General features: G+C 42.0%; 4 protein-coding genes across 6 annotated transcripts in view; all 4 read right to left on the bottom strand.

Moving 5' to 3' along the window:
- Positions 1-24418: 24418 nt before the first annotated feature.
- Positions 24419-26159, bottom strand: HOXB1 (homeobox B1). The gene is made up of 2 exons (XM_038385433.2): positions 25494-26159; positions 24419-24744 (listed from the first exon to the last, which is right to left on the bottom strand). The coding sequence occupies exons 1-2, from the start codon at positions 26110-26112 to the stop codon at positions 24419-24421; spliced, it is 945 nt and encodes a 314-aa protein (XP_038241361.1). The 5' UTR covers positions 26113-26159.
- A 10206-nt stretch (positions 26160-36365) lies between these two features.
- Positions 36366-40075, bottom strand: HOXB2 (homeobox B2). Its single transcript, XM_038385432.2, has 2 exons — positions 38589-40075; positions 36366-37424 (listed from the first exon to the last, which is right to left on the bottom strand). The coding sequence occupies exons 1-2, from the start codon at positions 38965-38967 to the stop codon at positions 36793-36795; spliced, it is 1011 nt and encodes a 336-aa protein (XP_038241360.1). The 5' UTR covers positions 38968-40075; the 3' UTR covers positions 36366-36792.
- On the bottom strand, positions 36366-69233 carry HOXB3 (homeobox B3). Of its 3 annotated transcripts, XM_038385430.2 has the most exons (6): positions 69157-69233; positions 51798-51860; positions 45908-46462; positions 41924-44794; positions 40069-40126; positions 36366-38791 (listed from the first exon to the last, which is right to left on the bottom strand). In XM_038385430.2, exons 3-4 carry the CDS (start codon positions 46341-46343, stop codon positions 44031-44033), a joined length of 1200 nt encoding a protein of 399 aa, XP_038241358.1. In that variant the 5' UTR covers positions 46344-46462; positions 51798-51860; positions 69157-69233; the 3' UTR covers positions 36366-38791; positions 40069-40126; positions 41924-44030. The 3 variants fall into 3 exon arrangements, with proteins under 3 accessions (XP_038241358.1, XP_043359219.1, XP_038241359.1); XM_043503284.1 differs by lacking the exon at positions 40069-40126; XM_038385431.2 differs by lacking the exon at positions 69157-69233 and having other exon boundaries at positions 51798-53617.
- Positions 69234-71001: 1768 nt separating this feature from the next.
- The window catches only part of HOXB4 (homeobox B4), a 4087-nt gene continuing 3649 nt past the window's right edge, over positions 71002-71439 (bottom strand). The window contains exon 2 of the mRNA XM_038385436.2: positions 71002-71439. This exon is cut by the window's right edge and continues 841 nt beyond it. The gene's annotated coding sequence lies outside the window, so the exon portion shown is untranslated.

Here is a 71439-nt window from a genome sequence, read left to right as displayed (position 1 = left end):
TTGGAAAGATGGTGTAGACACGCGCACACACACACACACAGAGCCAGGAGCGTGGGGAGAAGTGCTTTTGCCTAGACACCCACATGGCAGAGAGTTTGGGGAGACGTGATTTCGCCCCCTTGAAAGGCTGGAGGCATTTAAAATCAGAACCCCTTGCCTCATTTCCGTTTCTGAATTGAAAGCTGTTAGGGGACATCCACAGCAAACATTTGTAAAGGCAAGAGACACCCAGCAGACGGACTGACAGACGGGCTCGCCCCTCGTCGGCAGGAACACATACATTTTCCGGTTTAATTTAATGCCTCTTTTCACTGTCTCACTCAACACGTCTGGAGATTTACAGGTGATATGGTTTGGGGGTTTTTTTTGGCCTTAGCAGAGTATTTATAGCTTGCTGGAAGGCCTGCTGTAGCTCACGTGGGTGACTGTGCCAAAGAGCAAGACAAGATCACTGGCGATGGGGCGCCGGCAGCAATGCACCCTCTCTGGACAGGAGCTAAAGGGGTTTTCCTCAAACAGTGTGCATGCTTTGAAGGCCTCTGGACAGCTCTGCACCCGCTAGCAAGGCCTGGGTTTGCATTATCTCTGTCCCAGACAGAAGGATGGGACGGGGGGGCAAGAACGCCTGAGAGCCCTTGGTTTTTTCTGAAGGAGGTGATGACGAAACACATAGTGGCTGGGATTTTCAAAAGAGTTTAAGGGAGTATGACACCCAGGGGGAGTCACTAAGGTAATTCAGTGGGAGTTAGGTGCCTCAATGCTTTTCTGAATCCCACCTCTGCTGTTCCAGTTGTCTTTAGGGCACCTTTGGATAATCCCAGCTGTAAGGGTCATCCGAAGAAGAGCTGTGGGCTGCAAACACTCATTTGCTCTAGGTTTGGATCCACGCCCCAGAGCAAAGAAAGGGGCTTGATCAGGATAATCCGTCTTTAGGTATGCCTTGGAGTTTAAGTGAATTATTGGAATTATTGGGCCTGTTTCACAATGCTCGTGTGAGGGGACACCAGAAAACCTAGCCTATGCGTATCCACCATGCTTGCGTCACCATAAAACAGTCACCAGATGTTGATACCACAATGCTGCATCGTCACCGTGTCGCTTACAAATACATTCAGAGATTCTTTGAACTGTTGTCTAGGCTTGGAGGGTGGCTAATGAAAACAGGGCTGCAGGGCTGCCCAGCCATATATAGAGTGTAGGACCACCCAAGGACCTGTGCTTGGCATTCCTGGAGTTAGTGCCTAGGGCACATGCCGAGGGTCAGCCTTTACTGTCTGGCTTGAGGAGCACTGTGTTGTGAGATGAAGAGGAAAAGGAAAAGGCCAGCAAGGTTTTCAGTTTCCAGTGTTTAAAGGGCTGTCCTGCTGTAACATACCTACCTTCCTTGTAATTTTGTCTCTTGCCCAGCTGGAGGTGCTCTGGAAAGCCGCCCAGCTGATGGGATGGCGGCATTGCAGCTGGCTTCTTTGTCTGCCCATACTCCCATCCTCTCCATAGACTAAGACGCCCGCCAAATCACAGTGGCAGAGCTGAGGAACAGGAGGGAGGTAGCGAGCAGGGTAGGGAGGCAGATGTCGGGTATTAGGCAGAATCACTGTTAAAATACCCCCCAGCTCTCTACATGCTAAAAAGATGGGCAAGGAGTCCAGACAAATTGTGGCTCTGGGGCCTGAGGTGGAGATGGGGCGAAGGAGAGAAAGTCTGGGGCCCTGCAAAAAACCTATTGTTGATCCTGTTAAGATTGTCCTTCAGGAGAGAGGCAACCCCATTGAGATGGTGGGACTTTCTCCTATCCTTGTATTATCGGGTGCCCCTGCCACAAAGGCTTTCTTGCCCCTGCTAGGAGGAGACCAAAGACTAGAAGGGACGCTGGCCCCAAACACTCTAACATCAGTGCATCAGAGACAGGAGAGAAGCAAAGTGAAGGGAGAACCATACAAGGAGGAGAAGAACCACTGACTAAACCACCAACCAGGACACAGGTGCAAGAAACTTTAGGCCCTTGAGAGTTCATCAGAGACAGTAAAATGTTATGGCTCTCAAGTGCATGTTACAGCATGAGAGACCACCGTGCCTTTCAGATGGGCAGATCCGGTGCTGGTGTAAATTGGTGTAGCTCTATTGTCCTCTGGTGAACAGTGGAGAATAGCAGGGCAAGTTTCCTTTAAAGAAAAAAGTGGAATTAGTTGAGATATTTAATAAACTGACCTAAAAAAGCCCAGTGCTCTGGAGAATTTCCATCAGGTTGCAGTAAACCAAGACCTGCATTTTGTTAAAATCCACCCACGCTTTAATCTCTGCTCAGTTTCACATTTCCTTGTGATGCCGAAAGAAATGCGCTCGATGGCCAACAAGCTTAACCGTCACTGGGAAGCTTAGCAGAACCTTGATGTGGCTAAAAAATATATATATATATATATATATAATAATACACTTAACTGCTTAGCTTCCTGAGTTCCCCTTGTCAGCAGATGTTCTAAAGGGACCAAAAGCTTGGCAAATATTTGCAGACAAGACTAATGTTCATACCGATGGTCTGATTTTCATTTATACTAAGACCCTTTTATGCTGCTCTGGCTAGGCAAAGGTACCTTGAAGTGGGTGTAAAAGTAATTTATATAAAGGGGCCTTAGTGGAAATGAGAACCGGTCACTGAGTTCTCCTCAGGCAGATGAGAATTTTAAATGTGGTCAGCTCAGCTTCCTTGATTTTAGTCCAAAAATGTCAGATCTTAACATGTGTGTGTGTGTGTCTGTGTGTGTCTTTAACAGAATGCACAGTAGTTCCTGTAATGTTTGGAGACTTCACCTCCAAATTTCCTGACCATTATTGTGATTATTTATTGTTATAATCTGCGGTAGCACGTAGCAGACCCAACCAAGGACCTGGACCCCATGTGTCTGGGTTCTGGACGCAGAACACAGAGACAGTAGAGCCTACGCTCTAAGTACAACACAGAACTCTGGAAAAATAAAAACAAGTGATACTCATCTTGACCCTGAACAAAGAGCATTCTGGGAAAAAGATTTCTGGGCACTTTGGCCAGTGCTGTGTGGATGTGCATGGGCTGAGATTTTTAAAGAGATTTTTGTCTCATACATCCCTTTAAAAATTCCAGACATGAACAATGAAGTTCATACTTATATATTACATTATCAAGCCTTTGATGGAAGGATCTCCAAGTTCCTTGGGACACAATAACTCTCTTTCCATATTTGCTTATAGCTTAATGTATTAAACACTCACATGCCACAGTGATGGGTGCAGTATAAGAGCCTACTATTAATAAATAGCTTAATTAATAGGCAGATCTTCTTTCCCAAGGGTTCTGCCCTATAAACCAAAATAATCTCTGGTGTAACTCCTGAAGTCAGTGGAGTTATACCGGAGATGCGTTTGGCCCCTAGGTATATTCATAGTTATATCTGCTGACTTAACAGTAATTTTTTCTTCCTCTTAGCCTGGCAAAGATGATGCATCTAAGGGAAAACGAGCTGGATTCTCTTCCAGCTCCTACATCTTTAACACGATTGCTAATTAGGAGCATCGGAATTGCAATATTAGGTGAGACTGGTAACCAGAGACACTAAAATTCCTGTTGCAGAATGAACACTGGTGGGTATGAACAAGCCAGAAAGGCACAGCTTGAGTTTGTCCCCCTCGCTGGAGTTTGGGGACTGGCAGCGGGGGATCTTTTCACTGATTTGAATGTCAGTGAGAGGCAATAAACTTGGAAACCCTCGTAATATTTTTACAGGGTCACTTTTCAGAGCTGACTTGCACTTTAAAAACGAGTCATTTGAAAGATATCACAGTTTGGGTCAGCCATGGTCTGTGAATCCTAATGCCGCATGGATACACTTAATGGAAGTTGCCTCCTCAACTCTATTTCTTTGTGGGATGAGGCAGGGATGGCCTCTCAGGCTTTTATTTTCGGGGGGAAGGGGCGAGAAATCTGTTTTCAGCAAACTTTGAGACACTTCCTCGTCAGGGAGAGACCAGAGCCGGGCGTGACCTAAGTGGCGACAGTTTATCTGGAGCTGTTGCTGCATTTATTAAGAGGGGCTGTCACTGTTTATCTGCACCTTGTCTGCAGAGTCAGGTGTTCCGAAAACAAATTCTATATCCTGTCAGCATGCCAGGCCGTCAGGTTGGAAAGGGGTAAACTTCCAGAGGAGACAAGGCGAATCCAACCTCTGACCGTCTCTGGGAAACCACACAAAAACCTTCCTCTTTGCAAAAGCCTTTCCATCCGAAGGGAATGTCTGCTCTGGAGCTGGACAAGCATCATTTCCAGCTCGGGTGGACATGCCCACACTAGCTCTGATAGAGCTAACATACTAAAAAATAGCAGCATAGCTGAGGTTACACCATAGGGTGACCAGATAACAAGTGTGAAAAGTCAGGAAACTCTTTTTTGGGGGTTGGGGAGGTAATAGTTACATATACAAAATAAAGCCCCTAATATTGGGACATCTGGTCACTCTACTGCATTTCTAGTGCACTTGCTGGATCAGAGTTCACATGGCTGTGTCTACCCCAGCTAGAAATTATACCTCCAGCTCCAGTTTAGAAATACCCTAGGAATGACACTCACAATGGTGACACTCCAAAACTTCTACCAACAAAAAAAATGAAAACTGTTAATTAATATCTTTAATAATTATTAAAATTAATATTTTAAGAGAAAAATCAGAACCCTTCCTCCAAGCAGAGTTGTGATCCCATAAAGAGAGAAGTGCCGGAGATTCCACAGCCCATTAGGGACTTGGCTGTGGCTATTGATTCAGACACTGCAGTGATGGGCAACGGTATAAAACCCTAAAATACAGAAATTGTCTCTCTGTTGCCTCTTCATCTTGGCTGGGGCCTTTGAGGGGCTAGGTGAGTGCTGGAGTTCCTCTGAGCAGCTGTGTCAAGCTTGAGAAGGGACTCTAGTTTTTAGGGTGGTTCATCCTCCTGCCCTTTTTTAAAAATAATTAATAGATGAGGATAAAAGAAAAGGAGGACTTGTGGCACCTTAGAGACTAACAAATTTATTAGAGCATAAGCTTTCGTGAGCTGTAGCTACAGCTACAGCTCACGAAAGCTTATGCTCTAATAAATTTGTTAGTCTCTAAGGTGCCACAAGTCCTCCTTTTCTTTTTGCGAATACAGACTAACACGGCTGCTACTCTGAAACCTGTCATTATAGATGGGGATAATAACTTAGAAAAATGATAGATTCTAGCGCTAAAAGCGGGGACAGACATGATCTTTGCAAATTCCACCATTACACTTGCGAATGCGTAACCCACACACCTCCTGGGTGGGATGCTCTGTCCCTTCTAATGGCACCGAGACCACTTAGAGACTAACGAGGCTGCTACAGCCTTAGCTAAGGTCCATGTGGCTTTTGGCTCATGAATTTAGCTCCAGAGGTCCTGGGTTTGATCCTGCCCACCGGGTTACATATGCATCTCAGTCTGAACCCACGATAGCGCTAGAACCCCAGGCAGCTCGGCAACTGACACTGCCGTTCCTCTAACACATCAGTCCAGAGCTGCAACACCCCCTGGTGCTATTCCAGGCCTTCCCCACCCAGCTCTGACTGTGAGCCTCACCCTTTACCTGCAGCATCACGGCTGGCCTAGTCCAGCCCCCATTTCCCACCTCTCTGCTAATGTGCCTGAATCCTGACCACTGTTCCCTCTAAGCTGTGCACATGTGCACACAGATCCTAAACCCTGTGCACACGTGAAACACCGTACGCACAGAAATTTGCACAGAAGCACAACAATTTGCACAGAAGACATTTTTTTTGCGCACACAGCCTGTCAAAAATTAGAGAGAGCATTGATCCTGACCCTGCTATTCTAATGAGCTTCATTTGAGCAGAGCCTTCCCAATGTCCAACTGGGTCATTATGCTGTGAGGTGGACGTAGGTGACGAATGCCTGCTGAAGACTAGGTAGAGACCACCCAGACTTGTCTCACGGGTGTCCTAAGGACAAGCTGAGCCTGCATTTTCAAGTCAGAAAGATGGCTATGTTAAAGCACTCACACCACTTTTGCGTCTACTTATGTGCCTATTTTTGAAGATTTAAGCAGACAGTCTGGACTTCCTTCCCACTTCTCATCCATATTCCCCCCTCCCATAAAATGTTGCCAGGCCAACATAAAGAATATGTCAGACACTTGCCACTTTCAAAACATCAGCTGACTTCACAAAAGCCAGGGGCACTGTTGGGAAAAGGGAAAAACAACAAGACAAAGCAGGCAGGTATATTTGAGATACCGGTTGATTCATATAAATGTTCTTGAGCCTGATTCTCCGTCACATGGTGCCTCCTTGGGTGCCAAATGTTACCACACCAGTTTGAGTGAAGCTTTCTGATTTGGAAGCATGGTGCATCCGCATGTTGCTGGCTTTAAAGAGGTGTACATGATGCCAAGTGAAGGGGACGGGAAAATCAAGCCCCATAAGTTTATATGACTACTTGTTTTTCTTAGTCACAAAGGGTTGCCCACTGTTTATGCCTATGTTACACCCCAGAAAGGATATCCTACATACAGCGCAAATTGGGGAATGTTAACTCTTGTTTTCCAACGATCACCCATTCGCAGGGGTTCTTACAACAAAGCGAAGACAGGAGCAGGAGCACAGATTGGCTGGAAATGATGTAAGAGTTTCAGGATGTTGTGGGAACATAGGAATTGCCAGAATGGATCAGACCAATGGCCCATCTATTCGTGTATCCTGTCTCTGATAATGCAGTGTACCAGCTGCTTCAGAGAAAGGTGCAAGAAACCCCATGGTGGCATTTATGGAATAATCTCCCTATAGGAAAACTTTCTTCCTGACACCCATTAGCCAGAGGTCAGTTTACAACCTGAAGCATGAGAATTTATAATTCTTAGGTTTTGTGTGTGTTTCCCCTTTCTCTTATCTGTCTTCAGACTGATCAAAATGGGGATAGAACACTAGACTGGGACTCAGGAGACCTGAGTTCTAGTCCCAGCTCTGCTGCTGGCCTGGTGGGTGATCTTAAGCAAGTCATCTTGCCTCTCTGTGCCTAAGTTTCCCCCTCTGTTAAATGAGGCTAATGATAATGACCTCCTTTTTAAAACTGTTCCGGGTCTACTGATAAGAGCTAGGCATTTTTATTATTCATCTGCCCTCATGAACAACCACTCCAGATTTTCATGTTAAAAAATCCAATGATCCAAACCCCCTCGCCATCTCTCTCTGAGATGCTGATGAGTTGAAAACCAAAGGGCCAAATCCATCCCTCTACTGGAGTTACACCAGGATTAATTTGGTCCCAAGAAAGCAGCAATTTCCAATCATTTTCATTGGCCTACTTTCTATGCTAGAAAGGAGAAAAAACCCCAAACCACCCACCCTCCATATTCAGTATCTGTTGGCCCCTTGAACACAAGAACCACTTGACCCTTTTGCATAAACTCTCATTAGCCCCTGCGACATAGAGTGCATGATGTGGGGGATAGGGGGTGGTATCTCTCAGGCCAGAGCTCACCTGTTGATTGGCTGGAGGATGCTCTGCCAGTGAGTGAAGCATGCTTATCGGGAGGCTGTACATCCAGATACCAACAGCACCATGACAGCAAGGCTGGCCTGTGAAATGAAGCCAAGATAAATGAAGTATCACTCATCCCCACCAATGTGGCCCAGACAGAAACCAGGTGCGGGCCTTCTGTAAACAATCTTCTGTCTCAGCTGAAACAGCTTTAGGCTGAGATGCTGGATTAAGGGAACTATTGTTGCGCCAGCTGGAAAGTTAAAGGGCAGCGGTGATAATGCACTGATGGCAAAAGGTGCTTCAGGGAAGGGAGCTATTATTCAACAGTGGGTTCATTTGACCTGGCAGGAGAACATGTGATATCTAAACAGTCCTGCTCATTCTGACTCTCTCAGAAACCTCTGCAGCTAAATATTTGATGCCCTTGCCTGATAATGTATATTTTCTTTTCTCCCCACCTGCGCAAGGCTAGTAGGCCATGAGCAGGGAGAACCGTGGAGGTGACCCCTACTGTATATAAAGGACTGAAGCAGAACCTTTTAAAATGTATATTGTGAGACAGATAAAAGCTGGTGGGGCAAAGGTGTGGAGAAAATGCTGTAAGGACCAGTCCTGCACTGGCTCAAGGGAGATACGTGTTTGCATCCAGCCTAGGTCTTTCCTTCCTCTGAATTCTATGGGCCTTGTTCTCACCTCAGTTAAACCAGTGTTTATGCAAATGACATAAGTGAAGTTGCACCAGTCTGAAATCAGAATCCAACCCCTGTAGGGCCAAGTCTCAGTTACTCCATTCTTGCACTTGGTGCAAGGATGGGAAAAGAAGGGACAGAGGTAAATTTAAGATAGCTTTGATCACCCCATATTTTGGGGCTGTCCAACACCCCACCTCCCAGTGTAAGTTAGAGGAGGACCATGCCCATTTAGATGTTACAGGTCATCATTTCAATGGTCCAGATTCTCAGCTGGTGTCAGTCAGTGTATCTCCAATTAAATTAATGGAGCTATGTTGATTTACACCAGCAGAGAGTCTAACCCAAGGTGGTCAACATGCTGAATACACAGTTGCCCAGTTGCTGCCTGTCTGTGCTTGCTGCCTTCCTGTTCTTGAGAGGCATGAGATGGGATTTGCTTACACCTGGTGGGAACAGATCTTTGGAGCCCTGTGCTCTGCAATTCTAAATTCAGAGGCTTCCCTCTGACCCGGTGCCATTATCTGCCCTAGAATGGCATGACCAATACCTTGATAAAATCCCCCAAATTCTACTGAATGTTCATATCAAAACCACCTTGACTTTGCAAACTTGTCTTTTTTAATTGAAGTAATCAAATAAGTGTTAATATCAAGCCATTTCCCACCAATAGGATCTTAGATGGAAAGTGTCATTTAGACAGAATTCTCTCTGGAAGATCCAGCCTATGCTATTTGGTACCTGATTCTAGTGTGAAATTATTCTCAGCTTTTTTAGCCTTTGTTTACATTTAACAGACTGGGACATCTTCTCTTCGCTTTAGAAACCGGTTTATCTAGACTGATCTATTCCCCTTCGCTATGGGAACTGACATATGAACTAAAAATCTAGCTAAGAAGTGACATTGTCTAGTGGTTATTTCTGGGATCCAGAACTCCTGTGTTCTCTTTCTGATTCTGCCACTGACTCACTGTGTGGCAAAGGGCAAGTCACTTTCCCATCTGTTTGCCTCAGTTTCCCCATCTGTAGCACTTGTAATAAAGCCTCTACTTCACAGAGTTGTTGTGCTGGTTAATTAAGGTTTGTATATTTCTTTGAAATCCTAGGATGAAAGGGGTTGTAGGGAGGCAAAATTGCATCTAAAGGTAGGTATCTTCAGTCCTGTCACTATCACCTTCTAACAAAAGTTCTTGCTCTGAGATAAACCATTTTTATCAGTTTGATTATTATAAGCACACTGTTGCTTGTGAAAGTTCAGGTGAAATAGGTATGGAAGCTGGAAAGGATGAGGACTATAAATATGTTTAAAATGTTATCTGTTCTTTCTCAAACATGTCTTTCCAGCCTCAGGTATTTGCACTCTGATAACCTTTTGGTCCCAGTGGTGGTAGAGACTTCATGCCTTGTATTTCCAAACTGATAAGAAATTGAAAGATGGTGAGACTCCTAGGAGCATTATGAAACGCACACCCCCTGCCTTTCTTTGGGCTATTGCACATCTCAAAGCATTGCATTTCTGGAATGTATTGTACAGGATGCTCCTTTACCTCCATGATCGCAAGACAGATGACATATCTATGAGAAGGAAGTGATAGAGAAGGAGAGAAATGCACTGTTCTTGTTATCCAAGGGATTTGCCTCTGTTCTCCCCTGATCCTTTTATCTGCAGCCCTTGCTGATTCCTTACTATCTCTGGATCAAGGAGAATTTTTATCTTCCTGGGAGCCTCTGCGTGGGATTTATTATTAAATTATTAAATTCCTCTTTGCAGTAATATTAAGAGACACTTTCAGGAACCTCTATCCATTCTGCCCATTAGGATTTACCAGACAAAGAGCATTTTGGGATGTTTAAAAATAAACTCCTGTTGGAATGTTCCCTTCCCCCCCCCCCCATTACATATTAGCACTGCCATAAAACAGAAGAAAAGAAGCCCAAAATCAGATACTGTCGGATACGGGATGTCTCAGAGAACTGGGTAGCATGATAGGATGAAGACTTTCATTGCTAGGTCACCTGCTTGAATCCAGCTGGTGATGACTGAAAGTTAACTTTTTCTTATGATTGTTTGATGGCCTATATGAAATGAGCGTGGGGGGGGGTCTCCGTACACTTACTAGGGTCATGTGTCTGTGTCACAAAAACTGGCAGTATGTGGCAGAGAGGCCAATGATCAAATGAATCATCGATGCTCCCTCTCCTAGAAATCAGGAGCTGAAGGCACATTGCAGGGCAGGGTGCAAGAAGTGTTCACTGCCACTCCCTGTTTTTATGAATAAACAGAGAAGCTCAGTCTCTGGGCCTGGCACCTTTCAGAAACTCTCCATTCACTCAATGAGAAAGAGGAAAGCTAGTCAGAGATATACTGCTCTGAATCTACAGGCAAAGTCCCCACTGACTCCAGCTCTATGTCATTGACCTCTGGGAAAAAAGCATTAAGTTCATATATCTGAGTGGCTGACACAGATCCAGTCTCATTACTTGAATCTTAAACTCCTGTTTACAAGGCGGTGCAGAAAGCCAAACTCTAGGCTGTTGTGATGATGAAGAAGTGAAACTGACACTGCTTAGGTTTCAGAGTAGCAGCCGTGTTAGTCTGTATTCGCAAAAAGAAAAGGAGGACTTGTGGCACCTTAGAGACTAACACATTTATTTGAGCATAAGCTTTTGTGAGCTACAGCTCACTTCATTCAGTGGAAAATGCATTCAGTGACACTGCTTAGGTGCTCAGCTACTGGGGTAATGGGGAAGAGGGTATAAAAGTCCAGTGAAGTAGATACTTTCAACCTAGCAAATGAGTTTGCTTAGTGACAAATTCCTCTGTTCTCTGCTGCTTTGAATATTTCTCATGGTGGTGAGCTGACGACTGCAAAAGGCAGTTAATACAGTATATTTCATTTGGAATATGAACACACCAGGGACATAGAGACAGTTAACCAAGCCAGATGAGGTTCTAACCATACCCTTCATAGCTGGGAGTGTGCAATTAATTTATGTCAGTTGCTGATGACAGAAACACACGGACCAGTAAATACAATGCACTTGATTTATTTCATATGGGACTGGACAATACTTAGCACAGCAGGTGGATACCTCTTGCCAAAGCCCAAGTATCGGAGTACTAAATGAACAAGATCTGATGAGAGGCACCCGAGGAATATTAGTCAGTCACATACCTGGTGCTTTTCATCGCTAGATCTCAAGATGCCAAAGGACGGTAAATATTATCCTCACCATTTTACAGGTGGGAAAGCTGAGACAAATTATGGGGCTTATTCACTGGAAGAGACCATAAGAACAGCCATACTGAGTCAGACCAATGGTCCATCTAGCCCAGTATCCTGTCTTCTGACAGCGGACAGCGTCAGATGCTTCAGGGCAATGGTTGGGTGATCCATGCCCTGTCATCCAGTCCCAGCCTCTGGCCAGATCTTCTGACACTTAGGCCTAGTCTCAGAGCTAACGGCTTGATAATACTCATCAGCTGCAAAGGGAAATGTTGGGAAATAGACCAGGATTGGTGGAGGAAGGAGCCAAGGATTCATTTAAACTGTCTCTCCCAACCCTTTCAATTAGGGCCTGATCCAACTCCCCCAGAAGTCAACAAGAAGATTGTTGTTGTTATTCGAATTACAGTAGCAGCTAGAGACACTAACCAATCAAAGCCCCATTGCGCTCGATGTTATACACACACGGTAAGACAGTCCCTGCCCCCCAAAGAGTTTACAGTCTAAATATATACAACTGAGAAAGGGTAAAGGGGGGGAAAGTGACTTAACCAAGGCCACATAACCAGTCAGTAGCTCAGCTGAAAATAGAGCCAAAGTCTTCTGAGTTCCAGTCCAGTGCACTAGCCACACTGCCTCTCTCTATGGGGATTTGAATTGGGTCCTTAATCTAGTTGGAAACTCAGGCAAAATAGGTTATTAAACCAACAAGGGAAGGCAATTTGAGCCATAGTCCCTCTTCCCCCATTCCCTTCTTCTTCTTCTTGTTTTGTCTTGGTTGTTTTTTTCCCTGGGTTATCTCCTTGTTCAAAATTTATGACCAACTCTAACTCCAGGAGGTGTGGGAGTCTGGCTGTTTTGGAAGTAGATTTCTTTTTCACATTAGATTGGGGACTGCCTACACGGGGAGATTTCTCTAAAATCACTGGAAATAAACAAGAGCTGACCTTTTTATACAAAATTTTTTAAACAAACAAAACCAACAAGCCTGACTCCTCACTTGAGAGCCAAGCAGGTTACCATCCAGTTGGCCACTGGAGCATCATGTGTCTCTGCATAGTTCTGATCATGTTTCTGCTGTGCCCATGATCCTCCTGAATCTTTCTTGTCAATCTGGAAGTACAAAGAGAGCTTTGATGCTTTTAGTTGCTTCTCAGACTAGTAGGAACCTGCCGGACTGGATCAGACCTATGGTCCATCTTGTACAGTATCCTAGATATGACAGTGGCCAGACCCAGATGCTTCAGAGGAAGGTGAAAGAAGCCACACAATGGGTAGATGTGGCATAATCCGTTGTTCCATGAAGATCTCATTATAATTAGTGATTGGCTTAAACCCTGACATATAAGGTTTTATCTCCCTTCAAATACATGCTTTAAAAAAAGTATTAACTTTTATAACTGGATAGTCTTGTTTTCCATGTCAACAAATGATCACTCTTTGAATCCTGCTAAGCTCTTGGTCTCAATGACTTCCTGTGGCAATGAGTTCCACAGTCTACACATGGGGGGGGAGAAGTATTTCCTCTTATAAGTTTAATTGCCAATGTTTCCCTATTGCCTAGTGCTCCCCTCCAACCTGGAATGCTGAAACCACCTGTTGCCTCCTATCATATACTCAGACAATGAAGCCTGCGAAGACTTACCCATGTGCTTAACTTTGGCTCTTAAACCAATGGGAATACACGCAGATCTAAGGTTGTCATTTGTATAGGGGCACGGGGTGTCCTTTTGGGCTCGTCTTTACTGCAACAGTTAGGGTTAGTGCATCAAACTAGCCTAGAATAAATACCCACTCTGTAACATTAGCCCGGTTTGAGTGAGAGCAGTTACACTATACGCAACAGCCCTCCAGCTACACAGCGTGATTGGATTTGCAGCTGATGAGTTGTGCTAACTGGGGCTGTTAGGGGCCAGCTATCTGGAGTTTAAAGTACCACCTAACCTGGGCTAGAGATTTTTCTGTGTGGACAGGAATGGGGTTGGGGTAACATTGGAGTTCTACCTCAGGCTAACCCAACAGTGGAGACATGCCCCTTGTTATATGTGCCTAGCAGAGAGAGGCCGTGTTTTTTGAAGCTTCTAGTCTATACATATGCTAAAAAGTAATGCATGTGCAAAGGGGTAGATAGCCTTGCCTTATCCTTTGCTTGGCTTCTTCCCCTTATCTGCTGTATTGGGAGGGAAACTTGTATTTTTGCGCCAAACATTTGTTTTCTGGATGGCGAAACGGAGCCCAAGACTAGACTGCAAATGTGCCGATGGGAGTGTCCTCATTGGAACCGGCAAAGATGACCTTCTTTTGCTTGGTGCGTGTGTCTTGCGCTTGGCAAGCTGCAGTGAACTCTCTGGATTTGTAATGTACCCTTAAAAAAATACCCTCCCCTACCAGGCTCCTTTATCCCTCAAGACAACCGAGCTCCACGATCAAGTCTTGCACCGTAACTCACTGCTTCATAAAATAGCGATAAATCATTCGTCAGGCATATTAAAATAATTTGTATCACTGGGGACTGATTTACAGCCCAACTCTTCATTCATCAAAGCGGGGCTTTCATTTGCTGGCATATTCCTACCCACTGCAGGGCAGCCTCACCAAATCCATGAATCAGAAATATTAATTAATAATAAAAGAAATAATAAAATAAAAAGGGGTGTGGTGGTAAGGGGAAAGTCTTCACTAAAGAAAATGGACAAAGGGAACTCAGAAAATTATTCTAATAAATGTCTCCTGCTTCACACCCCTCTCCCAAACTAACGCTGAAAGACAAATGGCCCAAAGACTTTTGATCGTCTATTACGAAATAACTCATGGCAATTTTTAATTATCTTCCCATTCAAATAGCACAAAATAATAAATTAAAGGGGAAAGTGACAGGGGGAGAAAAAAAAACCCATCCATTTCAGTGGGGGAAAGATGTTTCTTCTTCTTCAAAATATAGCCACCTAATTCTCTTTGCTTTTTAAAAATAAGAATAACTGAAAACTGGGCATATAATTTAATGTCAATACATTCAAGCATTAGTTATGTACAGCTGGTTGAGCAAACCACGTACACCTGACACTTTAAAAAGGTCAGTTCAAACCTGTAAACAGAAGAGGAACGTGAGCAGTTTGAAGACACAAAACCACGTGTTGGGAACATATTGTATAGAATACAAACTCTTTGCAACTGCCCAGAGGAAGAGTAAATAGCCACTCTGTGATGCTGTAATATGGGATTCAAATATCCAACTTTCTTCACTAGGACTTAAAAGTTAGATTTTTAGACTGATCTGTTCAGAAGCAAAATTACTACATTTAAATACAACGACACATTTTCATATGAAATAAAGTGATAAAATTAGTGTGTTTCTATCACCAGAAGTTATTATTATTTATGACTATTATTCATTTGTTGGTAAATTTAGGTTGTTGGGTTTTTTTAATTGTTTCCTAGGAAAAAAAAGACTTCCACTGCATGCATCCGATGAAGTGGGCTGTAGCTCACGAAAGCTTATGCTCAAATAAATGTGATAGTCGCTAAGGTGCCACAAGTCCTCCTGTTCTTTTTGAGAACTTTTTGAGAACTTGAAAAGAGTTTCAACCCTTTTAGCATCCTGTTAAAACATCTTCGTTCACACACAAACTCGTTCAGCCTTCGGAAGTAGTCGCCAAAGATAGTTTTGCCCTGACTGCAAATGTTTTCATCAGAAGGATTCATGATTATTGTTTTTTTTTTGTTTGTTTTTTGTTTTTTTTTTTGGAAAGCCAAAACCCAAATAGCCTGCTATTTAGAGAACAATATTTTCTTTGTCTTCCATTCCATCAGAATTTAAATATGAAATACATCGGATCAGTCCATGGCAAACAAACGTGAATTTGATAAGGCAGTTGTCTTCCACCCTTGTCCATAATAAATTAATAGGGTTTTTGTTTCGGGCGATAGTAGATTGTATACTACAGAATATAATAAATCGTTGAGGATTTGACGCATTATTTGTGTAGAAGGAGCTAAGAAAGGAATTAACTGGAAACCAAACTTTAGAAATTGAAACCTTTTCACTCTAATACATGGGGGTATTTTGGGATGTTTCTTGTTCTAGCAGAGCAATCGGTAATCAAAGCAGTTATACAACACAACTTGAAATTAATAGCCCCCCCTTTCTGCCACATTAATTAAATAATAATGATTTAAACCCCCTTTCTGTTTGAGGGGGAAGATCCTGCCACGGATAAAAGTCATACAGGTTCCCAGGGAAACTCTTCTTCTCCTTCCTGATTCTTATCTCGTCGCTAACCAAAGGAACGAACTGAAACCAATTATTAGAAATAAAAAAAGGCAAAATTTTATATTTTAGCTTCTTGTTTCTTACTGAAGAGGAAGAACCTTTTCATTTGTATTTTGGGGGGTCTAAAATAGAAAACATCGGCTTTTTATCTGTAATGGTTGGTTTCAGTTCTTTCTTTTCGATTGTTAAAATGTTTCTTCTGAATGTGTTCTTGTTATTTCGAGCCAAATGAGGATCTGGAAGGGGAGAAAGATTATTTTTATAGGAAGCCGCTAATGAATCGTGGAAAGGAAATGCAGGGGATCCCGAGCCTGAAGGAGCCCGAGCAGAACAACCTGGGGATTGTGTGTTTTTGGATACAGACTAACACGGCTACCCCTCTGAAACATGGGGGGACCCTTTTTCTGCCCTCAAAATGCATCAAGCCAGTTGTTTAAAGCAACAGAAGCCTGATAACCGCAGAGATTGTATAACCCTAAACAAGTCTGCGGAGTCACTTCGGATTAGCTTTATGGGCGTTTTTTTAATAAAAAGCCTTTCGCCTTCCTAGTGTGTGCGGTTCGAAGAGACGTTAAAACTAAAAACCTTTCGCCTATAATCTCATTGAACTGGACAGCCCTAAAGAAAAGAGCCGGAGGTTTAAAGAAAAATAGCCTCGGGTCCACACACGCCCACTCCCTGGAGATGGTCTGTTCAGGTGTTAAAAAGATAGAGAAGTACCATAGGTGTGGCTCCTCGAAGCAAAGGCCTTGCCAATAAGTAGGAATAGGCGGTCTTTTGTTTGATTATCCTTCTCGGTTCTCTTTCCCCCTCACTCCAAATATTTGTTCCTGATGCTTCTAAAAAGTTGTCCCCCTTCCCTTACCTATAGGAGCCCAGGTGAGATGGGCATGGTTAAATCTCCCTTCCAGCAGCTTTTAGCAGAAGAGTTTCCTCCAGTCAAGTGACTTCTTTCTAACTGGGTATTTGACCAGGCTCACCACACAAGCTGGTTTTATCCAGGGCATCAGCTTGAAAAGGGGAGGCTGGAGGGGGCAGCAGGACAGATGTGTCTCCCTGTCCCTTAAACTCCCCCCAGTACACACCTGTGAGACCTGAAGGAATGGAATCATGGATCAAGGCAAATCGTGGAAATATTGCACAGCCCATGTCTGTCCTTCTCCCTGGAAAGTGTTATCTAAACTCCACATTTACTGCTGCACCTTCAGTTTGCCCCAAGGTGAATGCCCTCTGGTCTACTGTCCACTCAAGTCATTAGATTTTGGATCAGGCCCTTGGCAAAAAACCAAAAACCATCCCTCCTCCATTTCCTAAGTGCCTATGGCTTCCCACCTCACACAGCAATGTATGCAGCACAAAAAATAGATATGTCCTCCCCCGCAAACAACTGAGCTACCAAGAACAACTGTAAAACTTTCCAGTTGAAAAGCAGAGCCCTCCAAGAGACACACACAGTGACCATGGCAGCATCACCCAGTCCTCAGTTCCAGAGCAAATTGAAGTCTCTCTACTTCGTCCTCTTAACTTACACCAGCTTAATGAAAGGGTCCTCTAGTGGAATCCAATAGCAACTTTCCCCTCTTTTTGGGGGTGGAGGAGGGGATAATGGCCTCACAGTGGTCAGTGTCTGTGGTTGTGTTGTTGCTTGCATTATTTTATTTTATTTTATTTTTTTCCCCTCTTTTTTCCCCTTAGATGGAGGTCTCTTGTGGAATAAAATTTCTGAGTGAATGCCCAACTTCCAAGATGGGTATGATCCAAAGTTCATCTTGGCAACAGTGTCTAACCTTCATTATTTCTGCTTACACTGACCCCCATTTAAGCCTCAAAATGAGTAGCCACATTTTCAAAACAGCTCAGAATACTGGGTGCTCAGCTCTTTTGAAAAATCTAGACCCAAGTATCACTATGCAAGTGACCTATTTGAAAATTTGGCCTTGTGTAAAAATTTTCAAAAGCATCTAAGTCCCGTTTTCAAAATTAGCTCAGGCACCTAGGCGCCTCACTATCCTTCCAGATCAAGAGGACTTAGGTTCCTAGAAAAGCCTAAGTGACTTTTGAAAATAGGACCCCAAGGGTATGTCTCTTCTGCACCTGGGAGTGAGCCTCCAACCCCAGCAGAGGGACCCCAGTTAGTGAGGCTTGCGTTTAGGTACTTTTGAAAATTTTACACTTGAGCTCTTTGGAAAATTTGGCCCATGAGGTTCTGAACAGTCCAGAAATGCTCCTCCTATCTCTTTTTTATTTTTATACACACCAAGTTTGATTTGTTGTCCAGAACATTTCTTAATACCAAAAGATTTTTTTTAAAAATTGACAAGGGTTGAAATTTGTCATGACACAAAGTTGTATTGCCTTTCACTGCTTCAGTCAGAAAATATTCTGCTTGAAATCAACTCTGGTTTGAAGTTAAAAAAAAATAAAATAAAATTCCCCTTTTCCTCCCACAGAAATAGATATGTTTTATTAAGTTTGCAAGATTAGACCTCCTGTATCATACCGACTTCCAGGCATGGTTAATGTTCGTGAACTATTCTCGCCTTCCCTGAAGGCTTGACCTCTGCTCTGTGCACTGAAAGCCAACCCCGGCTATGCTTGGTGTTCTCTTCTTACCAGCCAGTGCTTTTCTTTTTTAAACCAAAATAATTTTTCAAAGCAGACCTCTTGCCTGGAGTGCCGAGCCTTGCAAGGCTCTAGTGGGGCACAGAGACCCAGGCTTGACCTCATCTCTGGTCCTCAGGACAGCCTGGGCCCATCCTTTGGTGAATTCATTTCAGGCTGAACTTTCTGTGAACCTGGCCCTGAGGGGAAGGGGAGCAGGCAGGGCAAGGCTGATGGAGGCAAGCTCTGGGCAAACCTATCAGCCTGAGTAAATATTGAACAAGTCCACTTGAAGGCTGGGGTTGAAATGAAGCTGTCAGACCATGTAAACTGAAAGGATAGGTGAGGCCTCTGAAGAGTAAGGGGATGTTTTGTATACTTCTTCAGTTTTGTCCCCTCCTCCTGAGCTGACTCCCTGGGCTTCATCTCACCTGCTTCAAAGAGTGAAGCAACCTTGAAAATGATCAGCTGTAGGGCTTTTTTGTTTTGCTTTTGGGTGGGGAAGGCTAAGGAGCTGGTAGGGGTCACTGAAGAGTGGTCATTTCACTTTAAATATGGTAAGGGAGTATAGATCCATAATAGAGCATTTGACTGCAGATCAAGAGGCCCCCAAGCTTACACCCAGGGGTTATGATATATGGGCCAAGGCCCCTGTCCTGAAAGTTTTACCACAGGTGAGACGTAAACCCCTTGATGGCAGGGACCATCTCTTTAGTTATATGTGTACAGTGCCAAGCACAATAGGACAATGATCTTTGATTGCAGTCCCTAGGCCCAATCACAATACAACTTGTTTGTTCATTGAATGGTTGATCTTACTGAAGTATATGAGACTATTTGTGGACATGGGGCTAGATTCTGCAAAAGGATCTGCTCAGGTACACCAGTGAGCCAAAGATGTTGGAATGAGACATGCTGCGAGTGCTGTCACACCCCATGGCTTGAAGTAGTTTTCATTATATACAGGGTTTACATTTTGCTTGAATGGCTCTCAGTAACCCCACAATAAAAATTGTTCCAGTGCTCCTTCAGGGAGCCCAGTTTACTCCAGGATCTAGCCAACTACCTAATGTATTACCAACTACCTAAGGTACTACCCAACATGAGTAAGGGTATCAGAATTTGGCTCACAATCAAAATCTGTGGAACTGGGGATGGTTGCACATTCCTTCAAACTCATCTCACTTAGAGCCTTCAGGTTCCTTGCATGGTCCACCATACTCTGTATTATATTCTTAGTGTGACTTGAACCTGTTTGTATTAAAAGTATTAAGGAAAAATAAGTGGGCTGCTTTAGGCCTCAATTCAGCAAAGCACTTAAGCAGATGCTTACCTTTGAGCATGTAGGCAATGTTGTGGTAGCCCTGTTGGTCCCAGGATATTAGAGAGCTAGTTAGTTTCCCAGACCTGAAGAAGATCTCTGTGTAAGCTCCAAAGCTTCTCTCTTTCTCTCTCTTACCAGCTGAAGTTGGTCCAATAAAAGCTATTACCTCACCCACCTTGACTCAATGATCATGTAACTCCATCCTTATTTAGCAAAGCACAGACTTAACTGTAAGAACCTGGGCAGTCCATTGACTTCAGTGGCATACTTCAAGTTAAATTAAGCACATGCTTAAGTGCTTTGCTGAATAAGGATGGTTACTCACATTCTTACAGATGGGCTCCTTGCTGAATCAGGGTGTTGCTAAATCATGTTACACAAAGTGAAATTCAACTAGAAACCAGCTCTGATTTGCTTCAGGAAATAATGAAAAAGCCCTCTTTTTCAAAGAAAGAATTTGTGTCCCTTCTAGCTGCAACCCCCTCCCCCACTTTTCTTCCCTGCTTGTTCTTGCTGTGTGAAATATGAGGGCTGGATAAACATGAAACTGCTCACGACTTTCATCTTCTCCTCATTTGAAGGGCATCAGAGGCTTTGCATTAGGAAAGATATGTCTCTTTCCAGCCCCACGGTCATTTCCCCAGACAGGGTAGTGAGCTTCAGAGGGTGTTCACACCTCCAGCCCCCATCAGCTCTGGGGAGAAAGTTAATAACAGAGCAAAATGGAGTTGAAAGTAAGAAAATCTTCTTTCTTTCTTTCTTTCTTTCTTTCTTTCTTTCTTTCTTTCTTTCTTTCTTTCTTTCTTTCTTTTAAAACAGAGTGTGCTCTTCTGAGATCAAAAGGCTTATATTGTGAGAACAAACGCTTTAGGGAGAGAAGAAAAATTTCACACCAAGGGGTAAGGAACACATGGCCCTGAAATATCTGCCAAGAAGGGCCAGGAGTCCTGGCCTTCTCTCCAGCTCTGTTATCTGTGAGCATGGCTAGAAGACAGGAGTCTGTTCAATATCCTTGCTGAACATCTCCTCCTCTTGCAGAAGAGACGTATCTCAAACAAGCCTATTGTCATAAATAATTTACAAGAATTTCTAAACTGGGAAATGTCCTCTTCCTTTGGGATATTAAAAGAATAAATCTCCATTACGTAGATAGACAGACAGATAGAGAGATGTGTGTGCTCATATGTTACATATATATGTTTGCATTGACACTGGAGTGATTTTCCTGATCACAAAAAATATCATACCAGATGCTCCACAGATAAATAGATAGATGTGAGATATGTGAATGTATATTTAGATAGATACAGGTCTTTGTATATCTGTCAATCATATGCATACACATATATCGAATACAACTATACACATACATGTATGTACAAATATAGATAAGATAAATCTATACATATATGTATAGATATACATGCAATGTTACATGTGTGTTTATCTATAAACATTTATATGAGATGTATATAATTAAATTATATAATAGCATGCACACATATATGCATGTCTGTGTATATATATCTGTATATATCTATGAGATACAGACACTTTCTTTCTTTCTTTCTTTCTTTCTTTCTTTCTTTCTTTCTTTCTTTCTTTCTTTCTTTCTTTCTTTCTTTCTTTCTTTCTTTCTTTCTTTCTTTCTTTCTTTCTTTCTTTCTTTCTTTCTTTCTTTCCAACCAACTAATTCACCGAGCTGGTATTTTGCGATGTTTTCTAGTTCACATTCCTGTGTTTCTGCCTGTTAACTTCCAGAAAAACAAGAGGAAGTGTAAGAAATCTGAGAAAACCCCCCGAAAGAAAGTGTGTGGTGATTTTTTTGAAGCCAGTGTCAGAATGAAAGACGAAATTGGGGGGTGGGGGGAGATGAAACGAACCCTCTCATAAATGGAAATAGGTCGGAAGGGGTTTACATATGTAAGGACACATCAACACAGGCGCTGCGGCCTCTTCCGGGGTCTGCCTTTGAGTTTTAAATGCGAGCTTTCTAGGCTTTTGTTGTGCCCGACATCCTGACATATCAGTAACCTCCTGTCCTTTCTGCTCAGCTCCATCAGCCTTCCCGTCCTGGGCAGGACCCCATCCCACCCCGGGCTTGCCAAACTCTGCTCCAGTGGAAACGGCTAACGTCCATTCTCACCTGTCAGCCTTGTAGGCAAATGGGACCCATCCCATTACATCTTCGATTAGAAACAGATGCAAGAGACATGAGAATTCTCCCTGGTGGAAATGCCCGAACTTTATGATGAATAAAACCCGGCTGTAGCTCACGAAAGCTTATGCTCAAATAAATTTGTTAGTCTCTAAGGTGCCACAAGTCCTCCTTTTCTTTCTACTTTCAAAGAGTTTCCTTCAGTCAAATGAGTTATCAAAGCATCCAGCTTGCTTTCTTTCTTTTCCTTTCTTTCTTTCTTTTCCCTGTCAAAGGAGATGATATGCAAGTTACTACTTTTAGCAAAAAGCCTTCTCTTTTAAGCTATTGTATTCCTTCTCCCAGCCCTGTCCCTAGACTAACTGTACCTCCAATCACCTTCTTTAGAGCCCATAAAAGATGTATTCCTGACGATCCCAATTAGAAAGGGGAGAAGAGGATGGTTACACGACCAGGGGAAGTTCCTTCAGATGACGTGGTCCCATTTCTTTAAAACAGCATTGAGCAGCGTTTAAGACATCGATATAGGCAAATCCCTACATTTAATTTACAACAGGTACTTTGGTAAATTGCTTCCCCTCTCTCCCCCCTTCCCCCCCCCCCCACACACACACAAAAAACAGGGTTTGCAAATTTCAACTGAGGTCAGAACAATAGATTCTCCTGGCAGCCTCTCTGTTTACTTGTTTAGAAATCCCAGAGGCGTTTCGAGGTAAAAAGGTCAGAGCTAAAGGTCCCCTTCCCCCTCCCCCACTCCCACCCCCACCCACCTCTCTTCCTCCAAAAGTATTAAGATTATGGTATATAGTGTCCGATCCCGCGCTCAGTGAAGTCAACGGGGAATGTGTCATCGCCTTGTGGAATCAGGCTCCAGCCCCCAAAGGTGATACATAGTTATGACAACTTTTCATTTGGAGAGCAATCAGTCCTCATTCGGTGTCCCCATTTGGGGGCGTGCGGGGGAAGGGGGAAATATCCCTCTTGACTTTTACTTCTGAGGCCACTGGATGCCCTTTAAAGCACGTTTTCAATAATCCAGAAACCTTTATGTAAATATGACACACACACACACACCCCCAAGTTCATTCCAGTCTATGCTTCTATTTCAAGAACATGGGTACCCTATTGTTCCTGAAATGTGTGTGTGTGTGTGTCTGTGACACATTTCTATCATTTTAAAGATCGTTCACTGATTAAATACAACGTGTTGGGTTTTTTTAAAAATCACTAGTTCTAAGTGACCGCAGGAGAAACTGATTGCTGGATGCCAAACTCCTCCACTGAAGTTAAGCGATCCGCTCTGCAGGTCCCCAATACACCAGCTTTAAGTTTTGCCCTTAGAAGCGGTAAAAGGGTGTCTACTGGGCCCGATCCTGCATCTGTCAAAGCCAAGGGGAGATTTGCCATTTGATCTAAAAAGGCAGCAGGAACGGACCTGTCGTTGGAAAGATTTAGCGGCGTTAAGAAACCTTCCACCTGGCTGGGTGTGAGATATTTCCACGTAACTAACAATCAAGAAGACTAGACTATGAAAAATTAAACTTTATTAGAATGAGGTAGTTTCATGTCAAAATACGGGGGGGGGGGGGGAGCAGGGGAAATCCCGGTAAGCTTTTTTTCGATGTAATTTTCTCCTTAAAACAAAACAAACAAAAAATGTCCACGTTCTTAATGTTGGTCTATGCAAAAGTTTGTTGGGGGCGGGTATAATTACACTGTATTTTACATTGTTAAATAGCGTTTCGATAGGACTCAGAGAAACGGGGAGATGCTACTTTCCTTTAAGAGTTAAGGCTATCACAATAGACAATAAATACCATTTGAATCCAGCAATGTAACTGAACGACCCAAAATCTTACGAGGTTCCACCCTGCAACCTGGTTGCACGAAGCATGCACACTCCCTAACTCACCCCCCAAAAGTACCCGCAGGTCAAACTTTTCCTCGATTATTTTTTGTGTGGCTGGCAGCATACAAACTACATTCAAATAAAAAATAAAACAAAGCATTTGAACAGCATGGAAAGCCGCGATAGTGCAAAGTGATGAGGGAAGGGTTGTGTTCTTTTCTCAAAGGCCTCTGTCTTATTAATAGGGTAGGTCTCACTCCAAGATATACAAAGTTTAAACGCGGGCGTGGGGGAAAAAAAACCTTTTTACAATCCTGTGGGAAGAAAGGACACGGGGAAAAAAGTTACATTAAGCAACGAATTCTTGCAGCCCAAAGTCTGTGCACATTGTTTTTTGGAATGGAAATAACTAATTTCGTTTCAAGAATTTCTCTGGTTGAAAGTGCAATCCCCAAACTTGGGGTGGAAACGTCCCTGAGACAAATGGGTCTTGCCAGGAATGTAGGTTAAAGACCCAGCCAGCCCCTCCTTTTGGAGCGAACTATTCCTAGAGGACGGTCTCATAAATTAAGAGCGAAGGACAGAGAAATGGAAGCAGGAGTGTAACCATCACAACTCCGGCAACGGGGCACCAGTCAGTGGAGTGGGGTGTGGGCCAGCCTGGGCGGGCTGGAGTGTGTGTATGAAAGTGTGGGGGTATGCGCGCCTCCATCTGTGTGCCTTGGCTTAGTTTTCAAGGAGACGGCCTTATCCTTTCTGCGCCTTGAAGGGACCGTTTCAGGAGGAAACTGAGTTGGGAGAGGCCTCAGGTGAGGTGAAATTGGACTGGTCCGAGGCTTCGCACACTTCCTTGGCCACCCTGGGGGCAGGAGCGGGGGCCAGGCCTTCCTTCTCCCGCTTTTTCTGCTTCATCCTCCGGTTCTGGAACCAGATCTTCACCTGGGTTTCGTTGAGTTCCAAGGTGGCCGCGATCTCCACTCGCCTGGCCCGGGTGAGGTACTTATTAAAGTGAAACTCCTTCTCCAGCTCCGTCAGCTGCTTGGTGGTGAAGTTGGTCCGGATGGCGTTGGGCGGCCCGACCAGTCCATATTCCGACACTTTAGCTGTTAATGAGCAAACACACACAGGAAGCAGCAGCAAGGCGTAACGCGTTAAAGCAGTGGGGAGGGTCGACACTTGATAAGCGAGGCTCTCTCCCGCGCTCTCTCCAGCCATCCATCACCCAGCCACACTCACCACTTCAGCATCTGGGCCAGTTTCTGGCCCTTAGCTCCATCCACGGCAGGGCCCGGGTGCTTTCTGTACCTACACGGGTCCCCACTGCACCGGAAGGCTCCCTTCTGAGATGAACGGCTCACCTGCTCCCTTCCAAATAGTCCGCTTTTACAAGTCACTGTTTCGCTGGAAACTTTCATGGAGTTGTCAAGGTGGGTGGGGGAGGGAAGGAGGTTGGGATTTAAGGGGGGTTCTAGGGAAGGAAGCTGAACAATAGGGGAGTGGAAGGGAAAAAAATTTGGAGGGACAGGAAGCCACTATCATTTCCTACTTAAGGCAAGATTTAAATCGCTCTGGGCCTCGCACAGAAATTCAGCCTCCCTGCATCATTACAGCAGAAGGCGCAGCTTTCAGGACCTCTGTCTACCTCTACTGCAGTCATGATGTTGCTCTGTTCCATTCTCCCTTGAGCTGTTTACCTCCTTCCTTGTGACTTGGGGAGGGGGGGGGGGATCTCTCCCATAGCCAACCCACAAAAGATTTCTTCCCCCACCTCCTTCTCTCTCTCTACACACACACACACACACACACACACACACACTTTAAAATAAAACGATCACCGAGTTGTCCAACTCACCTGTTTTGGGAGGGTTCCTTTTCACTTTCATCCAATCGAAGGTCTGTGTGAGGCTGGCGGTGGGGCATAGCTCAGATGGGCAGGCGTGATCTTTGTCCTCGGTTACAACAGACGAAAGGTGGCTGTAAGCCCCCTGCAAGTAGCCTTGCTGCTCCTGGCCATAGGGGTGGTGTTGGTACTGTCCAGACCCTGAGGGGCAGTAGCCATCTGACCCAGAACTGAGGTTAGATCCAGCGGGGGCAGAGTACCCTGGTGACTGGAAATACACGCCATCCGTTTCCTGCTGGCTGAGGTAGAACTGGTGATGCCCGTAGCTGGGGTTGCAGGCTTGGGGCGGGTAACCTGCTGATGCAGAGCCCGAGAAGGGGAGGCCAAGCCCTGAAGGGTGGGGGTGATGGTAGCTTGGGTTCGGCTGGGCAGGGTGGCTTGGCACGGTAGCGCTCCCTGCTACTACAAAGCGTCCGTCTCCGTTATAACTGTCACTGGTGGGAGTACCTGAGCAAGCAGGAAAGGAGGTTGTCCCTTGCTCTAAATGATGGTAGCCCTTGGGTGAGTAGGCGCTCGTCCCACGGTTACAAATTGCATACTCTAAGAAGGAGTTCATCCTAGTATTGTCCATCTGCCAGTGATGGAGGAGGGTCAACCTGTTTTGGGGGGACTTCGCCTGCCCTACAACCTTTAGATAGTATGTCAAAGCTGTAAAACTTCCATCCATGGATCGCTAGCCTTCGAACCCCCAGAGCCTTCCGAAAAGGGGTTGGGGGGGGTTGGGGGAGTGGGGGGTGGGACCACGTGGTTCGCCACTAATCCAATGAGCAAAGACCTCCTGAAGTTTGTCAGATATCTGCGCTCATCCATCAAGCCCCTGGCATTTGCATGACAAAGGAACTTCAATCAAACCCTGCCCATCAATCTGATAACAACACGTATATGTCAAAATCTTTCCTCAAAGACTTTAAAAGAGAGAAGGGAATGGGGGGTGGGGGGGAGGAGAGAGTTAGAATTATTCAAGACTGTTTTAAGTGTTAAAAAGGCCCCCAAATTATAAGATGTAACCAATTTCATCAGAACTTTCCCCACCAAATAAAAAGAAGGTTTTTTCCCCAACCCCAGTTCCATCTGAGACAGAGACAGACAGAGACAAAGGTAGGGAGGTTTCACTACTTTTTCAACTATAAATATGCTCTTTTCTTCATTTTAAAACTTTCTCTGCAAAGTGGCACGAACGAGTTTGGAGTATGCTTGGATGAAAAGGCTAAAAATACCAAACCAAACCCATCTGTACTTTCATCTTGCTACATTAGCTTTGTGTCTAGAACCAATGTGGGTAAAAGCTATTTAATTCAATCAATATTCTAATGAGCTGATGAAATAAAGTTTGAAAGACAGAATGTCTTTGTTGGAGAAACACCATAGTACACAGTATAGTAAAATGAAGAATGGGATTAAAAATATCTATCTATCTATTCATAGAAAAAGAGAAGTTTATTTTTAAAACGTTTAATAAATTCCAGGATTTTAAGCTGTTTTTTTTCAGTTGCAAACATAATTTGGTCTGTTTCTGATTCATTTATTATATTAAGGTCTTCTTGTGGCACCGCCCAAATTGTGGGTAGGTACAAAGAGAAAGAAACTGAAGTCAGACTTACCACTCCACTGTTACTATAATGGAAACAGAGGTAGGCAACATTTATTTACTTGTTAGCACAGGGGAGACAAGAGCATCTAACAATATGACGCCCACAGTCATTTGTTACTTGTCAGGATATTTACTGGTTACTCGGCCCTTAAGAAGTATCAGGAGTTTTTTAGGCCAAAAGTTCACTTTAAGACATATATACAAGTTCTTTATTCCAGAGATTTGGCCGATGCAACACTTTTGGAAACAGGGACAGTTTTGTTAAGAAACAGGGATAGTTGTGACTAGAGCAGGGTCCCATTTCTTTTAAAGCCTCCAAAGACAAATTGAATGTTTTAGCCAGTTATATTTCTCCTGATTCACTAAAGGGCTTATGAAAAAGTTTCCTACATCACCAGATTTTGGTTCGTGAATACTATTCATAATAAGGTATCAGGCAGATTCTTTGAGTTACTGATGTTCTGTGGTGTTTAGAACATCCTACTTTTGAATAACACATATGCAAACTAATGATCAAAACCCAAGATAATTAACACTTGATTCGTTTTGTAAATGAAATGCATTTTTAATTTAAAGCCAGGAGTGGTTTTCTATATTATATAGCACTTATTTGGGAGTGAGGGGTGAGGAGGAAGAGGAAATAAATGTATTATATTTAAATAATACTCAAAATAGATCACTCCTGGATTTTTTTTTTTTAAAGAATCAACCTATTCCGTCACTGAACCGGTTTTATAGAACTGCTCTGATCATTTTCAATTATCTCATTCCAGCGCTAAAATTATCTCATTCCAATGTTTTATTTCATTTAAAATATAGAAACACTCTAGAGTTTCCCAGGTTGCCTCAAGGATATCTCATTATTGCAGCCATGTGGCGGGGAAGACAGGCTGTAGTCGGTAACCCCGTCCTATGAAACCTCCCTTAGTGAAAACCAAGCCAAGTATCAGCTCTGAGAGTTGGACTTTTCAAGAGTTTGGTGGCGATGGGCAGGTTAAGAGAAGACATTAAAATGCCTTCTTAATGCGACCAAGCAATGGTCATTTATAGTATAACACTTCCGGCCCTGGACACAAAAGAAAGCATTTAATATTAATCAACCCAAATTCTTGCTCCTTCAGCAAAGGTGAATATAATAGGGACAGGAAATATAATTGACTGGAATCAGAGACAAAGACAATCTGGAAAAGTCTTTTCTTGTGAAGCTTATTCTCAAATCAAGGCAAAGAAGGTGAGGTATTGGGGGGGCGGGGGGTATTTTATTTAAGACAAAGGGGATGTTGCATCTTCATTTCTCCCCCACCCCCTTTGGAACTCTCTGGCCGCTCGCCATCTGCTCCACTCCGTTACCCAAGGCACTGTCACCCCCATAAGGACCCATCACTTCGCTTTCTTCTTATCTGCTCTCTGGAACCCATGTGGCAAGTAGTCACAACGTCCCGGATAGATATCTGGGGCTAATGGTGAGATCAAAAGCGCTGGGGTTAAAATAGCCATGTCATAAGCGGTTTTTTGTTGTTGTTGTTGCTATAGTGAAAAAGCACCTTCCCCAGGGGCCAGTTCTTGATACTGTAACTCCAGTTTAGTGGCACCTCTCCAACTTCAAGTGGGATCCCATTGACTCGTGAAGGAAGGTGCTAGTCCGTACAAGCGTACCAAAATCTCATCCCCATTGCGAGCAAAAAGTGGCGTTTGCTTTACACCAAATGGCAGCCATGCCTGCAGTTCAACTCCAAATCGAGGTCAATGGCTGACATGCAGAAATAGAGTGGGGGTTTCCAAATCGCCTACCTGACTTCCAATGCGACTTGAGATCCTACCTCTCTTTCCCTTTCCAGATCCTCGCACCATTTATGATTATTTTACATTTTACTTCTTTTTATTTTCCCCAGTGGAGAACGTAAAGAGGGCCCCACTTCAGGTCAGATCGTCAGACCCATCAGAGAAAGGAGACATTGGTAACTACAAAAATAATCTCTGGTGTTCGCAGGTGATATTATGGACAGCGTCTTCTTGAGAGAAGGGACGCTGCAGAACTTGCTGAAGCGACAAAAGAATGGGATCCCATCAGGGGAAAGCGATGAGCCAACGTGGTTTATTCAATCAAATCTCTGGTCCTCCTCCCTCTTTTCTTTCCCAAAATACTTAATTAGTCATTACTCTTTCATTATATTTATTGCTTCTTTATCTTATATGTTCTTAATTAATGCTATGATATCATATTTATTGCTTCATCTGTCATGAGTCCTTTCCCCTAAAGCTCGATAACCGGCAGAGACTTTCCGATACTGCTGGCTTTCACTGGATGGGATTAAAACAACAACAACAAAAATTAGCTGGAGATTTTTGAGGATGGGGGAGGGGCCGTTTTCATTCTTCTGATCGGGTGCGGGGGAGGGGAAAGAGTCTAAACTGGCCAGGAGAATTGCACATCGGTTGCTAGCCCCGATTAGGGGCTGTGACAAGAACGAGCGTGGTAATTGCTGGCCTAGACTCCAGCCCTTTTTCCTGAGGTAGATCCTTTTTGTTACCCCCCTTTAAGCATTGAATATTGCACAGAAGAGGAGCTTTCTTTTTCCCCCGGAGCTCAATTTTGTACTCCCAATTTATCAATCCGGGCCTGCGGGTCTCTTGTTTTTTCCGGGGCTACTGACTCATCCTAAATATAAGCTTTATATGAGGCCACCGGTCTTGGAGGTTTCCCTTAGCACACTCCAGTGGTCCGTCTCCAGCAGTGACCAATGCAGAATTCTTCAGGGGCGGACACTCCCTCTACCACACTCATCCCCCCCGGCCAGAAACACACTCGCAAGGCATGTAACTGCGTAATATTATATTATGGGCCAGCAGGAAGAGGCAGGGGAGTTCCTACAGCAGCCTCCAGGACAGTTCATCTGTGATTATTCATTGGGTTGATTTCCCTTGTTGTAAACAATCTCAGCAGCTGCCCTGTAACGGTGTAGGAAAGAAATCCAGCCAGGGAGAACCATATAGTTATCCCCGACCATCCCTATGATTTCCCAGGCTTTATGGGAGCTCTTACAAGAAACCTTTTTTCTAACAGGACATCCCGTAGGTACAAAAAGGGGTCCCATGAAACCTAGTGGTGTGCTGATATGAAAAGGGAAGGTTTCGAGTTCTTTCGTGAGAGATTGCTTGGTTTTAAACAGTTTGGTTGACATATTTGATACTGGAAAGAAAGAAAATCCATAGCAAAGTCTTTTGTGGCACGATCTTAAGGGAAGTGGAGTGGGTCTTTTAAAGGTATCCATTTGAAAGAGGCTCTGCCATCGAAAGTTAAACATTTCCAAGGTTCCAGGGCACTTAGACAGACTCTTCTATTTTGAAGCTCAATATAAAGGTTAGCAGAGAAAGTTTGTTCCCCCTCCCCCAGGAAACATCACGTCGGGCTTTTCCTTTATTTGAATAATAAGGAACACTATTGATAATTGAGTGGCTTTCAGACATCTGTACAAAAATATTTGATTTGGCCTTTTTTTAAAGTGAGGTATTTTGTCGGTGATTTTTACATCACCTCCTCTGTTTGTGATATTTGGGTCCAAAAAGGAAGGGGAGAAGGGGGACCACTTCAGAGGCAGTGATCCAAAGAAATATTGGAGGGAACCTCTGAGCACCGCTGTTCATAGATCCCAACGCTAGAACGGGCCATTGTGGTATTTAGTCTGACTTCCCCTATACCACAGGCCAAACCACGTCCCCAAAGTCATTCGGGTTTGAGCTAGAGACTATCTTAAAAAAATCCAATCTTGATATAAAAATGGCCAGTGATGGACACAACCGCCAGTGGGTAATTACCCTACCAGTTAAAAATTGATGCCATTATGTTGTGAGCGAAGAAGAAGATACATTTTAATTGTTACCTGCTGTGCTCCATAAAGCAACAAGTGTAGGCTGGGTATTAATTCAGACCAGGGGGTTTCAAGAGAGAGCGTGGTTGGGGTGATGGATCAGTAAGTCCATTCTCTGTGTTGATATTTCTTTGCCGCTGTGCTGCTGGGGTAAATGGACGCATTTGCCTCCTTCAGGACCTCTCCACTGAGAGGTTTCGCTTGTTTTCACCAGCAGATAATTTGGCCCCAGGAGACTCGAGTTACGCATATAAATCCATACTCAGGTACCTACATACAAATGGCCTCGTTTTCAAAGATGCTAAATTAATGGGAGTTATAGGTGCTCAACATTCCGGGGGGAGGAGAGGGAGAAGCCTCCCTGATTCAGGTGCCTAACTGTGGATTGAATTGCATAAGGGTATTTAAACAATTAAATATAGCTCCCGCTGTTGATATTAGGAGCGACAACTTGCGGAGTGGAAAATCTGAGTCAGAGGTGTGTGGGTATGTATTTACCTTTCAAGAAAAAGTGTCAAGCCATGCCGATGAAAAGCTCTTCTCCATTAGCTGCTTGATCTAGCTCTACCCTTCAGTTGTGAGCCTGGATACTTTTTCAGAACTGAAAATCCGTGGACTCAAAACAGCTGCCAAAAATTCGGTTTAAATTGCACCCGGGTCTAGTCAGACGCCTTTAAAACTTTCCAGCTGGGTGAGAGTTAAGTGGCGAGGGGGGTAGTTAGGTATCTGGGTCAATGGTTTCTATTTACAACCTGTGGGAGAGACTCTGATACTTGGGCCGAGCCATGCATCCCTCCTTGGGGACTAGACTGTAGTCCCGTGGAGAGAACAGGACTGGGACTCGGGACACCTTCTAGTCTCTCCTCTGCCACTGACGTTCCGGGTGACCTTTGGCGACTCACTTCTTCTTTCCCTGCCTCTGTTTCCCCTCCCTCTAGTAAATTGTAAAACGCTTAGGGGCAGGAGCATAGGGCATCTTACTATGTGTTTGTGCAGTATCCAGTACAATGGAGTCCCCAGGTAGTACTAGAATAGTGATAATAATTGTGCAACCCTTACACTCGTTGGTGAGCGCTTCCTCAGAACATGAATTAGTCCCTTCGGCTGGACCTCAATGGGATTGCTCACCAATATGAGTAAGGGGAGGCCAATTTGCCCGTGAATTTAACACCCCTTGGCTTCAGTGCGATTTACACTAGCGCTCAGCATCTTGCAGAACAGGGTCCTCCTGTGAGCTTGTTTGTCTTGAAACCAGACCTGTAATAAGGATAATTTCTTTGGGAGGAAAGGGTAATAATGGATCCATCCAGGATTGCAAGACAGATTCAACAGGGATTTACCTGCCCTATCACATCGTTACTTTAAAGAGTTTGTTTGGCTCAGATACAATCTCCTTTCATATTCTCATGGTCTTGTAGGAAAGTATCAAAGAGAGGAAAAAGCAAATGGTTGGGTTGGTCATAACGGTGCATGACATGAAAATGGTGCAGCTGTGCAAAGGGATTTAATGGCTATTGAATGCTAAGGAGCGCACAGGGCTTAAACTACTGGAGCCGGGGGCAAACCCTGATGGTTTATTCCTGTATGACCGTGGCACAATCGAGAGGAAGAAATGGAGATGCTAGACACTCCCGATGCAATTTAAAACAATGCGGCATTGTGTCCAGGATTGCAAGCAGATGTAACAGCACAGATTGGTATTGTATTGCATACAAATATAGATGTGTAATGATATGGCTATTTGGAGACAGATTCCATGCAAACTAAATAACATGAGAGAAGTGATCTGCTCATGAGAGATTTTCTAGGCTTTGTTCAAATTCTGGTATCAACCATTTAGAGGAACTTTGGGATGATTTCCCAAGATAAGATAATGGGCTCGCCTTGTTCCGCTTGTGGCAGCACATAACCGAGCCCTGGGATGCGCAGTTTAGTCCATTTTTTTGTTTCCTGGGGCATTGTCCCCTGGTCCTTCCCATGACCATAGTCGCCAGCTCAATATCTTCAGGGCCTCATGTAGCTCTTCAGTAAACATATGCCCAGACTAGATCAGCACCAGATAAATATTACTTTAGCATCATTACAACACGTGTGAGCGCATCCCATCTGCATATTTCTAGGTTAATAATAGCTAGTCAGCTGCAGTGTTTTGACAACGATCAGGGGCAGGATTTGCTTAATAGATGCCCTCCAGTTGCAGAGAACAGAAGGATAAGGTTTCAAAAAACACATTCTCCGTTTGTTTGACATTTTGAAGAAGGTAAAGAATGGCTGAACTAATGATGAAGTCTTACAGTCATTCAATAACTTAGATTTTATTGAATATTCCCCTTCTTTCCTCCGACATTTCAGTCTTGCTAATTAGGACAAATAAGAAGGGTGGCTGTGAACGAGGATAATAACTGGAGAGGGCCCATTTATTAAGTCACTTTCCGCGGGTGTAGAATTGATTTGTGACTGTGACTGGCATGTTTTCTAGACCTGCAGCAACTTTGAGAAGTCATTATGATCTGCAGAAGGGCCATTGTTAGAGATTTGTATTGATAAGGTGTCAGTATTTACATTGGCGAGCTTGTAGAACTCCCTTCTCTCCTCCACAGCCCTGCATCACCTCCTCCCTGGTATATATTGGAAAGAACATAGCCATCACCATCAAAACGTAACCCCGGGGAGAGACCGCCTCCCCAACACAACGTGTCCCTTATTCTATCCTCCTCCCAAAGGGTGGAGGGGATCAGCTGAATGATTGAGTTGCTTGGAGATCGCACGTTGTACGAGGAGCAACCTTCTCTGGAGAGGCAAATGGGGAAGGGCAGATAAAAGACCCAGAGAAACGTGTTACCTCCTGCACTGAAAATGGCTGAACTAATGGGGGAAAGTGTGTTTGTGTGTGTGTGTGTGTGTGTTTGCCTGCGCAAAATGCTTTTAGTATTTTTTTAAATAGGGAAAGTTACTCTAAATGTTGGATGTATCCATTTTTCCTCACTAAGTTCAGTTGATATTGACTAGGTATAACCAATTCCTTAATATTCCCCTGCAAGATTGTATGCAGCATTGCGGGCTGGGGAGCGGGGGGGAAATATGTGAGGCATTGGAACAAATGGCCCTTTGATAAACAGCGTCTGGCAGTGCCAGCACTGTACTTGAGTGTGTTCCAGAAGCTAGAGATATTAAATAAACTTAAAGATAATGAATAGCCTTCTGTGGTACATTGGAAAGGCGCGTTCTGTCGGGACTTCAGGACTTTCAGAGATGGTTAGTAAGAGGCGTGCACATGCTGGGTTGGGAAAGTTTGACTTCTAGAAGACGATGCTCCTGGCATTAATTGTAGGGTCAGTGTTTTTATGTATATGCATTTGTTGAGTATGAGTTAGTCGATTATTTGAATTGCAATATATTTCGATTTTCAACATAAACATTTTCAGTCCCGCAGTAGCAGCGTTTTCATTTTAAAATATATCTGAGCGTTTGTTCTGAAAAAGCGAAATACTATCCGTATTAAGACTAAACCGTGTAGACTGGAAAGCAGAATTCCCTGCTGTAATTGACAGAAATGTCTGGGATTTTTCCAAGAGCAATTTCAAACCATGTGTCTTTTGTACCCAACTGTTTTAAGGTTGGCTAAATTTGAAGTTCTTAACCATCCCACCCCCAGAAAAGCAGTGGGAGATGACAATGATATGTCTTACTGCATCTTTCTGATATGTGAATTCTAGTAGCAAAATGAAGGCTAGGCAAAATCTTAATTCTTCATCCAAAAGAGAGACAGATCCGGTGGGGTAGAATATTTGCTCTTTGTTGTACCAAAGAGAGAGAGGGTGTGTGTGTGTGTGTGTGTGTGTGTGTGTGTGTGTGTGTGTGTGTGTGAAAAATCCATCCTCCCCTATAGCACAACTGCGTGGACAGAAGGGATCACTTACCTCCCTAGACTCCCACCCTCCTTTAGCTCCTAAGAAATTGCCCAGTATAAATATAGCTTCTATCATGGCTGCCTGTTTTCCTTGTCTGGCCACAGATTCCTGCGCCATTTTAAGCAGCCCAGGAAGAAAGAAGAGCCCCCTTCTATTCCCCCTTCCCACTCCCACGCTCTCCCCCGCCCCCAGTCTTCTGGGTTTCGATGCTACTTTCACACAAACTCGACTTGAACGCCTACCAAATTTCTGCCGTGTCTGGGGAAACACCGATGACTTAGCAAAGACGTAATATGATTTATTTTTTGTGTCACCGCGATTGATTCCTCCGCTGACCCCTTTTCATTCATAACAAGCCCCCACCCCCTTTTGATATATGAGTTTTGTGTTTAAAATTACATGTTGGAGGAAAGCTTTCCTAAAAGGACGCGCGAACCGGGGCAGAGCAGCACAAATGGCTATCGAAATCACCCCCAATTTATTAGTCCTGTTTTTTTCTGGCGTGTTTCCCCCCCGCCCAACCCCGCCCTTCACTCTCCCACTTTTAAATTTAATGTCTCCCCCCTTCTTTCCTTCATACCATTTAACTGCTGGCTATAAATACGGTAGTCAGGGTGCACCCATGGAGTATTTCTTGAAACTAGACAGTATTTATTCTCCTCTCCCCCCCCCCTTGTGTAGCATGGGGCATTTTTAATTGGTAATTTTTTGCTTCAGGCGATGAGAAATGGAGGATTGGAAAAATCAAGCGGCTGCCTTTTGTCTTTCTGGATTGTCATTTGCCGTGGTGTTAACACTCACGGGAGACGGGAAATATTTATAACAAACTTCTAAACAGCAAACGTTTCTAATCAGCGTGCGCCGGACGTAGGTGTTCTCAGGACTGAGGGGTGGTTTTGAAAGTAATGTGTAGAGCTGAGATTTTAAGCTTCGGGATCTTTGAATTTATATTTTACATCAGTCGATTTTTATCTAACAATATTTTTGCTCGAAGAGTAGGAACGGGGTGTTTAAAGAAGGAATATGTTAAAATTCAAAGCGAAGGTCTTTATTCTTTGAACAAAAAACTAGCGCAGAGAAATCGAACAAGGAAGTTTAATAAATACAGTATTCCTGACTGAGACCTGCTTTCTATGAAAAAAAAATGTGATTTATGAGGTCACATTTCTTCTTCTTACCCTTCCAGTCTACACAAGATAATAGAAACCAGTAGATAGTTGCAAAGAAAGAAAGCGAAGGCTCTAACTTCAGAGGGGAAATGAACAAGGTTCTTAAAGACGAGATATAAAAATGACAACACATTGTTTTATTTTATAAAGACATTTATTTAATCTATGAAAATAATGTACAATAAATAATTTTCCATTTACTATTAAAGAATTTGAATAAATAGTCTACATCTAAAACTTAAAATAGAGGAAACAAAATTCCTCCGGGTTTTTTTTTAATTATTATTATTATTATTTATTTTTATTAAGAAATCTAAAAGTTTCGTTCGGATTCCTGAGAAAGTCACTTGAAGGATTTACAAATGTTTTCTCTCGGGGGGTGGGGGTTGTGACGGGCGGGGGGGGGGTTGCTTGTGTATCTTTTCTTTTAAATAAATACGAAAGAATAAAACTATAATTAAATACCTGAATTTAGTAAACACATAGGAGGATCCTGTTATTTGAGACTATCGGAATAACTATTTAAAGGATGGGCCATTTTTATGATCTAGCTTCCACATTAGAACGAATTTGAAAGGGGACGAGGGGAGAAGGGGTATGAGAAAGCACATGGCCACATTATAGAAATATTCTAGTGTCAAGTGGGGAGCTGGTGGAGGTGCGTGTGGAAGGGGCGACACAGCCAAGGCAGATAGACCCGGGTGGGACTTGTTATTGGAAATTCAGATGCTGCAGGTCTATAGTACACAATGTGTTTGTAAAAAAGTCCAGGTCTTCCTCCGAGAAGTGGACGGGGCTCTGCAGGGAGCCCTGGAGGCTGGAATCTGTCGCGAAGATGTTCAGATCTGGCAACAAAGGAGACTCCTGCCTCTCCGGGAAGGCATTGTCCACGCTGCCCGCTGCCCCGCTCGGCTCCATTATGGACCCTGGCTCTGCGGTGGGCGTTGGGTAGCCGGGGCTCCGGGGCAGCTGCTGAGCGCTGGGCGGCTCCTGGCTCGCCTGGTTTTTGGTTTGAAAAGGGCAAGGGGTCTCCAGGGCTTGGCCAAACGGGGAGCTCTCGTCCGCCTCGTCGCTGCATTCCTCCAGGTTGGGGCAGCCGAGGTCCCCGTCGGAGGGCTCTTGGTGCTGGGTCTGCCTTTTGTGTTTCATCCGGCGGTTCTGGAACCACACCTTGACCTGCCTCTCGGTCAGGTCCAGCAGCGCCGCGATCTCCACCCGCCGGGGCCGGCACAGGTACTTGTTGAAGTGGAATTCCTTCTCCAGCTCCAGGAGCTGGGTGTTGGTGTAGGCAGTCCGGAGCCGCCGGGAGCCGCCCGCGCTGGCCTCTGGGAGCCCCTGGGTGTCTTCACAACACACACACACAACCGCCCATTTACAAGGGGACGAGGGGGGGAAAAAGAGAGAGAGAGGGTTGGAACAACCACCGTGATGAATGAGCTACATCCATTCGCTTCCCATTCCAGGGCAGGGCAGACCGGTGCCCGGTGCTAACCAAGGGGCAGAATTAAGCTGCCACAGGAGAAAAGGGAATTTATCATCCTCCCAAATCATTCTCATGCTCCCTTCCCCTGCCCCAAAGAAAACGTTTCACTCCCCCAATCCTCCCACCCCAAGGGAAAAAAATATCCCTGCCCCTCCCGCCCCCAATGGAAGGGGGATATTTCGTCCCCCTTGTACATTTGTTGCCAACAGTTTGGAAACTCCAAACGTTCCCTGGAGGGAGGACCCAGTCGACACCGGAAAATACCGCCCGTTTCACATGTTGTCGTTGTGTTATAATTGACCGAAATAATGTGTTTTGGTGGTGTTTTTAAAAAGAAAAAAAGAAAAAAGAAAGAAATCACTCCCTCCCTCCCAACACACCGAGAAAGGTTATGCCCCGTGGGCCCCCAGGAAAAAAAAATATAACCCATATTTTGGAGAAGATTATTTTATTGAGAACACGTTTAAAGGACTGTTGCCTTATTTTGCTATCTATGGCTTCTTTTTCTTCTTCTTCTATTATTATCTTTTTTTTTTTTTTTTGCATGTTCCTAATCGATACCGATGAGGGAAATTCGGTCTCTGTCCCCCCTCCTCCACCTCAGGCACACACACAAAAGCGCCAGTAAATCTCTTTTCTCCCCCCCCCCCCCGCAGGCTGTAAAAAGGAGGGGGAAAAATTCTAGAATTGCGGGAATAATAGGAAAATCGAGCCCTGACATGTTGGAATTTGGCTTCCAATTCAGACGGAATCTTGTAAGCTTATTCCCTCGGAAAGATAATTGCAGAACCAGCTATGATTCCCTCTTTGATTTGCACGGGGGGGGGACACCAAAAATAAGGCTACATATCGCTGCGATGTATTTTATTGCGTAACACCATTTCAGGGATGGATGGATGGATGGATGGATGGATGGATGGATGGGGGGGGGGCAGGTGAGGGGCGAAATGATGCCAACATGTTTATTGTCTGAATCCAATCCCAATAAACACCCCCATCCCCCTCGCCCCTGCATTGTACAAACCTGCAGGAGATCCAGCTGCAGATCCCGGGAAGGAGGAAGAGGATGGCGAAGAGGAAGAGGAGGATGGAGTCTGAGTAGCTTTCTTGGCTGATTTCTTCTCTTTCATCCAGGGGAATTCTGTAGCCAAAGGGCCAAACTGGATTGGGCGCTGCTGGACCAGGCCATGAGTTGCTCTTTTTTGGCTTCTTGGTCTCGCCTGGTTGCTGGAACAAGGATTCAGGCTGAGGAGGGTTTGCTCAAAAGGAGGTGGAATTAATGTCGAGTCCTTGATTGATGAAGTTTGAAATGTCTCCAGGACAGCGGGAAGAGACGTCAGGCACTCTGCGAGCGAAGGCTGGCTATTTATAAACCCGATCTCCCTCTCAAATTCAAAATTCATGGCTTTTCCAGGGCCCAGTGGCAAAGGGAGGGGGACGAGGAGAAGGAGGAGGGAGGAAATCTTAGGGCCCCAGTTTTTTTATTGTTATGGTTATGATGACGATTCTCGGGCTTTTATAATTGTTATATTGCTGATAATACAGGCGTATGGGGACCTTGCTCTATTAAACTGGAGACTGGGGCGAAAATGCAGCCAAATTCCTGGTCACATGACCAGTCTTGGCCAATAGCAGGCGGGGCCTGCTGGAAAACAGAAAGCATTATTTTCTTTAATAGATTAAAATAAAAATGGTCCTTAGGAAACGTCCCTTTCCCCCCTCCGCGCCCTTTTAGAAGGACTTGGGCTCTGGCATTTAATTAGGGTTACCTCTATGCTGCAAAAGTGGAAATGCCTGTAAGGCAGGGAAGGGTGGGAATGAAGGTAGGACTTGCCTTCTTAACTCTTTCCCTGCCTGGGAATACAGTGGCTGATGAGCACATTCTGGAAGACAGGAGCAATTAAGAAGCAAACTCATTACTCTTTTCAAAGTTTTGACAACGGATTGAAATCAGGAATAGAAAAGAAGTTTCCTAAATCAAGGCAGAGGCAGTCTTCATTAACAGCCAGGGAAGGCTAACCCTAATCAATGAGGCAAATTGGAATTTCAGATTTACCAATATCTGCAGTTGGGATTTTTTTTAAAAAGTTCAGGTCAGTATGAAAGCTGAATTGAGAGGTTTATTTTTGGGGCAGTTAGATGTTCTTAAGAACTTTTTAGATTCTTCGAAGTCATAAAGCAAGCATTAAAATTGACGAGAAAAATCTTAGCTTGTTAAAGTACCTTAATCCCCCACACCTAAGTGAGTGCTTTAAACTTCGCTGCAAGAGGAAAAACGTGTTTTAAGGTCACTGATATCTTTGAAATCAAATGTATTGTCGCTAAACAGCTCCCCTTTAATAGTTTAGATAACAAATAATTAAATTAAAAGTCATTTCCCAGTAAGATTTTTCTTTTAAAGCCAGCAGCTTCACACAAACCAAAAAAGAAAGAGAGAGAGAGAGAGAAAAACGATCAATCTTTTGTTCGAAAGCCTTTTGACAGCTGGGCCTTAACCAACTTACCAAAGAAATTTGGCTTTTATTAGAGTTATTGTGAGAGGAATTATTCGAAAACTTTAACCTAGAGAAGAGAAAAATAAGATAGATTAGACAATGAACAATTCTGGAAAAAGAAGACCAAAAAATAAGAGATTTTGAAAGCTTAGAAGGTTTTTAGTTTGTTGGTTCAAGATCTATTTTCCCCGCATCTTGTCGGAAAGAAGGTCTGGCAAACGGCAGGCAGGCAGTAAAGCCTAGAAACTTTTGTCCCTTCAAACATCCGTGTGGGTGGTAAGCATTTAAAGAGAAACCCAGAAATCTACAGCCAAGCCGAATTGCAGGGCAGCAAAAAAAAAAAAAATAATAATAAAACAGTGGGAAATTAGATGGCTGGAACGCAGACCTGGGCTTAAAGTTTGGGAGAGTATTTCCCCAAAACGTTCATCTCTGTTTGATAGGATTTCTGCTGAGATCAGGTAAACCAAAAAACAAACAAAAAAAAACAATTAGCAAATCAGAACAGAGATCAGAATCAAAACAATTTAAAATCTGGCTTTATTTGAATCTTAGTTTTAATAATAAAACGGGACAGTATTCTCTACTGCCTGGGAGACAGATCGGTTTATAAGAGGTGTGGGATATGCTGAAATAACTTGGAAAGTGACTATAGTTTCTTTCATTTTTTTCTTCTTCCTTATTAACTCTAAAGTTAAAGCCATAAAACCTTTTGGGGGAACATTTCTTGCTCTTTATTTCACAGGGAGTGATCAGATATTATATTTCCATTACCTATTTGGAGGGGAAAGTCTTTCTTTTGTTGGATAACAATACAATACATGTATACTGAACATTAAATGCAAACGCAAACTTTTTTTTTAAAGGCAAAGACAAGTCTTCTTATTTAATACAGTCATGTGCAAAATCAAAACTGAGAACATGGGACGCTTCGGGGCGGGGAGGGGACAAAAGAAACAGCATCAGTCTGAACCATGAAATGTGACGTGGGTCTTCCATTCTGCTGCTGGATTCACTTTCACTTATTTTGAAACTAATTCGGACCATTTCGTGACACCAAATCGAACAATATGGCGCCCACTCTTTTAGATTCAGTGACATCTCCGAGAAAACTATACTCTGTGGAAGCCCCCTAAAACCTTGAATATTGTTATTTGGTCTGATCTCAATCAAATCTTCCATGCTGTTAAATTGCAGTATCACCGAATCTTAAATTGCTTCCTGCATGGCTGGATATTATCCAGTTACAGTTCTGTGTAGAAAAACAAGTGTCGTCTTCTTCTTCTTCCTTTCTTTTTTGCTTATTTGGTTAATTATTATTTATGATTGCACAAAGGCTGGAATGACTAACTCGGCCTTTCGTTTGTTAAAAAGAAATCAAAGATAAAATGAACTGAAAATCATTGCTCATTGTAAAGTCTTCATTCAACCATATATACATACATATACACAAAGTGTGTATGTGTGTGTGTGGTCGAATCAAGAAGACTGTACGTACAGGCAGGACACGCCGCTAATTAATAAATTTAAGCCATTGTTTCCAACCGAAATGATGTTAGTATTCAGTGCCTTTCCATCTCCCCCCTTCTTCCCCCCCCCCCCCAAGAACAGTGTTAGGATTTCAGTATCACCTTCCCTCTCAGAGCTTTCTCCTTGCTTATTTGTTACAGCAATGCAAATGGGGCACTTTGTGTTTGACAGACAGTTTGTATCCAGTTCCAGCATCATAAAACTTTTATTGACCCACACGGCTTATAAAAACAAGTTTTCTTAAGGCTCTGAAGCATAAAAGACAAATTATCCACAGCATTATCTTATATTTGCTTTTGCTTCTGCACATCTTTCCCTCCCTCCTCCCTTTTACCTTTCACTAACAGTTTAACCCTATCACAGCATCTCTCTCCCAGCACCAAGGTTTTATTCTTCGGCTTCTCCAGTGATTTAATTTCACTTCAGTATTAAAATTCCTCTTTGCCTTTTTGTGATTAATCATTTTCCTTTGTTTTCATTTTAGGCCCAATGGCTGTGTCTTTCGGATGACACGTGATCTCCTCTCTTTGTAACCTCAGAAGAGGACTGTGAACTTTAGTCTGCTTGGGAGAATTTTAAACAGGCTTCCAAGGGGCGAATGGGTGGGGTGGGGTGAGGTGAGGGAAACAGAGACTAGCTATTAACTTTTTAATTAAATATTGTGGTCTAGGAACGTGTCAACGGTTTATAACCTGCGCTCTAAAACAAATAGGATTATAACCTGAAGGGTGCGCCATGGAGGAGAGACTATCCAGCTATCTGTCTTTAGTCTCTGGGATATTTAAACTTGTGTTTTGACTACTTTGTCTTTATGTTATTTTTGCTTTTAGATCCGACTAATAGGACAAGATCCAAATTGATAACAGAAAGTTTATTCAAGAATTGTTCAACAGACAACCCTTAAGCAAGGAAATAAAATTACTACTATAGGAACAAAGAAAGATCTCCAAAGAGGAGGGGTGACGGGGATGGGGGATTAGCTATAGTTCTTCTAATTCAGGACTATACAATTACAGTCTGGTTCTGCTCTCATGCCTCCAGTAGAACTAATTACATTATTCATAAGTACGAGGGTAACATAAAACTACTGGTCTTTCTAAATTACAATAACTAAAATAAGCTTGTTGTACAATGACAAGGAAACACAATGTCCTTTATAACAAGTAAATACTAAAAAAGTACAATTTGATTCTTTTTCTCATATAAATACATGATGTTGGGGATAAATAATACAAAAAAAGGAAAAATATTTTAAACTGGCTATAACCAATAAATATATATGAATGTTCACCAGAACACACAGCTTTTGAAAGACGTCAGGATTGAGTGGACGAACGCCCTTCAAAGTTGTTTTATACCCATTCAATGTAAACTCTAAGTGCAACAAAGATGTCCAGACAAGAAAGCATTAGCAAATACCAAAGGTCCATTCACTTCTGCTTCTTTTGGAGGACACACCGTTTGTTCAAAAATACCCTGTTTTCACGTTAAGTCAAGAGAGAAGGAGGAACAAAATGTAGGATTTCTAAGTCTTAAGATTGCTTTTTTGTTATTGAACCCTAAACCAAAAACAGTGTAACCGAATGGAGACTTCACTTCATAAGAGGCAAAGGTTAAATATATCAACTTTCTCTTCCTCTCTTTGGCCTCTTTAAAAAAAAATATATATAAAAATCAGCTTTGTTGCAGAAATTTATTTCCAGAACCTTTGCAACTCTTAAACCTATTTGGGGACTGTGTGAAGAGGAGGAGGAAGAAAGGTTCTATTTCCAAATGTTGGCAGATATGTATATTTTCAGCTAATGGGGTTAGGGGAGGAATTACTCAGCAAAAAAAGATGTTCTTCATCTCAAGAGTTAGACTGGAAAGAAAAAGGTAATATTCTTTGGGGGGAGATTTGGAGGGTGCAGTTTTCTGTGAATCTGTTTAGATCAAAAAATGTATCTGTTACTGATAGGCCAATTTTATAGATTTGGTGGGTTGACAATATGTGTCATTAACAATGTCAGAGGACTCATTGTACTTATTTGTACCTTCTTTAAATATATCAGGTTCTTTTGGTTTTGTATTTTGCTAGATTTCCATAAAACTACCCCAAATATATATTCAAAAGCATTTGTGTTGAAGCATTAGAAGGTATATCTGTCTAGACTTTAGATAGATATAGAGAGAGAGAGATAGTGGGGTGTGTATGGGGATAGATAGATTAGATTAGATTTGAGAGCTGCATCTTGCAAATAAATAAATTAATCATCAGGAAAAGCCAGAAATTTCTCCACTTGAAGGGCTAACAGGACAGGCCACCAAACAAATATCTTAAGGGCCCAACACAAATGTTTCTGAACCAAATCCCACTGCGGATTCACTACCTCACTTCAGTGCTCCACAACTTCTTCACGAGTCTGTCCTGCTCTCCCACAACCCACCCTGCCCTCACCCTATCACAGGTGCGTGAGTTTGGGCGCCTCTTGGATTCGGCCCTGAGAAGAGGCGTGGTGCGTGGAAAGATCTGTGTAGGTTGGGTGGGTCTCACATGGTCCATGGTGCTGGCTGGTTGGCATCTGTGGAGCCCCGTTGTAGTCCATGCTGGCAGACTGGTGGTGTGGCAGGTGATTGAGGCCGTAAAGGGAGGGGCCCGAAGCAGGCATAGAATCCACATAGCTGCTTCCAACGTATACAGGGCTGCCTTGCATATTGGGAGTCCCATATGTGCTCCCATTGCCCTGTAATATGTGGGGGTCGTACTCCGGCGCAGTGTTGGCGTACTTCTGTTGGGAAGGGCACCCTTTGATGGGGTTTTGGTAGTTAGTTGACATGGCATAGGCATTCTGGTGGGGCTTATTGAAGGAAGGAGGCGATGGGTCATCGTAGTTATTAGTCATGGTGTGCAAGGCATTCATAAATCCTGCTGAGGATTGCATGGGCTGGGGCGGGCTGCCAGTTGGGGAGGGCCCCCCGGAAGAAGACCCCATGCCTTTCGACTTCTGATCTTTTTTATACTTCATCCTCCGGTTCTGGAACCATATCTTGATCTGCCTTTCGCTGAGGTTGAGCAGATTGGCCATCTCCACCCGGCGGGGCCTGCAAAGGTAGCGGTTGAAGTGGAACTCCTTCTCCAGCTCCACCAGCTGCGCACTCGTGTAGGCAGTACGGGCTCGTTTGGAGGCAGAAGACCCCGGAGGGCTTCTCTCGCCGCTGCAGTTTTCTACCGGCCCGAAATGAAATAAAAGATAATTACTTACATGCAGAAATTGAATGTACCATTTCCTAATAAATCCTGTAACAGGCAGGCGGATTGCAACCACCCTCCCTGCCCCCCCTTCACATTAGCCTGCACTCTATAATCATGTCATTTATTAAGAGTTCTGTTCTCCAAAGCTGCCCCTGCTTTATGAAAATTTGATCATGTCATGCAGAAAAGGATTCCAGGGCCATTTATTTAGAAGTCGATTATTTTCAGTAGATAATTTTGAGACAATAAAATTTGGCAGGGGGCAGTGTTTTGAAAAGCAAATTAATATAAACACGGATGCCAGCAATGTGTGTATTGGGTTTTCATGTGTGTATATTTTATACCTCACAGGCATATGTGTGTGTTTTGTATAAATGTGGGTGTGTATTTAATATATGTGATAACACACACACACACATAGTGGCACACATATATTTGTGCCTTCAGTGTACATGCATATATATAATTGCACTTGTAGAATATATATGCATATATAACACAAATACTAGATTAAAACACACACACACACATATATATAATAAACAAACGTGTATATCTGTTTATGTGTATGTATGTGCAACTATATGTGTTTATATTATATATAAAAGAGCAATTCCATGGTGTTCTTTTATCTATCTATCTATCTATCTGTTGATCAATAAATAGATGGATAAATAATATACTATGGAATTTCTTTACTATTGATAAATATGCTGCAATGGATATACATATGCATTTATTAGTAACTACATGCATTCAATGCTTCAGCCACCTTTAACTATGTACAATTTATTTGGTGCATTTTACTACAATATTATGGCATTTAAAATAAATAAATACATAAATCAAGTGTAGACAGCTAAATCTTCATAATGGGCCAAATCCAGTAGGCTTTATTCAGGCCAAACTCCCATTGAAATCACCAGGAGGTTTGCTTGAATAGAGATTGAATGGCTTGGCTACACCAACAATAGTAGTATTTTCAATGCATGTATCTTTCAACTTTCAGACAAGAACATTCAGGCTGGTGGCTTCATTACCTCGCTGTTTAGGAAAGTGGAGGGTTACAAAAGCAGAACATTATACCTGTGGTAGGGGAACTGTTTTTCTGTTTGGAGTTTTGTCTCGATTCTTTCATCCAGGGGAAAATCTGTTTGGTGAGAGTTGCGTTTGAACTGAGATTTGATTTGCTGGGGGCAGTTTTACTGCTCCCTGACTGGCTATTGCTGTTGCTACTGTTGCTGTTGGTGACAGAGTTTGGGGGTGGTGAGACAGGTGGGGCTTGATGATTCTCCCGGGGCAAACTCGGACGCATGCAGCTTCCATTCAGGTCTTTACTTTTTGCATGTGGGGCAGTGTTGCCAAGAGATTGGAGGGAGCAGGCAGACCTCTGGTAGTCATTCTCCATGTGAGAAGAAGGCTGGAAAGGCTGTTGAGGGCCATCATAACCAAACCCATTAGCACCCTGATAGGAATAACCTCCAAACAGCGTCGAACTGTCGTAGTATGTTGTTTTCTGCATCTCTGGGATTCCCAAAAAATATTTTTACCGACTACCAGGGTCTTGAGACCCTTATGGAAGAACATTGGCACCCCAAGGTCACGTGACAATCCGTTTCCAGTTGTCTATTGGAAGTTGACCTGAAAGGTTAGAAGAAACACACAATGATAGTGGCCTGGCTATGAATCCATCTTAGGTCGTGAAAAGCACATGACATGAATAGGGTCCTACAGAACAGGGCTAACAGATGCTTTGAACAGATTTGTCCTGTGTTCCTCCTCCCAAGGCTTATCAACTATTTTAAAGTTTATTTTTTAAAGTCAATGCATTTTTATGAACAGCATTGCACCGTGTATGAATAAATATGTCTAAGCACTGGTGATTTCATATGCATACATAGGCATAAACACACACACATTAATATAATAAGAACAAGAACATAGAATGGATCACTGCTATCCACAAACATGAACTGAATATAACTCATGCCTTTTTACCCCACATCAGAATCCAGTGCATGCAATAAGAAATTCCCAAGAATAAAAGAAAGAAGGTTATGATGTGCCCAGAAATGAAAGTTTGGAGGATCAGATACTATAAAGTTTTATTGCTTTATTGTAGGACTGCTTCACAGAGTCTTTGATTTTAAACCAAGAATGGCAAATAGTCTCTATATTTTATCCAGGTAAGGGTCTCTTGACTCATTTAGCTTTATTTGCTGCTTCCACAGTAACACATATTGTCTTTGCAATTCTGGAGAAAATATTTTCAACAGATATTGGGGCATCCATTTAAAAAAAACAAAACGTTTTTCCTTTGGCCTATTTGTCTATTGTGTTTAGGACACATACCTTTTCACTCTTCACCCCCATTTCTTTAAAATCTTGAATCTGGAACTGCCGTTGAAAAGAATTGCTTCCAAACCCAGTTTCATTGTGTGTGTGTATTTTTTAAAAAAACAATTTTGTCACCAGGCCATTTGGTTCTAGCTTTCTATCCCTTTGACTTTTCATCATTTCCCCCCCCCCGCCCTTCTGTTTAGGTTTGCTTTCCAATCCAAGCCCAAAAGTTCCACAAAACCGGAAAAACCAGCCTTTACTACCTCCTTTTGCCCAAAGTATGAACTTTCTCTACATGGGATGGAGGAAAAAATCCGAGAATAATGGACACTGATCAGAAAATAATTTGGTATCTGGGGATCAACCAAAGCAGCAAACTTATTTTAAAAACCCGGTGGATTTTCCCCATCACTATGCACATTATGGGAGGATGGATTTGATATTTATAGCCATTTTTAAAATTTAATTTTTATCACTTTTAAAAAATAAACTGCATATAAATAACGTCTAATGAGATTTTTTCAAATACTTACTAAAGCTTTAACACAATGCAGAGATCTACAATAAATAACACTCCGATTTTTCCTCCCCCGACTTTTGTGTGTTTGTGGTTATGTCAAACTGCACTTCAGACAACACACTCTCCACCAATATACACATGTAAGATTGATTTAGTTTTTATACATCAACTTCTACATTCCCAAATCGGTGCGATAGCTTCCACGGAGATATAATATTTATTTATTTTGTCGACAAAAAGTCTGGAATAATTTTGCAGAGAATTTTTGGAGGGAGTACTCTGGTTTTACTTCCTCGTCATGATAAATATTAAAAAGTATACTCCTCTACCCGAGCTGAAGAGCTGTGAATTAATTAACAACCAGCAGTACATTTATTATGAATAGGGTGGCTGAAATTGCCGAGGAGTGCAAAGAGGTGGGAATCTCTTCCAGGCCTTCCTGTTTTACACGGCTTTCCTTCTTCTTCTTTTTTTTTAATCTTCTTTTTCCTCTTTTAAATGCCTGAGGGGCTTATCAAAAGCAGCTAAAAAAAACAGCGGTGATTTTCAAAAAATACATAAAATAATCGTACCGCCTTCTCCACCCAAAAAACCGAAGCTATCTGGTTTGGAGCTTCAACAGAAGAGATTTGCTTTTGTAGCTCATCTCTCAGCGCCTCACAAATGCCGGTCATTTATCTTCCCGAAGACGGCCGGAATCCTAATTATTTACTCCAAGGAATTGTGGTGTTTTTTTTTTAAATCTCAGGCAGAATAATAAATATTAGATTATATCATGTTCCAATTAACTATCGCAGGGTCAAGTCTAGTATGTTTCCCCATCTTCCAAGTTTCACTTTGCGAAGGATAACAACATTAAAGACACAACACAAGAACTTTTACTGCGAAAGATTTAGAGGTGGTAGAAAAAAAAATGCCAGTGAAATATCGAGATGGAGAAGGAAAAGGGATCTAAGTCAAAAGGTTCACAGGAAGATTAGGTGAGAGGATGGGAACAGATCTAAGCCTATTTATTTCCCTTTAAAGCGATTCCCTCCATGTTGGAAATCCTAAATTCACAACCTGACTCTTTAGGAAGAGGAGCAGCTCATTCCTCCCCTCCCCCGCCTAAGGTATATTTCACAGACCAAGCAAAAGAAAGAATAAACCCGTTTTTAGTTTAAAATAAGAACGCTATCGACATGCCCCTTAACAATAGGCTGGCGCTGAGAGGCACCTCAAATTCCAGCGACTGCCTTGCGGTGAATATGCCTGGAAAATAGAGACACATTCCTAAAATTTCCCTCCCCCCCTCCCGCATCATCACCCCCAAGCAGAACCCCCCAGTTGAAAAGCAGGGGGGAAAAGAAAGGCCCCTGGATGAGGGCTGCAAAACAGTCGCTGCGTGGAAGGAAGCTTAAAGCTTGTGAACTCTTCTTGAACCGAGATTGGAGTCATATGGTCATAAATCATTGGGACATAGACTCCGCCATTCACAAAGTGATAGCCTATTTGAGTCCAGCTTACCTTAGTCTCTGACGAGCAAAACACAGGCAGACATAATATATTTTCACATCCAGCACCAAAGCAATCAATAAGCAAGGAATGCCACCCTCTTCCTTTAAAAAAAATGTTAAAGGAATATACAGAGATAGATAGAAGTGTGTGAGTGTGCGTGGAAAAAAAAAAGAGAGAGAGAAATCCAGTAATAAAGCCAAAGGATGGGGGCTAAGCCAGTGTAGCTTTCGGTTACGGCTGCTCAAATTCTCTCTCTCTCTCTCTCTCTCTCTCTCTCTCCCTCTGTTCGTTTGGGGAAGGGAAAAAAAAAAAAAGCAAGATGCTTTACAGCTTCCAAGATGTGTAGAAAAGCTCAGGGCTTTGAATGGACAAACCCTGAGATTCTAGTTGCCCTATAGACTGGTACGCCCTGCTCACTGATAACAATGGCCACGGCAGAGGGGAAGAAGGGAAGGAGGGAAAAAAAGGAAAGAAAGAAAAGCTGAACGCGAAACCTTTAACTAGACAAGGCTTGGCTAGGATTAAAAATAATAATAGTAATAATAATGAGCCAGGGTAGCGGGGATGGGGGTGGGGAAGGGGGGGGGGGTGAAATAAAGCTAGGTGGTATTTAAAAAAAATAATAAAGATTTGCTTTGGAGCGCTGGGCAAAGCCAACAGCCTTCCAAACAGCGTCACTAGTGAAAAATTATGCTAATTGCAGACGTGGTGGACCGAGGCCTAGACAGAAAGATAGCAAAGCTTTCCTTTGATTCACGTGTTTAACAATTAGGTGTCAATTTATGTTAATAAACCCTTTTAACATAGGCATACTCCTCCCCCCTTCCCCCCCCACGGTTAGAATCGTCTTTCTTTCAATAACTGGTGCATATATTTTGTCTCTCCCTCCAACTGGATTTGTGTCCTGTTTAGAGTCCCTAATATGGAATAATTATGAAATATACTTTTCGGGGGAGGGGTGGGGGGGAAAGGGGGTATGATCAGCCAGCCAGGGACTGATTATTTGTTTTAAAGGGAGTGGAGACCGGTGGGGGGAGGAGGAGAGGGTGACAAAAGGACGAATCCGTTGTGTTGATGCAACTCAAAGCCTACAGCCGTGGAGAACTTTAATATTAAGTCTGCGTGTCAAAGTTCTCTGGCTGATGGCTACATTATTCCCCACCTACTGTAGGTTGGTGGAAGGGAGGAGGTGGAATTTGCACTTCTAAAGGGGAGAGAGAGTAAAATCACATAGGAAAGGCAAAGTCAGGGAGGGGTTGAACAATAAAGATTTGTATTAATATGATGGTGAAGATGATGATGCCAGACGCTGCTGTTATCGCTGGGCAAGAGTTAAGACTCCTGATGCGCGCACACTACCGCTGTAAGCGGAAACTTTCCCCGATGCGTTTTGGTGAAGGTGCAGGGAAAGGAAGCGTTGCAAAGGGAGCGTGGGAGGAAGACAGGGCAAAGAATTTAGGTGTCTGCACTTTTTTTTTCCCTGCTGTTATTGTTCCAGATTGCAATGATCTTCCTTGCCTTTAGTTCTTGCCCACATCGCCTTTGGGTTAAGTGCTGACTGGAGAATTTAACTGTAGCCAGCGAAGGAAAGGGGTTGACACAAAAGCTCTTTGGATCCCGCTTGGAAGGTGTGTCCACTTGTGCAGTTTGCATCACTCTTTCGCACCTTTTGATGAGTGTCCATTGAAAATGGGGCTAAATAAAGAGTTTACTTTTGCAACAACTTACTTTCGGGATGCGTCTGGTGGAAAAGACTTTCAAGGTGCTGGCTGCAGGCTTACTAGGGGGCACAGTGTTTCCACTTACTGTTCTAACATCAGTTTTCAAACCTGTGTCGTGAGGGGGTTCCACCGTGTAACTGAAATATCGTCTCTGAGAATTTTTTTTCCTTCTGACTTTTTATGAACTACTTGGACACACATCTTCAACTACAGGCGAGCGTCTGTTTTGGAACACCAGGCTTACAGAGCGGCATGGAGGAGACACGCATAGGATTCATGGATTATTCTTTTTAAAATAATAGATAGTCAATAGTCAATAGATTTTCGCAAATGGGACTTCATGGACTTGTGCTTGAATATCTAGAATATCAGAGGTGCCGTGAACTCTTCAAAGAACTTTTTCTGAAGTACCAACTTTGTGTTCTTTTTTAAATAACTGGAGAATAAAAAAATAATAAAAACATAGCTGCATTTCTATACACTGAGTGTCTTGTAAGTAGATATCTGGTTCCATATCACCTTGTATTTCCGCTTCTACTTTTTGTTGCAGTTTTGTGTTGTTTTAAAAAGTGACTGTATTAGCTGCATTACAAGTTCAGCCCAAATTTTTAGTCCTGGTCATTTTAGACTTCCTTTCAAAGGAATACAAAAAATATTTTCCATTTAAAATATCCACCCAAAATTATAACCATAAATCGTAAAGTTTAAAGACCAACCAGTAGCAAAACGAAAACACTTCACAGAAAAGTTAAGGCAATAATCGTCATTATAAATGTGGTGAAAGGAAAACAAGTTGGGTCTAACTAAAAACTAAACAAGTTTTTTTTTTTAAAGAGTGGTTTCTGGTTCTAAGAAGTTCATTTTTTAATGACCAGGCATCGTGTTTAATAACACTCACCAATTCTCCGTTGTCTGGTCCAGCACAAATGAGACAGCGCAGCGGTTTGAGAAAGAAAGAGAACTGTAAAACAGAAAAGTGATAAAACTTCCATCACAAAGGTATGGGAAATCGGACTTATTACACAGAGAACTCTTCTAGTGGTAATGGTGGTAAAACGTTTCTAATGGACAAAAATTAAATAAAAAAAAATCCATTGCTCTATCTGAGGCATTTTCTCAACAATGTAACTAAAGGAGACATTTCATCAAAGTTTTTAGCATTTTCCAAAAGTTGTTTTATATGTGTGTGTGTGTGTATATACGCACACACACACACACAAGTATCATCAAGATGAAGGATTTGTATCATGCAGACATTCAAATAAGTATTTTTTAAAAATAGCTGGACTCATAAATGAAGCAGTTTCAAGACAATTCTTGCAATCTCATCATGGCCCTTTCAGATATTTTAGTATTAGCTCACTTGTAAATGTCTAGCATTTCTCATTTCTATGGGTCTCAAACATTTGGATACCACTTGCTCGTTGGAAACCGTCTTTGAAGGAAATTATTTATCAGTTGTGTCTATTCAAGCTTTGCATTAGAATAGTTATCAGTAGAAATTAGTTGTAGTGAAATGCAAACGTATTTTTTCCTGTTGGTGAATTTTGGTTTTAAATAAATACTAATAAAAAAGTGAGCTGTTTTGCAATCCATCATTTACCTCCTTTTATTGTTTTTAGTTAAAGGCGGTTGGTAATTCCGGGTTAAGTGCATTTTAAAAATGAAATGTATCGAGTTAATTAGGTAAGGCGGTATGAAAACCTTGTGGAAACCTCCAGACGATTTTACTGGAAGACAACAAAAGCTTAAATATTTACAGCACATCTTTTCCTATGTAGCCAATTTGCTCACTGTCTTGAATGATCCCCATAAAAAAAAAGTAGATGTTTTATGTTATATGTAGGTAACATTTACACAAAAGTTATTCGATAAAAGGATTAACGACACCAGTTTAAACCTCTTTAAAACTAGTCGGAGATTTATCACTGAAACCTTGACACGATTTGATTCAGAAAGAAGGGGGGGGGGTGGGAAATCTCATTTAAAATTATTTTCGTTTTGGGAAACATTCCCTCGCTTTAATAATCTTGTTTCCGTTCTCTCTGTTGATGATATTAATCTCAAATCAAATGTTCCTCCCGCACCTCTATCCTTCTCGTGACAACATTCCTGGAACATAAATCACACATCAGGCTGACCTCTCTCTGGTCTGCGGCCTATAGCCCTAATTTATGATGATGATGATGATGATTACACACACAGACACACACACATTTTAATACACAACATTGGCTATATTCCATTTACATCACAGCCTTACCAGGTTAACTTTGGTTTTTAATTCCCTCTGTAGATTATAAATAAAGATAAAGAAAACCCCACCGCCCTTTATGTGGTATGAACAGCGCACCCAATATGACTCTATAAAAGTTCCACCCACATTAGGGCCTGGAAGAAAGGGGAGTGGAGGTGGGGGATGAACAAAAGGAGGTGGAGAGAGGAGGAAAGTAGCATTTTTTGGCGTGACTAGAGAAGGCAGGGGGAAAAATAGAAACAAAATAAATAAAGGCTCCGAGAAAGATTTTAAGTGACGCCAGCAAAAGGGGTTTTTGCTACTTTTTGCGGGACCCGGATTAAAAATAAAATCACTACTCTCCAATCCTCCCCTCTTTACCTAACTGACAACAATAGGCTCATGCATTATGTACCATTATTAAAGGTATTAGTGGTGAATTATGGATATTCTCAAATTAGGCACTATAATCTGAATAGGAACATTTATCTTTCTCTGTAGATAGATAGATAGACAGATAGATAGATATCTGGGAGTGTATGGGGATAGATAGATATCTCGGTGTGTATGGGGATAGATAGATAGATAGATAGATATCGAGGTGTGTAGATAGATAGATAGATAGATAGATAGATAGATAGATAGATATCGGGGTGTGTATGGAGATAGATAGATAGATAGATAGATAGATATTTGGGTGTGTATGGGGATAGATAGATAGATAGATAGATAGATAGATAGATAGATAGATAGATAGATAGATAGATATCGGGGTGTGTATGGGGATAGATAGATAGATAGATAGATAGATAGATAGATAGATATCGGGGTGTGTATGGGGATAGATAGATAGATAGATAGATAGATAGATAGATAGATATCGGGGTGTGTATGGAGATAGATAGATAGATATCGGGGTGTGTATGGAGATAGATAGATAGATAGATATCGGGGTGTGTATGGGGATAGATAGATAGATAGATAGATAGATAGATAGATAGATAGATATTTGGGTGTGTATGGGGATAGATAGATAGATAGATAGATAGATATCGGGGTGTGTATGGGGATAGATAGATAGATAGATATATAGATAGATAGATAGATAGATATCGGGGTGTGTATGGGGATAGATAGATAGATAGATAGATAGATAGATAGATATCGGGGTGTGTATGGAGATAGATAGATAGATAGATATCGGGGTGTGTATGGGGATAGATAGATAGATAGATAGATAGATAGATAGATAGATAGATAGATAGACTGGTCACTATCCCCTTCCGTTTCCTTTTGTTTACTTTGTAACAGGATGTCAATATCCGAATTATGGAGGCCAACCCGTCTTCTCTCTTAAGAAGGTGAGGGGTAGGAATGCTGAGGTTGAGGAGGGATGGAGTAGGGACACTCGAAAAGGTCTCTCTCTCTCTCTCTCTGTCTCATACACACACAAAAAGTCTAAACAGAAGCCAGCTCCGGATAAGAAATCAAAATGAAACGGAGTGTACGGTGTCTTTGAGAGATTAGCCCTCTTTCTCTCCATGACCTTTGCTTACAAGAGTAATAACTCACCGGGTTAATGATCAATCGGCGGAAGTGCTTTTGAATTACCTCCTAAATGCAAAACAACAACAAAACCAGGGCGCCCACTATTCCTGGCTGTTTTTTCCCCACCCCCTGAAGCCCTCTCCTCTTCTACAAATTCTCTGGTCGCCAAAAGTCTTTCGCCCACACATGTTGCTGTACTGTAATTTTTTTTTCTTTTCGGAGTGGGGGAAGGGTTTGGGTACCAGAGTGCTGTAAATAGATATTTAGGAAGCCAGTGACCAGCGAGACTAGAGAGGACAGAAGCCCTCTCCCACATACACTTCCCCCGCTTTCTAAACGCCAAAATAATGACTTGAATTATGCGCTCACGTGACTGGTAGACGTCAACCTTTTACCCATTTAATACAGAATTGTTAAATGAACTTCTCCCCCCCCCCAAAGAGCGTCCCCCCCTTCCAGTGAATTCTCTAAACTTAGTTGCCAGCAGTCGCTTTCTTTTTTCCCACCTCCCCAGTCACTCCCCTCAGATATTTTGTTTTGCTTTTCTTTTTTTGTTGTTGTTTTTGTTGTTGTTGTTCGACCCTCTAAGTAGAGGCGGAAAACGGAGGTGCGAAGTCTTCGCCAAACCCACAAGCTTGCAAAATCTCAGCTCCGAGCCAAACGCCAGAAGAGGTGGAAGGAACTAGAGGGGAAAGAAAGAAAGAAAGAAAGAAAGAAAGAAAGAAAGAAAGAAAGAAAGAAAGAAAGAAAGAAAGAAAGAAAGAAAGAAAGAAAGAAAGAAAGGAAGGAAGGAAGGATGGCTGGAGGAAGATGACTGCTCCGTTCCGAGCGACAGCAGCCACAATCTCCGAAGACCTCAGCTTTGAATCTGCTGCGGATAACCTGCTCCTGCACTTTACTCGAGAGAGACGCTGTGGGCTGGGGTGGCTGCTGGAGCAGTTTAACCACCCACGCTCCGTCTCTTAACCGAGTGGATTTACAGTTAAAGCCTTTCTCGACCCCTGGAAAGAGGACGCGTGTTCCACTGCGGTAGATTCTACACTGGCTGCCCCCCTGATCTGCTTATGGCTAGCCAGATTTCAAGTCACTTTAAAAAAATAAAAATCTGGAGGGAAAATGAGGATATATATATTTTTTTCTCTCGAAAGGATTCCTGGATAGCATCCAATATCTATTGACTGGGCAGTTTCTGTTATAAAATGAAGGCATTCCGTTACTTTATAGCTACATTCCTCTGAATAAGAAAGAAAGAAAGAAAGAAAGAAAGAAAGAAAGAAAGAAAGAAAGAAAGAAAGAAAGAAAGAAAGAAAGAAAGAAAGAAAGAAAGAAAAGGAAGCGTGATGTGGGGCAGGGGATGGGTGGGAAGGAGCGATGCACAAGGGGTCCATTTTACCTGCCTTCATTTGATGTCACATACAGATAGGTAACAATTTCTGAGGGAGCAATGTCAGAGAGAAGAGAGAGAGAGAGAGAGAGAGAGAGAGAGTTATGTTCAGGAATCATATTTCTGGGTCTCAAGGCGTTTGTATAAGTGTGTTGTCTAACTAGATACAATGAGAATATATTTTCCTTTTTCAATCTCATGTTATACTTTTTTGTTGTATACTACAAATACACTATATAAATACACTGACATGTATAGCATTCTATAGATGTATAATTAGATACAATGAGAACATATTTTTATTTTACATTCTCATTGTATAGTGTATTTATTATATACTACAAATACACTATATAAGCACACATAGTAGACGCACAGCATGTAGATGTACACATGAATATGCATATATATATGTGTGTGTGTGTGTGTGTGTGTATACACACAGCATAACCAGTGATCCATATAGATAGATCAATCGATCACTGGCTGTGCTAAAATACTGTAATATTGTCAGGGTCTTTGGTCTCTCATATTCATCAACATATCAAAAGGCTATCATCCATAACAGTCTCTTAATGCAGTAAATAGTTAATTTTTAATTAGAGGAGAAAGAATTCGGAACAACAATGTTTAACAGGATTTCAATGTCGTTACTGTGGGGGATACTTAGATGGAACTCGGCACTCTAGATCATAGCTCTGTTTTAAAATCTCCTCTAGCTCATGCATGCTCAGCAATGAAATGAATTTGTGATTTGGAATGCAACAATGTCATTCCCAGTGATGTTTAACACAAATGTAGGGCCACTGGATCTCGCTATAGTCACACACACACGCTATCCAGACAAAACCATACTTTAAGGAAGACTCTCTGAAAACAATATTTCTCTTCTGATGGACCATCTACTGAGAATAATCCGATCGGTGGTGTTTCTGTGATTGAACATTGCCCGGCTGCCTCATTAAGATTTGATCCTTACAAAAGCAAGAAAAATAAGGCCCCCAAAATGTATAATGAGTTTGTCGTGAGAGTGGTGGCGAGAATGAAATCCAAATCAAGAGATACAGGCGCACCAATATATCTATTCCAACTAGAGAGAGAGAGAGAGAGTTGGAATTTCAAAAATCGTCCATTAATATCAATTTACTTCAATGAAAACTTTGGTTCTTCATGGAGTTGATGATTTATGATAAAATCAATTAAATTACTGTCATTTAGGGCCTTGTGGTTCCCCTCAGATTTTATTCGCCAACAGACCAAGCGCTTGGTAAAAAAAAACATTTCAAGTTTAGCTGGAGGCGAGTAAAGATAATTCTGGAGCTGAGGAAATTTAATGCAAAGCAATTTTCAGCAAAAAAACAGGCTCTTGTGTAGCTCTCTGCCAATATATACTAGTTTGCCTCGGGAAATATTAGACATTGAGTCTAAACTTTTGCGATTTTACAAGGTATGGGGGCATTTTTATAGCTAACGAATTGTCCCAGGAACTGAGTTATTATCAAAGTACAAAAGGATACAAACAAACACCAGCCAAACTGAACAGGGAGCACATTAAAAAAATGAATTTCAAATTTAATCCAATTTGTCTTTCTGTCTTCCGCATAAACTTCGTTTTGTTGCAACTCACTCTTAAAATACACATCGGACCTTAACAAAGAGACCAATTCTTCCGACTCCTAGCCCCATAATGAATGATGAAACAGCACTAGTAAATATTGTGTCATATATTCCAACATGAGTCATTTTTCTGCGCCTCCTTTTAAAATGGAGGTCATTGAAGAAATTACATTAAAAAAATAAATCTTTATTATGGATTCTTCAAAACCCCGAGCAGATTTGGAACTCCTTTCGTGGTCTGAAAACATTTTAGCTGGTGGGATTCATAATAAAACACTATTCTTACATAAAATGTTGAAGGCTCGTATACTTACCCATGCCACCAAAATTAATTGGTCAGCTATCGGGGAAAGCAAGTAAACTCGCCAGATGTTTGTTAATCACATCTGGCAAATAAAAGCAGAATTTGAGGGGGGTGGGGAGGGAACCCACTATCAGCATCGTGGAATTTTTAGAAGACATGGGCTTCCAGGAAAAGACTTGTAATTAGGAGCTGCTCCAAGTAAACAAAACTTCTGAGGGCCATAAATCACGCTCAGATACATTCTTCAGTTTAACACCCCTCTTTTCCAAAGCGGCGTTTGTAGTTTCTTTTTTTCAAACAGCGGAGAGGTGCTAACGCTTTAACAAATGTGTCCCAGGGAAACCTAGCTGGGAAACACGGACTTTAAAGAAAGCTTCTGTATCCCGTCTAGGTATGAATCACGCAACTTTTTTCTTTTCTTTTTTTTCTTGCTCATCTTCAACTTCCCTGGCTATGTTTCGGAAAGATCAGTCTTAATTTGATACTAGGGAAAGTCAGCTATAGTTCACGTTGACCAATGGAGAAGTCTCTAGCGTGTCAAAGCTTTGGGAGCGATTAATTATATCTCAGAGCGCTGGTATTCTTAGAGTACGGAAAGGCAAAGTTGCATCAATTTTTTCCCCCCTCTTTACCTCTTACCTGTGTTAGCTCGCCACCAAGGACTTCAGGGAGAAGGAGAGAAGGGGGGAAATCGGCTGCTGCAAGTATCTGAACTGAAGCAAGCAAATTAAAGAGAAGAAAAGAAACTACTTTATTGTACCCCAGTGGATCTTGCTGACAGCTTTGCCGGACGGATTTCTCTCCCTTCCTCCTCCCTTCCCCCCCCCCCAAAAGATGCTTTGATTTTTTGGACTCACTCGTTTCGAACGGAACTGCCTTGACTGAAGAAAAACCTTCCAAAACCGCGTTAAGTGTTGCAAGGATGGAGACCCCTTTCCAGAATGCCCAGAGATAGTGGGAGGGGTGGGGAAGTGCGGGTCTTGTACTTATTTTCCCCGTTGTAGGGGAGGGAGGAATCCCTGGCACCTCTCTGAAAAGCTATTTCTCTTTATAAAGACTTAAAATGTTGCAAGACGGGCATAATACTGAGTGACAAGAGGTGCCGGAGAGAGGAGAACCAACTGGATTCTGGTTTTAGAGGCCAGTAGGAATTGGCCAGTCTTCAATGTCAAGATTCAAAATTGATTCCATATGTCTCGACAAAAAAAAAAAAAAAGTTAAGCAATGCATTCGGCATTTTTTTGGTGTCATTGCGATCCTTTTCAATATTTGTGAATTGCAACGTAGCCTATCAGACTTTTGAGTTTAATCACAGAGGTTGCGAAGTAATAGGAGTCAATGGACATGATCCTGTAGGGTATTTTTAACCTCGCCTAAAATTGAAGAGTGAACAAAAATCTGAAGAATGAGAGGGATAAGGTTTGCCATAGCCTAGCTTTGGCACACCAAAGGGGGGGGGGGGGCGGGAGAGAGGAGGAAAGTCTCCTTCCCGATTGTTTTGTGTTGTTTTTAATCATGGAGATTCTGAGCCTTCCATCACTGAAGGCCTATTGGCCTAATGGAGTCACTCCCGTGGACCTAATGGGAAAACATCCATTGACTTCAATGGGCTTTGGATCCGGCTCTTGGGGATCACTGAATGTTGATGTGTTACGGCTATTGAGAATGGAAAGGCCTGGGTTGATTTTCAGGAAAGGACAAAAGTTGCCTATTAAAATGTCATGACACAGCTGGCCATTTGACTTGCCAGAGTCTCCCTTCAGAAACTCCTGTTGATCTCATTGGTGCGAGCATGGAGAGACTGTTACCCTATTTTTTGTCGCGTTCTCTTCTGATCTCGAGATACTTCTGCCAAGAATGGCTGAGGTATTGGATTTAACCCAAAATATTAAATGCTATTGAATGAAAATTCTTTAGTTAACCCCTCTTTGTCTTTAAACAAAAAGGAATCAAACCCTTCTGATTTATGGCTCTGATTTTCTGAAATAGCACCTGATTTGGTTTATCGCAGTCAAGTGTTGAAATGTGGTTATTAACCCCCCCCCAGCAAAAAAAAACCACCCGGAACTTCAAAGGACACCATCATTATATCCAACCTTTTGCCTATTTAACAGAAAGCCAGGGTCTGCTTTCCCTTTGTCTTTGCTACAAATAAATCTCGTTCCAATCACTTTTTAAACAGAAATGTATCAGCAGAGTTGCAGGGGAGTGCGCTATGGGTCATCGGCAGTTTTTAAGGCCTGTATAGCATATACTTATTTCGGACATTAATTGCTTTTTTCCCCTCTGCATGTATGTTTATTTGTTTGTTGTTTCTTTTTCTTCTTTTAGACAATACGATTTGTTAAAATAATTCACTCGCTTTGACAGGGCCACAGTTATTGGTGTAGGGGCCAGTTATTTTAACAAACAATGGTCATCTTGCATTTACAATGTAATATCAACCTCTTTTTAAATCCTTTTGTTTTGAAGTGATCAACCGGAATAAATGGATGATCCATGAACGATTCCTGAATCTTATGTATTTTAAAACAGAAATTGGACAGTGTATAAGGAATAAGAGTTATAATTCTGTATACTGGAAATGCATTGTTCATATACTGAGACCTCATCTGTTGAGTCTACAAGCTTATGTATTGACTGCAGGTATTACCCTGTTCTGTATTAGCTACTGGCCTCCTTACATAGCAGTTCCAAAGAGTCCTATCCTTCCATAATTCTTTGATGTTACATAACACTCTCTTACAGCCTGCAATAAATTATGAACTAAGGACTTATATTTTCCACCTTAATAGCTGCCTCTCTGGGAAAGGAATGTTGTGTGTATATGTACGGGAGGGTGGGTGTGATGGGGGGAGAAGGGCTGCCTTTGGAGATGTCATATGATAACGTAAATATTGATTCTTCATGTTGGTGGATCAAACTTTTCTGAAACGGTGGTAGACAAGAAGAACAGCTTATTGCAAAGAAATGAGCGAAACAATAATAACCTGAACTATTTTAATGACAAGATCAATAGTCATCAAGTATTTTAAATATTATTCATATCATTTATAACTATAATATAAGGAAGAATATTCCACCCACTGATTTCTGATGCGTTCAGTTTAACCGAGTTAATAAAGAAATATAGACAATTTTTTTTAACGATCTACACATAGTTTTAGTCCGTAGGAGAGAGCTAATCACCGAAGTTATATTACCTAATCGATAAATAAACCAATAATGAACACAAATGGGAAAATATGTGAGATTTAATGAGGTAGGTATGGCAGGGAGTTACAAAGATCGTGGCTGGGTAAGAGGAGTTTTTGCTGTTGTTGTTTGACCAACCAAAGGGAACAATGAGAGCTCTTTTGGTTGCCCAAATCTGGACGAAACGAAACCCTTTTCATTGTATTACGTCATCCGATGCTAAATAATCGGTAGCGATCGGAGGGACAGAGAGAGAGAAAAACACAGAGCCTATTTATTGAGAAGGCTCCAGGCAGAATGAAACCGTTCTTGGTAAATATCAACGTGATAAAACGGTGGAAAATTTCTAGTAGAAAGAAAGAAAGAAAGAAAGAAAGAAAGAAAGAAAGAAAGAAAGAAAGAAAGAAAGAAAGAAACGTGAAACTTTCGCCTTATTTATTTAAAGGGCTCATTGATAAAAATCTAAGTATAGAAGCGAGGAAGATCTGAGGCAACATTACAAATAAGAATAGATCCTACAGCCAGGCTTATGTCAAGTCAAAATCTTTGCATCAGATAAATCACAATTCTGCCCCACCCAGCTAGAAACCAGCTAGAAAGGCAAGGCAGAAATGAAGGAGTTATCTGAAATAGGCATCTTCCCTCCCTCCCCCTCCTTAAATCAAAAGGCAAGGGATAGAGATAGAGATATCAGTAATGGATTCGGAGAGTATATGGTGCCAGGTGAATGGGGAAATGGGATTCATTATAGCCAAGGGTGTCAAAAGCATAAATGTTTGCCACCTTGTCCGATTCAACATCCTGCTCTTCCTGACATCTGACTTATTTAAGGGAGGCTTTTGCACAATGGCGTCTGGAACCAGAACCGAATAACCCCCCTGCTATTGATGTATACCCCCGTTTAATGCGATTAATGCATGGGGCTGGACGATAGAGTTATGTGTGGTGCACTGTCTGAAGCTTTAATGACAGCAAAGAAGCCGTAATAATAACGATAATGAGAGCGAAATTAATATTTTCACTCCTTCCAACTTCGTAACTACACGAACCTTCCTCAGTGGGCTAATTTTTCATGCTCAGAATCTCAGACCTAAAAAATAAGTGGTCAAAATCAATTGGAAGCCAACGATTTAAATTAATATATGCCTGACAAAGAATGATGTTGCATTCCTGGCTTGTTCACTGTCCCCGGATCTCCCTTAATATTTAATGAAAGTCGCTGAGTTCCTCTAATTTTACTACATAAAGGTTTACCCTAGCACACAGAGTTAAATATCACCCCTCATGACGGTGTTAAACTTGGCTCACGGGGACTAAGGGAAGCGCAGAAAATGTGGTTGGAGTCTCTTTTGAGAATCCGGTGTGAACATTTAATCTTCAACCCTATTGTCAGTTTTACTGACTCCTTGCATGTTACATATTTAAAAATGCTATTTCCCGCTTCCTCCTTCCCTTTCAACACTCACGATTTTAACCTATTTGGTCAAGTTTTAAAATGGAAATTCTAAGTGGATGACTTCTGACCTTCCATTTTCTATCAAGGATGCAAATTCTCATTCATATACACTCTTGCTTTTTAAACAGGTAACATTATGTCTTTTACCCATCAACTCTGCTCTTTAGGAGAATAATCTGCTCCCCAAAGTCTTAACTTTACTGCACTGCCTCAGTTGGTTGAAAGGGATTTACTTATTATAGTTCATATATATACTATATATCAAGTGCCAGTGAAAGGCTAACATCTGTTGGCAGGCTATGCCTATCTTAGTTTCTTGAGGACGTAGGGCAAGCTTCTGCTCTCATGTACGCTAGTTTTATATCAGTGTAATTCCATTGCCCTCAATAGGTTTACTTCTAATTTACACCAGTCTGAATCACAGAAAGCAGGCTCTTCGTTCCTAACAAAATGTCCTCTGTTATTTAAACTTCTGAAACTTTTAGCCTAAGGACATTATTTACCTACCTACCTATCATAGCAAGATCTTGCAGCAATGAAGTGATGCAAACAATTTCCTCTTTGCATAAAAAGAATAACGAATTATTTGGGGATGGATTCGCTTCCTTTTTGTTAACAGTCTTTGGTAATTATAAATGGGTAAAATGCTCAGGTTTCGGAACGAAACCCATAACATTGCTCTATTAGCTTAGAACCCATGTCGTTAGTTTGGAAGGCAAGGAAGCTCACCTATTGTTTTGTCCTCCATTGACAAAGTAACTTCATTCTCTGCTTGTGATCAAACGCTATCCCTATTTAAGAGGAATCCGTACATTTTGACTCTCTGCAGTAATTTGATTTTCATTTTCAAATTTAGTTATTTATTTGATTTTTTTTTCTGATCAGCTGGCATACAATGGGACACATCCAGGCTTAAAAAACAAAAAAAACCAACCAATCCAAAAAACCCAAACCAAACCAAAATAAATAAAAAAGCCTCAAACAAACATAAACATACCTCAACAACCTGTGTTTATAGTGCAATAAAGTCCTTATTAGAGAGGGAGGGGGACAAGATGGTGAAAAAATGAGGAATAGCTAGTAAAATGATGCTGCAATACAAGACTCCTAGCTGTAATTTTTATATTAAGGTCCTGGTCTTTTACTAGGTTTATATGCCAATGAGGCGTTCCCGGTTTACCAAATTTATACAAATCTCTCCTTAATTGGTAATCACAGATGCTGTAATTTAAGACCCCCAGCTATAGAGCTTTCATATTAGCTGCTGATCTATTACTGTAAATCGTCTGAAATAATCAACTCCAGGGAGTGGAGCAGAGAGAAATTCTCGCTCTAAAATATCATCGCTTGCACATCATTTTCACTTGAGAAATGATTTATCTTGGACACCGCCATAAACAACACAACTCTCTCACAAACACACACGCACGCACACAATGGCAGCCGCATTGTTGCTGACATGCTTATTGTAATAAATCAAGAAAGGGGTTTCAAAAAGAGAGAGAGGGAGAAAGGTTGTGAGGAGAGAGAGAGGGAGAGAAAGGAATATTCCTAAAAATATCAATGAAATGCCTCGATGGATATTAACACACATACCACCATGTGAAGAGAAATGGGAGGAAATGAAGACGGCTATTTGTCACATTTTACGACAATAACATTAATAACAAACAATAAATTTACATGGACATATAGACACGCTAGGAATTGGGAAGACCCTGCTACTCACAACAATCCAACCCTCGGCGTGGCTTCTTTCTTCCTGAGAATTGTTTTATTGCAGACTCTTTTCTCTCTCTCTCTCTCTCCCTTTCTCCCTCTCTCTCTCTCTCTTTTTTCCCCCCTCTGCTATAGGCTTGTTTTTTAAAGGACAGTTGAATTTCACGTCAGACACAAGGAGACCATGTCTGCGATGTTCCTGACGAATACATATCTATTCTGCAACCTCTGCATTAATTATTTAATGAATCACGTGATCTGGAAGGGGGAAGGGGGTCTCTCAGTTTCATACTCAAAGGACCACTGTGACCTTCTACTGGAACAGTGTTTATCCCCCCCCCCCAAAATAAGTTTAGAATTGAATGTAACATTCTAGATCTACAGAGATATTCTGGCTACCTAATTATTTCTATAAACACATATGCATACTTGCACAGGCGTGTGAACGTGGGATGAGTGTATGCACAGCACAATATACAGTAATATACATACGTCTGGTAAAGGACGCAACGTTAGGGTGTCCACCCCCACTCCCCTCGAAGTTTAGAATATTTAAACACTTTCCCCAAACCCTGATGCCTCTTTGCCCTGCTAGGCACATAATGTTTTTCTCCTTGACATTTTATTACACTGACTAAAACAACAGTTTTAGGCTCCAAAGTCCTCTGAGGATATTTATGCTCATGGATCCAGATTTTTTTTTTTTTTAAGAATTTTCCATTAGGATACAGGGCGAGAGCTTGTGGCTTCTGCTGTTGTTGTTTTGTGAGTCTTTATTGCATTTTTTAAGTCAGTTTTGGCTCTGAGCTGAGATGCCCCAAAACAGAATCCTGGCCAACAAAGGAAGCTGCTTACAGTGAATGTACAAGAAGCTGCCTATGGATCAAATCCCAAGTAGGCAATGCCTCACTGACACAAAACAATGTGCACACGTCTGTATGTAGCAACATACTTACATATGTTTACATAAACATAGGCACACGCATGTACAGACATAGCTACGACTCTGGTTTTCTTTCAGCCTTGCAAGGAAACTAAGATTTTTTACAAATCTAGCGAGGGGTCCCTCATCCTTATTTTTCAGGTGCTAAGGATGACGGTCTCACGTCCTCAAACAATAGAATGGATACAGGGCATAAGGAGCCACTGAAGATCAAACAATAGAACCGTGTGAGACCTCGAGTAACAGACAAGGTGAAATGCGTTTGAATATAAAGCTCTATTCCTGCAAGCCTCGGAATACCTATAAACATAGATAAAATAAAGATAGGCCTGGAGGATTAGCGAGAGTTGTCCGGAGTTTAATAATCCACTCTCTAGGAAAGCAGCTACCTGAAAGAGCACAGTTTAAAAACTAATTAATAAAAGGTTAGAAAATTCAAACCCAGCGTTCAATCCAGGCAATATTTTGAAGTGGCTGTGATAGCTGAAAGGGCTGTTTAAAGCTTCAGGAAATGAATACGGGAGCAAATTGCCCGAAAAAGCTTTACACTTGTTTTTAAAGCATAGACCTTATTGTGCGAAATTGCATTAAAAAAAAATAAAACCTTCGGCTAAAAATTCTGGGTGAAGGTGTAATACAGAGAGAGAGGAACACAGAAAAGGAAAAGTGAATTTATTCTGTTTTTTAAAAACATCCTTCCGTGTCATTGTATGTTGATAGAGGAGCAGTTACCTAATAAAGCAAACTTCCTTTACCCCTTGAATTAGATGATTTTTCAATTTGGGACATTATCAGAGCAGGAGGGGGTAAACTGAAAAGCTACACACTTTCCTTCAGTAAAGCCCCTTTAAAAAAAAACAAACTATCCCGCATCCGAATGTTGCTTGCCCCAAAATAAACAAACAAAAAAGGGAAAATCCGGCTGCCTTTTTTCCTAAGAAGAGCAACTTTCGCTAAAAGTTCAAAGAATAGGAAATGCGGCCATAAACAGCACTCTCAGTCTCCGAGAGGCTATCATCAAAGCAGCTTTCTTTCGAGAGATAAAATGAACGTTTATATAGTGAGAAGGGGAGATTGATTTACGAATTTAAACACGCCGGTTTTATTGGAGATCATAAATCTGTCAGGGGGAAGGTGTTCAGGCTGAGAAACTCCCAAACTGCTCCCACCACCTAGGTCCTTACTCAAAGAGGAACATTTGAAGGAACCCGAAGACTGCAACAAGGTGTCGATACACCTAGACACCTATAACATAGAAATTTTCCCGGTGTGTGTTTGGAAGTATTTGTATATAAATACTTTCCCCCACGTATATTTATATTATACAGAGACAATCTCGCGAGTTGTATTTTAATAATATATAGATAGCTAGATATATTAAAATGCCCTGTATCCATGTATATATATATATATATATATCAAAAAGAAAAGGAGTACTTGTGGCACCTTAGAGACTAACAAATTTATTAGAGCATAAGCTTTCGTGAGCTACAGCTCGATGAAGTGAGCTGTAGCTCACGAAAGCTTATGCTCTAATAAATTTGTTAGTCTCTAAGGTGCCACAAGTACTCCTTTTCTTTTTGCGAATACAGACTAACACGGCTGCTACTCTGAAATATATATATATATATAGATAGATAGATAGATATATTTGCTCTGGCTTCCAAATAAATAAATCTCAGATGGTAGTGTCAATTAGACAAGCTATTCCAGTTGGTTTGATGCAACAGACTTTTGGTCCGGCTTCGATTTCAAGACGCAGGCGGAGCGAACAAAGAAGTGCATGGGACAGAAACGCCATGTCCCAAGGACACACCTTTCAGACTCATGCTGATTAAAAATATTTACTTTCTTCCACCAGGAACTAGGTTGGAAGAGTAAAATATCAGAGAAACATCAGGGGTCATATAGAGATTTAAACGGAGACTCCATAAGACATCTGAGCTGTCTATGGCTGGGTATGTGGCTTTAATACATGCTCGTGAACGATGAGTCGTTCATGCTTTGATTCCCGGGATGCCTGACACAGTTATGAAGCGGAGTAACCCCTAAGTCACTGAGTACCGCGCCGATATAAACAAAGGTAGCGGGCATCAACTCATTTATTGAAACGATTCTAGGTGGCCAGCAAGGTCGGGAGATGGCTACCAAATGTCTGAAGGAGCCCTTAGCACGTCACTCCGAAAATAGTTTTTCATCCTTCGCCGTTTAGAATTCATCATACCCCGGAGTGACTGTGTAAACGCTGTCCCGTGTCAGTATAAGTGTTCGTTGCTATCAGGACTAAGGGCCATCGTGAGCCACCAAAGGCCAAAATTTTCAAAGGAGCGAGGTGGTTTCAACAACATTCACCGATAACCACCCTTACCGCCTGCCCTCCTGTAGCCCCCCTCCCCTCCACCACCATCAAAAAGAAATCCCTGACTGCATCAGCAAATATCACACCCCTTTAGCAGATACAGACGAGCTGTGAAGGGCTTCTGAGAGTGTTGTGGGCTAGGAGAGGGGGCGGGGGAAGGGGGGGAAGAGGAGACGCTCCGAAACAAAGGATTTTCTGGAAAGGAGAAGATAGCTGAGGTTTGAGGAAAAGTGAGAGGCGTTTGGCTGGGGTAGTGTAAGGATACTTTTTTAGAAAGCCCTCTCCTGAGAGGTAAACAAAACAAAACAAACCCAAGTGGCCGAGCCAGCCCAGAGATCTTTCCCCTTGTACTGACCGCAAGCTTCCCGACTCTAAAAAAGTCAGCTGCCCTTTGTCTTTTACAGTGGAGACCCTCTCTGTGCTTTGAGATGAAACCCAAAGCCAGGAAGAGAAACAATGCATTGTGACCAGATTGAATATAGAATGACTAAGACATTAAAAGCCAACTAACCAAACACAAAACAATCCCATCGTTTTGGGACGCCTTTCATCTGCATTCCCAGCGCTGGCCCAGCAATGGCAACATTAAGAAACAACCATGAACACGCGTGGTTTAAAAGATTCTTTCCGGAGGTGCAAAGTTTGCCTTAGCCCCCGTCCAGTTCGACGCTGGAAATGTTACACAGCACAATGTCCAGTCTTGGAAAGGTCAAGGGGTTTGAGAGGTCAATCCTTGGCTATAATACTCAGCTAATCAGTTAGAAAACGTGTCCTTTGGGTGAACCCTCCTCTACGCGATCTGTGCTCGGCAGCTCAGAATTTTGCCTCAATTTATTTGTTTATTTTGCCTTTCAGCCTCCCAGTAAAATGCAGAAAGTCTTGAAACAAGCAGCAATCCGACAAGCCCGGCTCACGCAAACACGGTCTATAAAGGCCAAACCCTTCCACAAAACAACTTTTCTAAGCAGAAACGAGAAACTCAAAAAGTCTGATTTGGCTAAAGGATTCGAACACTGATATTCCTCAAAGGAACATCTGACACACTAAAAAAGAAATCATCTACCAGATTGATCTTTCCATAGTCACACGTGACGTTCGTACAAAGCCCTTTAATTTAGGTTGCAAAGCTTCAAGAAGGCAAAATAGAACATGGAGGAATATAATTTGAAATAGCAAGACTGTCTTGGTCACAAAAAGGCCAGTTTCTGAGCTATCTGCTTTTCCTCTGTATTCCATTAGATAAAAGAATTATCCAAGCAAAGCCATAGGATTCACACCATAAAATGGAAAAATACGGGTTTTTAGCATCCCCTTTATATGTAATCCATTTGATATATTTCTTTTCTCTCTCCCCCTCAGACAAAATAAAATGAGGAAACCGAGGAAAATCTCGTAAAGGGTTCATGTGTCCACCCCCCCCCCCCAAAAAAAACCTTACTCTTGAAAAGAGGCAATAAAACGATCAAAAATGCATGCCAAGCAGTCGGTTCTTTTACCTTGTGCATTCCCACATCCTTTTTCCAACGCCCAATAGACGGTATTCATGGTTTGAGTGGTTTCTTCCCAAGTGAGAGTTGTTGTTTGTTCCGTTTTGTTTTCCAAAAAAAAAAAAAAAAGTTTTCAACTTTATGATCCAGATTTTTTTATTGTTATTATTCCCCTTGAAGATTTTTGTAGGACTCCGGGTACTTTTTTCCCAACAGACGGTCTGCGGAGATTTGCTGTTGAATAACAATGGGGAAAGGATAAGTATTTAAAGAAAAGAAGTGATTAATGATTTTCTGTATAATTCTCGCATTTTTCTTGGCTTCTGTCTGCTTATAATGGCTGTGAACTTTTAGGTCCTATAGAAATCTTCTTTTCTCCCCCTTTAATTCTATTCATACTTTCCAGCTTTGATTTAGTTCTATAGAAGTTGCATTCCTAACAGCATATGCTTTTTAAGAACTGTTTTGGTACCCTTAAGAGCATAGCCTCTATCTGAAAATTGCATCGCCTTTAGATAGGAAGCAGAGCAAAGGTGGTGGTGGGGGAATCAGCCATCAAAATAAGTGCAGTCCCGACCACCCCGAAATAAAAACTCGGAAGGTTTGCTCTTTTTGCCTTTAAAGGGGCAAAAGTTAATCAAATACATACACAACTCCATTTTTCCAACACAAGACGTGTAGCGGCTCTGTGTCACATGACCATATAAATATTTCTTACAAACTGTTACAAAGTCAATAGAATAAAAGACGTAATAGGCGATTTATTGAGGTGTGCGAGGAAGGAACAACTTTTGAACGCAGTTTATTTGCAAGGTCTGAGTTAAATTGCTAAGTACCCTAAGAACAGAAATAGCCATTCTACCACTTTAAATATCCCAAGCCAGGTCTTTGTTCTTAATAACGTGGTGGGGTATTTTAATCATGGCTTAGAGACTGAGAGAAATTCATAAAATCTCATAAATAAGCGAAAACCATTTTCTTATAGGGAATGATTCAGAAAATTATGATTTTCTTTGTATGGTCTAGAGGCCTCCTTCCCACAACCCCACCCCCCCTTTCTTCTTTTTTTTTAAATGTAACTTAAAATTGGAATGTTATTTCGCCCTGAACAGTATTTTCGATACTTTCTATGAGCAAGAAAATGAAAATTAATACAAGAGCTGTGGCTCACAAAAGAAGCCATTTGTCTTCTTGATTATCTATTTGCTTGTCAGGGTTTGAGCTATTGCAGTAGCCAGCTCCTTTGTAATATAAAAATACACAGAAAACCTGCAAACACCGAGAAACGTCTGTGCAAAAATTATACTCATTAATGCATTAAATACCTTGGAGAAGGAGATTTTTTAAAATGAAGTAGCCTCTCCTGAGGAATACACTGCTGCTTTAATTCCTTAATACAATGTAGCGCTTTAATGACCAACACTGTTGAAACCAGTTTGTGAACATATCATACAACCATATTAATATGTGCTTAGAATAAATAAATCACAATATGTAAGGCTTAGCAGTACTTAAGACTGAGATACCCTATAGTCAAACATATTTTGTTTTCATTAGCGAGGTGCAATTGATAGAAATCCTTATAAAATTAACAAACATTTTAAATTTAAAAAAAAACTTATTTTTTAAACACACACGGTTTATAGTCACAACGAAAATTTTATTTCTATTTGCTTTCGTTCTGCTATGTACAAGTTATCATGAATATCACAAAGAACAATAGGAGGTAATTCAAATGAACAACTGGAAGGAGGAAAACAAGATCCCAAAAGTTCTTTGAAATCACATCAGCTCGGAATGTCAAGTACTATAGAACATGGAAAGGAAAAAAATAAATCTGTTCGAAGTTCATAACCCCTTTTCCATTAAGAAAGAAGGAGATCCCCACCTTCCATTTTTTATTCATATTCTCAGTACAAAAATGGACTGAATCTTAGTGGAGAAGCATCCTTCTTACAAAGAGCCCTCCCTTCCCACACCCCCTTTGAGGAACGTTTAAATTCAGGTGGCACTACTTGATCATCAAGTTTCTAAACTAAATACGTTGCCCCTTCCCCTTCCCCCCCCCCCCAAGATTTACAAGTGAGGTAATTAACCTGCTGGACTCAAAAATGGCAGGGGGTTTCTTACATAAGTCTCCATTATGTTGGTCTCCTTCCCAGCCCCACCCCCACCCCAAATTTCACTCGGTTTGTTTTAAATTGTGCCAATCTCTTCTTTCTCCATCTGTATGACCCTGATAGTTACAATATTCAACATCTATTCAGTCCCCCCGGTCCTCATACCGCGTGG

The sequence above is a fragment of the Dermochelys coriacea genome, chromosome 27 (assembly GCF_009764565.3).
Source record: "Dermochelys coriacea isolate rDerCor1 chromosome 27, rDerCor1.pri.v4, whole genome shotgun sequence".
Taxonomy (NCBI): Eukaryota; Metazoa; Chordata; order Testudines; family Dermochelyidae; genus Dermochelys; species Dermochelys coriacea.
Note: the sequence above shows the minus strand (reverse complement) of the source record. Positions and strands in the feature narration are given on the sequence as shown.

Bases quoted from the DNA above. Each gene is read 5' to 3' on its own strand.
- HOXB1 (XM_038385433.2), bottom strand. From the start codon at position 26,112: ATGGACAATACTAGGATGAACTCCTTCTTAGAGTATGCAATTTGTAAC. The intron at 24,745-25,493 runs GTGAGTTGGACA...GCTCATTAACAG, and splicing joins AAGGAACCCTCCCAAAACAG to CTAAAGTGTCGGAATATGGA.
- HOXB2 (XM_038385432.2), bottom strand. From the start codon at position 38,967: ATGAATTTTGAATTTGAGAGGGAGATCGGGTTTATAAATAGCCAGCCT. The intron at 37,425-38,588 runs GTTTGTACAATG...TGTGTTGTGAAG, and splicing joins TGCAGCTGGATCTCCTGCAG to ACACCCAGGGGCTCCCAGAG.
- HOXB3 (XM_038385430.2), bottom strand. From the start codon at position 46,343: ATGCAGAAAACAACATACTACGACAGTTCGACGCTGTTTGGAGGTTAT. The intron at 44,795-45,907 runs GTATAATGTTCT...TCGGGCCGGTAG, and splicing joins AAACAGTTCCCCTACCACAG to AAAACTGCAGCGGCGAGAGA.